The sequence below is a fragment of the Vipera ursinii genome, assembly GCF_947247035.1.
Source record: "Vipera ursinii genome assembly, chromosome: 5".
Classification (NCBI taxonomy): Eukaryota; Metazoa; Chordata; class Lepidosauria; order Squamata; family Viperidae; genus Vipera; species Vipera ursinii.
Window position 1 is genome coordinate 74,783,794 of NC_139518.1, and position 72,089 is coordinate 74,855,882.

A 72,089-nucleotide genomic window follows, 5' to 3' on the forward strand; every position below is an offset into this window, starting at 1 on the left:
TTCAGGGCAGCACTACTAAAAGTAAACAGAAGTTAAATCTACAGCAATCATGCAATTCTACAGTTTTAATCTTCCTTGCTTTTTTTTTGTTTCCAGGTTTCATTGCTTTTGAAATCCTGCCCTATCTCTCTGACAGAGTGAAGCTCTTTATAAGCCTCACACCTTCCTACAACCTGGAAGGTATGCCTGGGACAATGTCTAAACTTGGAAGAATTCCTGACAGTCTCAGAGAAGTGTGTATTTTACTTATTCAGATGCTCTATTTGTAGTCTGTTCGCCTCTAGCTCTAGGGGGGCTAACACGGGATTTTAATCCCCCAAACCCTGTATGTCATGGTGAAGGAGGAAGTTATGCAAAGACAAGTGGGAAACCGAGTTCTTCTCTGGAAAAATCCTATACATCTCTATGCATTATAATAAAACAAAACTATGTTTGTTTTTAGACTTTGGTGTGTGTATGTATGTATGTATGTATGTATGTACTTAATAAATAAGTAAGTAAATTTATAGGCTATCCATGTCATATATAGATAATCTTCAATTACCAAACATTCATTCAGTAACCATTCAAAGTTATAACACTGCAGAAAAAAACTTTACCGTGACAATTTACAACTTTCAGAGCGATCTTCAGTCAGGATTACAGTTAATATGAATTGTGCTGTGACTGACCTGTAATTTCTTTTTCTCCCCCCCCCCCCACTGGTAGAGCAGAGAGATTGGAAGGAAAGCAATTGCCACAGAATAAACTGTCTTCTCTTCTGTGCAAATATGTTTTTTCAGCTTACACAAGGCTACAGCAAAATAATGCAAATAGGATTGTATATTTTTTATCTTGTATGCTTTATTCAATTTATATATTCTACCCTGTGGCTCTGATTTGTAGGTTTTATTTAATAAGTTTTAATATGCTCTTCTGTGCATGAAAGATAATGCAATTGTGCCAGCAGCCTGGAGCTGGAAGCCATGGCCAAGCTACGCCAACATCTTCAATGCACCTGAGTATTCCAAAGGATGGGAAGATTGGAGAAAGGATTTTACAAAAGTACAGTGAAATGCTGACATAGTGCACCATGGTTCCCAGCCCTGGCCTGCTGGCATGATCTTTGTACTTTTAGCGTGTACAAGACAGTATGTAGATGCTTGAGGATTGCAAAGGGCAGGGAACTAGTTTGGAAGAAACAAAAGGTGAGAAACTGTCTCTTTCCAACCAGAAAAATATAGTCACAGTCATGCAATTTCCCAGTTAGCAACCACTTCATTTAGCGGCAGACTTCGTTAATTCTATACTGTGAATTTGTAAATGTATGTGAAAAAGAACTGGGGGACGGGAATCCAGCAGAGGGCTTCCAATGACATGTTTAGTGTGAGGAATATAAAATGGATGCAAACTTTATTTTAGATTAGGTTAAGCACAATTATGTAAGTGTGATTTAAAGCTCATTCATGGGTCATTTTTATTTTGCAGCAAATATGGGGCACTAAAGAATTTTCTCTTTCTGGTGAGAGAGAAAAAAACATCAAAATCTATGCATGCAGCTATCCACTGATTGACTACCTTTGCCTCCAAAACATTTTCCTTGCAGGAGGATATAATGAGAAAAACCTAAATGTAGTAAGTAAGCTCTATTTTTATTTATACTTTCTACAAACAAGATAGGTGTCAACCAAGCAGGCTAGAGCCGGTCAGGAAATCACAGTCTGCAAGAACTACATCTACACCTTAATAGCAGTGTTTCTCAACCTTTGCAGCTTTAACTTCAACTCCCACAATTCAAGGTTGAGAAACTGCTTTAGCAAAATCTTAGAGATTTGCCTGTGTTTTCTCTACTACCCTGAACCTCTTCCCCCCCCCCCGGCCCCCCACCAGCTGGGGCTACACAATCCCTTAATTTAGTCTTCTCTCTGCGAAAGCTCTGTGTTGCCAAAAACTCCTTCTGCTCCTTAAGGTGCATAGTCCATCACACTAATGAAAGATGGAGGGAAAACACAATTCTTGGAAACTTGTCCAGTGTCTGTAATAGCAATTTGTTTAAATGACCAGAAGAGAAATGTTGACATCACAAGCTAAAAACTACAGTGTTGGTTGAACGGAACAGTGAAGAAATATGCAGTGAAGATTAGGAGCCCGATTGATTTCCACAGTGGTAAAATATATTGCATTGAAACTTAACACTTTATTTACATGTAGAAGTGGGAGACTTCACAGGATATTCTCTAAGGGTAAAAAAAATTAATGGAGCTGTGCAAAGAAAAGATTCAGGGGTGTCAAACTGCTGATCCACAGGCCGGACACGTCATCTAGAAGCCATACCCACCCCACTGACAGCAATGGCAAAACCGTCCCGATATGTTGTGCAACATCACGTGACATTGTGAGTTTGACATGTCAGGATTAAGAGACTGGATTCAAACTAATCATTCCAGATCAAGGACCTGACCTGGATCTCTGCATCAAGCAAGATGGCCCAAATAGATTCAGAAATTCTATAACTTTTCTCCTATAGGCCTTTGCAACTTTCATCCCACATACTGAGAACACTGAGGGAAGTTGAATGCTGTAATTGATTCTCTCTAGCCCATCAGACTGATCATCTCATTAATAAGAATCTAAGAGACTGTTTTTCCTTAGGCATGAAAGCCTTCTGGGTGACTTTGGACCAGTCACTCTGTCTCAGCCCACACCACCTCATGAGGCAATTTTGCGGAAAATAGGAAATGGGATATAAAGCAAAATAATAGTAATGATGTCTTTGTGTATCATCATCATAAAATTTCTCTGGAAGATTTACTCAGCTTTAAGAGCTTTAGGCAACATGCATATATTTCCCACCCCCTCGCACTATTTCTCCCCCTAAATAATCCTGTGATAGTTTCATCTAAAAATTAGTAATTGGCCTAAAGCTAACCATTGAAATTCCTGCCTGATGCTGAACTTGATCTTGAGTAACCAGAGCCTACAGTCGGGGTGACAGGAGGAAGCTAAGGGAGCTGAGATGCTGCATGCAATTATACAATCCAAGTCCTACCCCTTTGTAACTATATGCCACATCATGTATTTAAAACACCAACACAGATACACAGTCACACCCTTCATTATGGCCCAGTTGGCTCCTCACTGCTAATGGCCAGTCTGCAGCACTGGGAATAGAAGGAACAGAAACATCATCATCAACCCACATTTATCTATGAACAGAGGGCAACTTGATCTAAGTCTCTACCAGCTGCCTAGTCCAGAATCTAAATGATTACATCACACATTTTTCTACAAATAACATTTTGTTTCATGATATTTTAATACAGATCAATTATAAAATGTTATTTGTGGTTGTGCTTGACCCTGTACAGCAGGGGTGTCAAACTCGCTGCATCACATGATGTGTCGTGACGTATCGTGAGTTTTTTCCCTTTGCCAGAGCTGCAGTGAGTGTGGCTTCCGCAGGACACATCCAGCCCACGGGCCAGCAGTTGTACAGTATGGCTAAAATGGATAAGGCACCAAGTTTGCAAACCGTCTCCAAGCCTCTAAAAAAAAAAAAATTTAAGCAAAGTTTGCAGATTCCTGGATATAGGAAGGTCCCCTGCACTGAACTGTCATCCTTATGAATATAATAGATTTACTGTAATTAATCTGTTCCTTCAGAAACAGTTTCTCAGTCTGATTCATCTCTATCTGTCCAAAGCTTGTTAGTTTGTTAGCTTATAAAAAGTTACTAAGTCTACACTAAGCTAGAGACAAGAACCAAAGTCAGTGTATAGGCCCTCAGGTGAGCACCAAGAACTCAGAGGTTGGTGCAGGAAAAATTACTGTGAACACTGTGAACATGGGGAGGCATTTTTAAAGGCACATAATACGAAATCATCTGCTATAATCATGCACTCAAAGAAGACGCTATGCATTCTAACAATTAAAATATACCAAAAGATGGAAATCCATATACTAGTATATGTGTCTCTATTATGTCTGAATTTATATACACTTTCCTGGATTATATCCACATTTCTTGTTTTTCCTAGATTTTTTTTAATTATTTCTTTTTATTGTACACTACCCAGAGTTAAAAGGGATGTGGTGGCTCAGTGGGTTAGGACGCTGAGCTTGTCGATCAGAAGATCGGCAGTTTGGCTGGTCGAATCCCTAGTGCCGCGTAGCAGAATGAGTGCCTGTTATTCGTCCCAGCTTCTGCTAACCTAGCAGTTCGAAAGCACATAAAAATACAAGTAGAAAAATAGGGACCACTACAGTGGGAAGGTAACAGCATTCCGTGCACCTTTGGCGTCTAGTCATGCTGGCCACATGACCACGGAGACGTCCTCGGACAAACGCTGGCTCTTCGGCTTTGAAACGGAGATGAGCACCGCCCCGTAGAGTTGGAAACAACTAGCACGCATGTGCAGGGGAACCTTTACCTTTACCTTACCCAGAGTTACATTTGTGAGATGGACACCAACGCTATGTAAAAACATATGGCTCCATCTTGTGATTTTGCAATAACCATAAATTTGTAAATTGTAGGAGGAACTATTTCCTGAAACCCTTATGTCACTATGCCTAGTACAAAGACCTGCAAACAAAAATAGGTCAGCTGTGGTAAAAGAAAGCAAAGCTGGTCACAACAGCAATAGGCATCTTCTGTTCAGTACCAGTGAATAATCTATCAGTACCAGTCTAAGGTATTTCTTATTTCCTAAGGATTTTGTTTTTGATTTAAGAGTTCACATTATATTTGGGTTAATGCCTTTTTTTACATGTATAATGTTTTAAGGTTTGTTCTTGCTGCCACTTACCTTATTTAGTAAAAAAAATAGAAACTAGTAAGTTTATTTCTTTCTATAAAGTTGCATAATATGAATAGTGTATATACTTCTGTACATTTGTCTTATTAAGGGTGGTATATAAATCTAAAATAAATAAATTTCAAAACTAATTTTTAAATTGTGAGTAATGTTTTTATTTGCTTTTTGATTCTAATTTCTGAGGAATTTAAATACTATGACTATGGTTATAAGAACATAGAAGTATACAACAAGGTAAAAAAAAGTATGATGGTCTTTCTAAAAATAATGTCTTGTCTTGAGCCTCACGGAGCACATTTGTAACTTTATGATGAAGCTTCAAGTAAGCAGTGTTAAGGAATTTGTTGTGCAGATGTCTCCTTGTGCTACCAAAGAGTTGCACAGACAAGGAAGGGTACTGAGAGCAGTAAGAGTCACACAGTAAACACAAGAGTACACTGAGTTGTAAAAGCAAAATGTAGTTTACTTTAAGGTGGTGTAAGAACAAAAATGCACAGTCAAAAATAAACAGTCCAGGTCATACACAATAGCGACAGTCCAAGAAGTAATCCAAAATACAAAGTCTTCTTATCGGTCCAGAGGTCAATACACAGTTCAGGTTTATTTTATTTTATTTTATTTTATTTTAATTCCATTTATATCCCGCCCTTCTCCAAAGACTCAGGGCGGCTTACAAGCTTAGCAGTAGCCTTCATTCTATGTATATGCCTGCTTGTTAGGGCTTTCACACACACCCCAAGCGGCATTATTACAAAGTCAGCTTATTGCCCCCAACAATCTGGGTCCTCATTTTACCTACCTCGGAAGGATGGAAGGCTGAGTCAACCTTGAGCCTGGTGGGACTCGAACCTGCACTAATTGCAGGCAGCTGGTGTTACTTAAGGAGGCATTAGCCCACTGCTCCACCAAGGCTCATGTAATAAGTATGTAATAAGTATGTTTCGAACATTATCAGTATAATACATCCATCTGAATAAACATCCATAAAATTGGGCTGTAAAGAAAGGCACTATAACAGTAACAGAGCAAAAACAGTAATAGTAGAGAGCAGTGAATTCAGAGAGAGAAAGAAGCTACGTTACTAGCTCCCTCTTATGGCCATGAGAACACTTACACACCCATTGGCCAATTAACATCTTAAAGACATAACATCATGGTTAATATATTTTCAACCCAACATTGTAGGCTAACACCATATGCCTAACAAGCAGAATCCAACTTCTCATTTGACCACTTCTGTTTAGGAGAAGCTGCCTCAGACCCTATGTTTGTTCTTCCTTCCTGTATCTCAAAGCCAGTAAAAACTTTCTTCTTCTTTTTCCTCCTGCCCTGGTTTGTACTTAAGAAGAGTTATAGAGTGTTCAAGTGGCAGAGACCTCTTGCCATCCTTTTCAGTGCCAAAAGTAAATTATCCATCCTAGTCTTGCTGTACTTGACAGATAATCCTGAGAGTTGCCTACACCATGGATTTAAGCATATGTCAAGGTGTCATGAATCTATTAGGCAACTTCTCTGCACACTGAGGGCGATTTCCAAATCACATTCTTTTTTCCCCCTCTCTTCTTTTCATCCACAGACAACACCTCCATTTTATAAAATAGAAGATGTTAGTGTGCCAGTAGCTGTGTGGAGTGGGGGAAATGATATTAATACAACCCCAAGGAATATTAAATCATTGCTTACTCAAATCGCTCCTTTAGTTTTCTATAAGGATATTTCTGACTGGCAACATTTTGATCCTGTCTTGGGTCTGGATGCTCCACAGTGCTTCTATCCCGATGTGCTTGAACTGATGCAGAAGTACAAGGATTAATGTCAGGATCGGGGGTCTCTTGGGAAAAAGAAACATAACATCTCAGCCACTTGTCTATTTCTTGAAATCTTACAATCCAGCTTTTTAAATTAAATAAGGTTATTAAGAAAACACAGTTATACATACCCTTTACATACTTTGCTTATTTTACAAAAATTCAGGAAAATCAATAATAGGGTAGGGTAGCTGATATTTTATCAGAGTTCTCAGTGTCCATATAGATAATTCTTCAACAATATATTTGAAGAGATTTTACTTTATACCTTATTTTTTTCTCATCAAATAATTTTTTTCCTGCTGTACTCAACATGGCTAAGACAAAACATTTATTGCAAGAAAGGACTTCCAGTCCTGCGCGCAGTGTAGTAGTTGAGGGGTTTGGGACTCTGAGCCTCCAGCTGAGTTTCTTCCTGTTTAGGGACCCTAAATGGCCCCAAACCACCCCGGAGAGGTGGCAATAGAGGAGGGAAGTCCTGAGGACCTTGGAGAGATGGCAATCAATCCAATCGGTCCAGGAGAAGCCTTCCAGAAACCAACAGGAGAAAGGCTAGACTAACTTCAGAGTCTAGCCCAAGCTGTGAGCAACCAAAGTCAAAAGCACTACTTTAAGCTGATCGTAAACAGCGTGCTTGAATCTGGGTAAGAACATTGATTTTCTCTATCCTACCTATCAACTTTCCTGAAGGGAAAAAAATCCCAAGAAGCAAAAAAAAAAAAATTCTGAAAGTGAGGAGGGTTTTTTTGCCCTACCCTTTTGCTAACAGAAGTGGCAAATTGAACCTTTTATGGAGGAATAAAATCTGAAAAATGAACCAGTGCTGACACCTACTGGTGGATGAGGATTATGACAGCTATTAAAATCTGAGAAAAAACTAATCTCTACTTGTGACTTTAGCAATAGAGAACAGCTGTGACAAAAAAAGAAAACAATCTGGGCTGTAGATAAAGTGAGACTTACAAACTTGAGAGAACAAAAAAAGAACTTCTTTGAACTCTCTGGACTATAAGTATTTATTTAACTCTGACTCCAAAGCTATTTCCAGAGGGTGGGGAATCTGGATTTTCAGTCATCATAGAAAATCAGAGATTTATAGGATGTACTTATCAAGAAAAAATAAATACTTTTCAAGAGGAGACATATGCTATGTTGCAAGTAATACAAATAACAATGATTTCAAACCACAAAGAAATCCAGAATAACTTTGAAAATATAAACCAACTCATCTCCAATTCAATTTTATACCAGAAAAAGTCCCAGGAAAATACAGCAGAAAAGGAACAGATAAAACAGATAACTGAACATAAATTTGAGGATAGAGACTCAAAGATGGAATTCTACAAAACAAAGGAGTATGACTTAATCCAAGTGTGGGGGGGGGAATTACAAGAAATACTGGATTTGAAAAAGACAACTTATATTTCAACATTACAAAATAAACTTGAGGATAAGAAAAAACACTGGATGCAACGGTCTACAGAGATGCCAGGGAAAACACTAGAACTGGAGAGACAAAAAATGACAAGAGAAGCAGAGAAAAAAAGAAGGAAAAAGTTTCCCAATAAAAATGAGTGGGCAAATGCCTCTAACAAAGATACTGATTTACGTTTTATATCTACAGCAACATTTATGAACATATGGAAAATCTTTTTGATTCAGAAAGATACTGGGCAAAGGAAAAAGACTAAGAAAATAGATGATGGGACTTACCAGAGAGAATACTTTAAAAAGAAACATTTGTTTGAATATAGTTAAAGAAATAGAAAAGTTTTGGAATATATTTGTCATTCTAAGAGGGATGAATTCCCTAAATAATATAGTATGATTTTTTCCCTTTTCTGTTCTCTCTCTTGATTTGAGTAATATAAAAAAGTTGAAATGACTTAAATAAAGGAAATGTTTTAGATACTTAAATGTGATTGAGTTTAAGAAAATTATAATGGATAAAATTATAATGGAAAAAATAAGAGCTAAATGACTAGATGATTAGATATATTAAATGGAATGTTTAAAGATTAAACATTTTTAATTATGGTTAAAAGGAATAAGAAATTTTAGAAAATAAATATATATTAGCTTAGGGATATATATTTTAAGTAGTATGTTATTTCTTATGTTTCTTTACTCTTGCTCTCCTTTCTTTTTTTCCACTGTCTTATCTATTCCTTAAGAAATGTAAAAGTGTGAGATGGTTTGCATGGAAAAATAGAGTTAAATTTTTAAATGAAATTAATTTTTGAGAAAATCCTAACCAGTAAGAATAACTAGAATTTGGTGGGAGAAATAAACTAAAATAAGGACTGTGACAGGATCTATGATAAGGCAACCAAAATGATTGAATAGAAAAGAAATATTATACTGATATGGTTATTATTTTTAGGAACATTGGGAAAAATATATATTTAATTGTTATCTATCAAAACAATTGTATTAGCTCAATGTTTGCAAAAGAGAATATTTTGGGAAAAGAGGAAATCAACTAAAACTATTATGTGGAATATGGATTATAGAAATCAGTTGTTAATGATTGTTTTACAATTGTAACCCAGACAACACACTGTTCACCAATTCTTAAGTGATTTATGTTCTCAAAAAATCAATAAAATATATTACAAAAAAACATTTATTGCAGGAAAATAGTTTCATAAAATAGGTTTCTTTTATTATTCTAGACCACTAGAATTTTATTCAGTCAATAAAAGTACAAGCAATAAAATGAACAGCGCAAAATTATCCCCTAACAAGGACTATTAGCAGCTATTTGGTGGGCGAAGCTTAAATGTAATTTAACAAAATTTTGAGGATTTAGAGAAATAGATTTGTTTTGATGGTTGATAATTTAACAGTACAAACAAAACTGGAGTGTGAAAATTTAAACAAGAGGGGCAATCAATTACAGCTAGTCCTCAACGTAAATGGCTGAGCTGAAAATTTCTGTTGCTAGCAAGACAGTTGTTAAGTGAGATGCATCCCATTTTCTGACTTTTGCCACAGTTGTTAAGCAGATCAATGCAGCTGTTAAGTGCTTCCCCCCATTGTCCATGCTTGCCAGAAACCAGCTGGAAAGGTAACATGCCAAGTGTCTGAATTTTGATCATGTCTCCATGCAGATGTTGCAACTGTGCTAAGTGTGAAAATAAGTCATTTTTTCAGTGCTGTTGTAACTGAATAGTTATTAAATGAATGGTGAACGTCACTATAGAATTGGCAATACAGAAGAACATTGGCTTGATTTCCCTATATCACAGGAGAGGGGCAGGTTTCCTATGGGATTTTTCCCATTTTTCCCTTCCAAAACAGGTGTGGGGAGTACTAATTGATCTAAAGATAAGGCTGTCTTAAATTTGAGGACTGTGATATGCTATAAATATGAGGCTGGTTTAGATACTAAAGTTTACTTAGCCTTAAAAAAAAGGAAATGTACAGATGTAGACTAGGTGGTATCTGGCTTAATAGTAGCAACTGTGAGAGAGATCTAGATGTCCTAGTAGACCACTACTAAAGTATGAGCCAGTAGTGTGCCTGCAGCTGCCAAAAAAAAGCTAATACGGTCCTGGCTGCATCAACAGAGGGATAATTTCAAGATCATGTGAAATTATAGGATTGCTTTAAACCGCATTGGTGAGACCACACTTGGAATACTGCATCCAGTTCTGGTCACTACAATACAAAAAATATGTTGAGTCCCTAGAAAGAGTGCAGAGAAAAGCAACAAAGATGATAAGGGATCTGGAAGCTAAACTATACGAGGGAACTAGATATGTCTAAGTCTAACAAGGAGAAGGACTAGGGGTGATATGATAGCAGTCTTTTAGTACTTGAGGGGTTGTCATAGAGCAGGGGTGTCAAACTCAATTTCATTGAGGGCCGCATCAGCATTGCGGTTACCCTTGAGGGGCCGAGTGGGTGGGGCCAGGGTGGGCATGGCCTACTGGGTGGGCATGGCTGGAGTGTGTGTGTGACCTACTAGGTGGGCATGGCCAGCTCTACATTGTTCACATCAATGGTGCCTATGGGGGCCTGGGCAGGAGTGGGACAAATCTGAGGGTCTCTGGCAGAAGGAGATGGGACTGGGGTAAGTGCCAAGGTATGGTCCACTGGAGGAGCCTCACTGTTCCTCTCAGGCCATGCAGGGGGGGAGGCTGGACGGTGGTGTGGAGGTCAAATGCCCAGCCTAGCCCTCAAGCACCCGCAGCACTAAGCCCACCCCCACTTCCCCAAGGGGGTGCCCAGCTGCTGTGCTTGCTCTCCTTAGCCAGGTTGCTCATGATGGGTATGAGGGCAACGTCAAGAGGGAGGCCCACTTCCTCTCCATGTGAGGAGACCTGGCTTTGTATCCAAAGCTTCCTTAGCAATAGGATGGGAGACCACTCAGGTTAGGCCAGGAGGAAGGGGCAAGGGGATGGTGAAAGGGCAGCAGGGAAGGACTAAGGCAGGACTTCCCTCAGACCCTCCCTCTCCTTCCTTCCTTCCTTCCTTCCTTCCTTAGAACAGAGTGATGGGAAAATATTTGAGATGAGGGAGAGAGAAAAACAGGCAAGAAACGCAGCTGGGGAAGTGTCATCCTTCATGAGGAATGAAGAAATCGCCTGGAAGTGGCCAGCACATGGCCCTCTCCTCACAGCACCAAGAGGCTGAGCCGGGTGGCACAAATCTGAAGAGAAACACAGCGCTGCCCAGTCCCTAGCCTTCCCGAAGTAGGCAGGGCCATGTGCTGGCCACTTCCAGGCGATGGTGCATCTCTTCATTCCTCACAAAGGGTGATATCTCCCTAGCGTGCACCCAGGGGGTGGGGCCAATGCAGCAGGGGCCAGTCCCTCACTGTTTCCAGATGGAGCTAAGACTGAATGTATTTTAGCATAGATGACCACCACAAAATTGTACATTGGCTCCTGACGGCCTGGGCCTTAGCCAAGGCAGCGGGGGCCATTCCCTCACTGTTTCCAGGATGGCTTCACGGGCCACATGAAACCACTTCGTGGGCCGGATCTGGCCCCCGGGCCTTGTGTTTGACATGTCTGTCATAGAGAATAGGGAGTCAACTTATTCTCCAAAGCAAGTAATGAGTGGAAGATCATCAAAGGGAGATCCAATCTACAACTAAGGAGGAATGTCTTGAGAATGAGAACAATTATAGTAATCAGTGAAACAGCATGCTGCAGGAAACTGTGGGTGTTCCATCACTGGAGATTTTCAGAAGAGGTTGGACAGCCATTTGTCCAGAATGGTATAGGACATCCTGCCATGGGTAGGGGGTTCAACTAGAAGACCTCCAAGGACCCTTCCAACCCTATTATTCTATGTTCTAACTGAAGTTCACTATCATCACAGATAAACATCGTATAATATATAACCATATCCAAAATGCAAATTTAATATAGGCGTACAAAACCTAAAACATATAAGGAGCAATAGAGTTAAAAATTCACAAATACAAAATATGCTGACTATACTGGTTTTTCCATACTAAGGGAAGAAAAGTGGAAGAATTTAGGATTGTGAAGACCCTAGTTTGCTATATTGATGTCAATGCTGCAAACATTGACATATTTTTGCACTGACAATATAAGAGGCAGCCTTTTGCTTTAACTGTTTGGCTTTGAATCACTAAAGCGCGGGAGGAATTCAACCCGGATATTTTGAGAAGATAAGGGATAGTGCACTTCAGAAGAGAAGTGAAACTTTGTGTGTTAAACTAATTGGTGAATATGATTCATGACGTGTAATTAAGGGAGAGAATTCTGTATGATATGATGTGTCAAGGGGAGGAGAATTCAGATTCTGGCATCCATCCATGAGTGCCAATGCTTTGTTCTCATTATTATAGACTTTTTTAGAATAAACAATCATGCAATGTTCTTTGATTTGGCTCATTAGTCAGAACCACGACATCTTACACATAGCACTAGGAAAAGGGGAGAATTTAACTACCTTTCTGAAGGTTTCTGCATGCTTTCTGCCAAAAATAAAAATGTGATCTTTTCATCTGTCAAAAGTATGGATCCATTTAGCAGTAGCCACCAACAGCCAGCAGTCTAAATAGAAAGGTCAACATAATAACATCTGTTAAAACTTCTCAATGTCTACCAACTGGTAAGGACATGTAAGGTCCTGAACGGTTGCTCCAACTTATTGTATCTATCTTTTAGCAGCATTGAAGGCAAGCAATTGAACATCACCAGAGGAAAGCTTGCTGGTTCTATAGATAAAGATACCAGATAGCTTGCATAAAATGAAGTTATTTGGTCTTGAATGCTTTTGAATACCAGACACATAGTTTGAATTGCAAATTGGCTCCCTCTACTCAAGCTTGAAGCAAATAACAGGGTAGTATTTAACACCATCTAAAGACTGATCTTCATCCTCCTTTGAGGAAGATTCTTACAACTAATCATTGATGATCATCCAGAAAAGTCATTTAAAGTTTACAGTCTTTACTTTGTCAATTTCATCACTGGTATCTTCATTTAAGAATAGAATAATACAGTTTAAATGGAAAAGAATGTCTTGTTATTATTTATTTATCTATTAAATTTATATACCTCCCATCTTGCTATCAAGAGATTCTGAGTAGCTTACAAAATGATTAAAACAATATAAAAATTCAAACACTAAAACGATAAATATTAACACTAAAATTAACAAAAATTAACTAAGTTAGGAACCAGTATACAAAGGGGTGAAGGTGGGAGAGGGTCTTCCTTTTAATCCACTAACAAGTTTCAATATTGAATATCTCATTGGGGTCTCAGGCCAAAAGACAGGACTGGGTTTTATTATTCTTTTGGAAAGCCAAGAGAGTGGGGACAGATGGTATCTCGATGGGAATAATGCTCCAGAATGTGGAGCCAGGCAGAAAAGGCTCTTCTCCTGGACTCAACTGGGCAGAATTTCTTAACCAATGGGCTTCATAATATCCCCTTCTCACGGCACAAGTGAGCATGGCCAATCCCATTGGGGTGAGATGGTTTCTCAGGTAACCTGGAAACATTCCATAAAAGTTTTTAAATGTAATCCACCTTTAACTGGATCCAGTTAGAAACTGGCAACCAGTACAGCTTATGCAACAATGGTGTTACTTTGGTCATCCTAGGGGCTCCTAAAACTATTTGCACAGTTGCATTCTGTGCCAGATGTAGCTTCTGAATACGCTTCAAGGATAGCCCTGTATAGAACTGATTGCAATAATCCAAGCACAGAATAATCAGGACCTGAGGGACTGATCTGATCCAGGAAAAGGCATAACTGGCACACAAGTTGCACAAAGGGTCTTCTAGCCAGGACTGCCACCTGCTCTTTGAGCAGCAGCTAAAAGTCCAGGAGAACTCTAAGTTGCACACCAGTTCTGCCTGATGCAGTGCAAACCCAACCAGAATTAAAGATGTTAAAGTTGTGGATCCAAAAGCTCCACATACCGAAAGCCACTTGGTCTTAACAATTTTCAGCAAAAGCCTGTTCTCCCCCATCCAGACCCCACAGTCTCCAGACATCACAAGAAGCCAGTAACAGAATCACTTGGTTCACCTGGGATGGAGATTTAAAGTTGAGTATCATCAGCACACTGATGATACCTCATCCCATGGTGACAGAGGATCTCACCTAAGCAACTTCATGTAGATGCTAAAAGTGAAGAGAGTACCAAGTCCTATAGCACATCACAAAGCCAAATTATATCTTTTAGATCAGGGGTCTTCAAACCTGGCCCTTTTATGACTTGTGGACTTCAACTCAAAAAAGAGTCTTGGTGGAGCAGTGGGCTAATGCCTCCTTAAGTAACACCAGCTGCCTGCAATTAGTGCAGGTTCGAGTCCCACCAGGCTCAAGGTTGACTCAGCCTTCCATCCTTCCGAGGTAGGTAAAATGAGGACCCAGATTGTTGGGGGCAATAAGCTGACTTTGTAATAATGCTGCTTGGGGGGGGGGCGAAAGCCCTAATAAGCAGGCATATACATAGAATGAAGGCTATTGCTAAGCACATTGATTTGTGCTTTAGATTGTAAGCCGCCCTGAGTCTTCAGAGAAGGGCGGGATATAAATGGGATTTTAAAAAAAAACTCCCAGAATTCCTCAGCCAGTGTGCCTGACTGAGGAATTCTGGGAGTTGAAGTCCACGAGTCATAAAAGGGCCAAGTTTGAAGACCCTTGTTTTAGATTAAATATATATCCCTCCATGTTATTTCTCTCTTATTATGTGTAATGGCTTCAGCAGGAGACTGTCATTACTTTCAATTAACCTCATTTTGCTGGGGATGGAGAAGGAGTTCCTGTTCCAATTTACAACTCTTCGCACAACTTCCTTATGCCTCTGAGTGAATGTATCTGCATATAGAATTTGCTGTTTTATATCTCTTGACTTTATGCCTTCCTGTTGGAAAGAGAACAATCTCTCAGAATGGCTTATTTTTCCTATTATGTCAAATGTTCTGATTGCAAGAAATGTCAATGTTTCTTTAGATTACCATGCAAGGGTGGATTACGTGCTATTTCTTCTTGCTATGTACCATTCTAAAATATTTTTATTTGAGTATTTTTCTTTGCTCCCATAAATATAGCCAATGCTATTTGCTAATTACTTTTTTCTTTATTCATTTTTCCTCTTCTCGGTCAGGAAATAATTAGAGAGAAGGTCCTTCAGGGCTTCTTCTGGATTTCAGTTGAGTTTGTGATTCAGATGCTAGGCTCGTCCTTCCCTTTTAACTTCTCGGGGGAGTTTTATGTCTCTAAGATGCTAACAGCATGGATAGCTCCATTGGGAATCTACCTTCACTTATGTGTGCATTGAAAAGAATATGATATGGACTTCTACGGAATCAATGGTGGATTAAAGACAGTTCCATTCTTAGTGGAGCCAATGGTAATAGCGGAATAAAGAGATGGTGAATGGACTGACCTTTCTTTCTTTCTATTGCTTGTTAACTGCTTTTTGGATATTGAGAATATTCAGAACAACAGTTAACCTTTCATTACATTGGATGATTCTCCTTCAACCCTCAGCAGAAGTAAATTTATGGTCTTAACTTTTTTTAAAAAAATTGAAGTAAGCAAAAAGGGCATTAGAATGTTGATTCTGGAAAGGTCTAATGATAGATTTGAAATAAGATTTTGTAATTAATTATAAGAATCCTTCCTATGGTAAAATGGTACTTTGAAGGCTGGAGACTATAGGGAACCAGAAAGAACTAAAAATTATCATTAAAGATGAGACATACAGTACTAACACAGAATGGGAAAAATAACCTTGAAAAATTCAAATATATTTGGGAACAATGCACTCGTAAATTTCACTTAAGATTGTGGCTTAAGAGAATCTTCTTAAAATGGCTTTAAAAGAGGAAATTGAAGAAGATATGACTGAGGCTGTTTTGAATGTGAATTTCAAAATGACAATCTTACAAGAATGAAATGAAAAAGATGTAACTCTGAACAAATTATCTCCTCATCCCATAGGTATCAAAACCAACGTTTTGCCTTTGACTTCTTTTCCATTTAATTTAATGGTCTTTTCTAAAAGGACTTTAAATTATGTTTGGACTGTAAATATTTTTTTTTCTTTTTAAAATCTATTTTTAACACATTACAGCCAGGTGAATCTATTCTAATGCCTAGTTAAAAAGATTGCTGAAGATTTTCAGACACTAAAATTATAATTTTGAAACACTTTCCATGCAGGTGAGATGTGGCTGTTTCTGGTACTGGCATGCTTAATCCAGCAGACAAAATATTCAGAAGAATCTTTCAGTAGAAGACATTTGAATCCTCAAGGATTCATGACAATTGTAAGTTTTGATATGAAACAAGTAGGTGACTCCTACCCCTCTCCTCCTCCACCACCACCATCAGGACAGAAACAAAGATTTTCCAACTGCAGCACATGTATCAGCCCAAGACTTTTTAAACAAAGGATGGCTTTATTTTAATGGCTACCTTGAAAAATTGAATTCAACTGTCATTGATCTCCAAGGCAACATCAAGTCTAAATGTAAATACTTAAATATGCTAAGGTGGTACATAGTGTAACCTGATGTGGGGACAGAATTTTCCACCCAGCTGAATCAGAGGAGCAGATTCAATTCTGGAAAGGGTCTGGGATGTTCTTTTGAAGGGCTGCAAAGCACTTTGAACTGGCCCCAGGAGCCTATTGGCAACCAATGCAGCAATTTTGGCATATGAGTAATTCTACATTGGTGGGGCTGCCCTGCCAATACTCTTGCTAACACATTGTGTAACAACTGCAATTTCCAAGTATTCCCAAAGGCTACATTGTGTAGGAGGCATGACAACAGTTTCACTGAGCAGTTATGAAGACGTAGCTTTCCAAACTCAGAATTTCCTTGTCCAGGGAGAGCATATGAACCAAGCTCAGTCAAGGGTGGCTAGCTAGAATTTTTTTTAGGTGTAATTAATTGTTGCATGTTCCATCGGGGTTGGTTTTTCCAGAACTGCTAAGTCACTAAATCTGAAGATGAAGCCACAAATTTATGTAAAATAGAAATATATTCAAACTACTGAACAGATGAAATATCCCATAGGTATACAACTTAGATCTTGAGCAAGAATTTACTATTTCATTTACAGGCTGAAATGATTCAATATTGGGGATATCCCAGTGAAGGATATGAAGTTCTGACTGACGATGGTTACTACCTTCATTTAAATAGAATTCCTCATGGAAAGCACTGCCCACATAATGAAGGTAGGTCTGTAACATGATATTTCCAGATCTGAATTGCTTACATACTGCATATATAGTCATTCATGTGGTCATGAAAATATCACTATGCCTTCTGGGGGGGAGGAAGTACAATACTGCTCCTCTTTTCAGCTTTGACTGAAAAAGAGCTTCTGCGGGATTTTTTTAAAGCCATAGATACTTAGCATGTGTATTATATTACCTTTCTACAAATAATGGTGGAGTTATTAGTAGTGTTTTATGATGTGTGGTTCAGTTTGGGATTCCTTTGAACCTGTGGAACCAAATAAATTATGGGTTTCTCTGTAGTGTCAGCTCTATTTCTGTCAGCTTTATCTATGCCCTTTGTGGCTCCTATAGGTTCCTGGTCAGGCCTGTGTGGCTGGATCAGTGGTGGGATTCAAATATGTGAACAACCAGTTCTCTGTGTGGAGGCCACTTCTGGAAGTCCATTCTGGGCCTGGGCAACAAAAAATTAGCTACCAGTTCTACCGAAGTGAATCTGGCTAAATCCCACCACTGGGCTGGATTCAGGAGATAATTAAGTTTCTTTGAGGGAGAGAGTTTTGCCACTTGACTTGAAAAAAGTTTGATGGCCTCTCTTTTACAGGAGCCATTCCTTAACCCATCTGTACTTGAGAACTTTCACTTAATCTCCAACTTTAGTCTAGTCTCCAACTGTAGTTAAGAAAATGATAGGGAATCCATTACACATGATCCTGGTGGAAGTGAATAACCTTCATTATTTTCAATCTGGGTTATGGGACAGAAACTGCATTGATCATTCTAATGAAGGGAGACAGGAGTGGTGCATCTGTCCTGGTCCTCTTAGACTCCTTGGTGACATTGAACACAATCAACCATGATATCTTCCTAAACTAGTATCAAGAGCAGGGGAATAGTAAGCATTACCTCTTGGCTGTTCATAAATAAATTCATTCTTATTGTGTATTTCCAATGGTTAATCAATTTCTTTGTCCTGTTTCAAATATTGCAATGTTTCTCTTCTCACATATATTATTTAAACCCATTTTGAAGCTTGGAGTGAGAGTTTCACTCTGCTGATGAGGCACAGCCATAAATTATTGTCCCAGGGTTAGAGTTAATGAAATTTTAAATGGATTCCTGGAGGTTGTGGGAGTCTAGATGGGGCAAAACCAGCTTATATTGTGTCCTACCAACAATCAGAATTGCTACTTTGACTTTGAATTGCTACACATTAACTTTAAAACTAACACTTAGTCTTGATGGAGTCAGGCTCATCCTAAAGAGCTGGTCCATGACTTGAGCATCTTCTTGATCCTTCTTCACATTGGTAGAAAAATCAGATGTGAGCCCTGTGTGAGGATTGCTCTGTCAGCAGCAGCAGCCAACACAACAGTTGCAGCACTACACAGACCAGGAACCCTTTGTGACAGGGGCCACATTCACCTGACAAACTATACTGCATGCTCTTATATATTTAAATTGTGTTCAGTTGTAATGTAATTGTTAGGACCCACTTCAAAACCTCATCCCAAGAAAGTAGGATTCTTGGAACACTTTCATTCCAAAAGGAATTTTTATTAGGAGAAGTTCACAGCAGGCACAGAAGGCAGGATCTGAGGGTTGTCCTGCTCAGATCAAGAGGTTAAAGGAGCATCAAGCAAACCCCACCCCAAAGGTTCATCCGGTCAGTTCAAACGAGCCAATCCCATGGGGTTAAGTCTGCTGTGGGAACAGAGCTGATAACGGGGTCCATTCCCATGCTTGTGAAGACATTGTTGGGTCTTCGCACCTTTCTCTTCCGCAGGGAGAGATAAGCCAGATGGCTGGAGGCACATTCCTTTCTCACCCTGGGTTGACATCAAGGGGAAACAGTTCAAAGAGCAAGCAGATAAAAAAGGCAGAGAGGATATATTGTAGCTAAGCAAAAGGAGAAATGAATTCCATAAGGCCTTCCCCCTCCCCCTTCAGGAGAATGACAGAACCCACAGAAAGAAGCTGGAAAGGGACAGATCCAAGCGCCCCCCCCACCAAACAAGGGAATGGGTTCTGACAGTAACTTTATTGCTGTTCGTTGATCAGAGTACTTTCAGTTGGAACAGTTTACAAATATTTTTAAAGCAATTCAGTGGTAGATTTAGTAGCACAGTTAACGTGCTGCAGGGCAAAACGTGATTGACAGTGTGTGTGACTATGCACATAGCACCTGTTCAGAAAACCTTACAGCAGCTACATCTTTTCCTGGGATCCTGTCGCTGCCCTTGCAGATGGCCCATAATCCTGGGATGATTTGGTATAGAGGTCCCTTGACAAAGGCTGCATGGATAAAAGTTTTGCCATTTGAATCCAGACCTTTACACAATCCTAATGTAAGTGTGATGCTGTAAAGGGGTCTAAACAAGACAAAATGTAGTTACTATTTATGGAGGAGCATTATACTTATAGATAACATGCAATAAATCATGTATTCTTGGATTCTTTTGCAGAGCCTAGACCAATTGTTTTATTGGTACATGGTTTTTTGGCAGAAGGGAGATGGTGGATTGCGAATCTTCCTAGCAACAGCCTGGGATTTTTTCTAGCAGATGCTGGCTATGATGTCTGGATAATAAACACTAGAGGGACCACTTGGTCAAGAAGACACAAGGAATTTTCAATTGACCAGCAAGAATTCTGGGAATTCAGGTAAATCCCAAGGAGAATTGATAGTAAAAATGTTTGGTGAAAGTCTAGCAATTTGTTAGGAAAAGATGTTGTAGAGTTTATGTAAATTAATGAATATTTTTCTATAATATAAATCAAGTTAAAATGGATACAATAAACATTTATTGAAAAATCAATGTCACGAAGAAAAAATACATAAAAATAGAAAATAGGCTAGCAGCTGTCATAATAATAACAGTACTGAAATATATGAACTGGTGAGGAATCAGGTTTTCAGTACCAAAAGTTTTTTTAAAAGTTTTTTTTAAAAAATGTTGTTTAATAACATTCACATTTTCTTCATTAAATACCTTTTCATTTTCTTGGCAAAAATATGAATTTTTAATACACAATGTAAGGAGAAAAAAGATATGTCAGTTTTGATATGTTTAAGAGATTAGCATTTATCATGTGTTACTGAAGCTTTTGAATATCAAATTATGTTAAACTAAGATTCTTTGATAACTAAAATATGAAGGATACAGAAATTGTTGATTTCACATTTCTTATACGTGGCCATTTTATTACATTATCACACAACTAAAGTAAATTTCTAATATCCCTCCTAAAATCACTCACTAGTTATTTAAAAAGTAGACTTAAAGTCAAATGAGCTGTCACCGAACATGAACTAGTGGCCTTAAGAAACAGAGGGAGGCAGAAGGAACTTTCACTTTTAAAAAAGGAGCTAAATAGTTCTGCTGATTCTATTTTTGTGAATCTTTGAATTGTGACAGATTCTTACAAAGAAACCTGAGGTGGGGGGCCAAAAGGAAAATTAGAAATGTTGTGAACCACCCTAAAGGTAAAGGTAAAAGTTCCCCCGCACATGCGTGCTAGTCGTTTCCGACTCTAGGGGCCGGTACTCATCTCCGTTTCAAAGCCGAAGAGTCAGCGCTTGTCCAAGGACATGTCCGTGGTCATGTGGCTGGCATAACTAGACGCCAAAGGCACACAGAATGCTGTTACCTTCCCACCGTAGTGGTCCCTATTTTTCTACATTTTTCTACATTTTTACGTGCTTTCGAACTGCTAGGTTGGCAGAAGCTGGGACAAGTAACAGGTGCTCACTCTGTTATGCGGCACTTGGGATTCGATCCGCCAAACTGCCAACCTTCTGATCGACAAGCTCAGCATCTTAACCCACTGAGCCACCGCGTCCCTTCATGAACCACCCTAGCTATTGTCAAAAGAATAATTTGGGGCTCTATCTCAAGCTAGAGTTGTTCAAGAACAAAACCAAATGGAATCCAGACAGCGGTGAGGAAAGGAGATTTATTTATTCAGAAAAGGAAAGAGGTTTCCCTGGGGGGTACCTACAGAGAAAATGAGGTGCAAAAGGGCTGTTTTATCGGTGAGTTTGTCCTTGGTGTGGGTCTTGAGGGGTGTAGAAATGTGTATATGCTGATTCAAGGGTAACAATTGGAGGAAGCATGGGGTATATACATGTTAACCATGGAGAAGGGGTCAATTAAATCAAACATTGTGGACTGAGTCTCTTCATTAGAATTATGTTTACATTGTGCTTTGAAGCACATTGTGCTTTGAAACACTTAATTGTTTAATTGTTTAATTAATTTAATTAATTCTGATGTTCAGTACAATACAATATAATACAATACAACATAATAACATTTCCATCAAGTACCTGCAGCCAGGGTCTAGCTATACATTCTTATTGCGATTTCTAATTTATAAAATGCCTCACTGTAAATCATAATCTCTATAACCAAACAGACATTTTTCTGAGCCAACCTAGTATGAATTATTATTTTTTAAAAGGTGAAAAAATAGAATATCTGTAGGTTAGTTGGGGTTTGAAATATTGCTGAGACCTTGCTTACTGGGCCTTGATTAAGTACTTTGTCCAAAGATGGTAACCTTGGTATTATTACAGGTTGATTTGTATGTATTTTTGTGTTACAGTTTTCATGAAATGGGAATTTATGATGTACCAGCAACAGTAAACTTCATCCTACAGAAAACAAAACAAAACTCTTTATATTATGTTGGACATTCACAAGGAGGAACAATAGGTAAGAATATAGTCTTGGCATCATTTTATAATAAAACTATGTTTCTCTATTTACTAATCAAGGACCCAGCATTCCTTTTTTCAACTGGGTTGAGCAATTCCAAGAAAATGACTGTGTGTTTTTGTTGGCTTTTGTCCATATCATCTTACCCCCCAGCATTCTATGTCTCTGCTGCAGAGTTTTCAAAATCTATTCTGGTTAAGAATCTTTAACAGATATTGTCTATGGAGATATCTGTCAAGAATTTACAAATACCATTTCAGCCATTACAGAGTGGGCCTCGATTTCAAGGAGGTGCCCCATTTTGCCTGAACGCAGCAACTTTGCTTCTACTGAGGACAATCAAGTTCAAATGGCTGCTTCAACTTTCTGAACTTTTGCTGAAGCCAGTTGTGGCAAATGTAACACAGCAGCCAGTTTTTAGTTCGCTCCCATAAGATAGCTAAGTAGGAATATCTCCTTAGGGGATTTACAATTTACAGTATTATAAGCTTGCTGGAAAATCTTCCTCCATCAGAGTGAAAGTGGCAGAGCATTTACCTGGTTTATGTCTTTTTTCCCCCCAATATTTTTTTCCCAATTCTAAATCTTATGGTCTTCTCTTTTCCCAAGTTCTCCTTCCTAGATCACTGCTAATTTTAATTCTTCTGCTGTGAGTCTCTTACTTATGGGAACCATTTGAAATAGTGGGGGTAAGGTTGTAAACTACTTCCAAAATCCTTTTTCTGGTTACAAGTGGTGGTCTTTTGAACACCAGTAAGTTATTGGTGGTGCTGGAGAAGACTCTTGTGAGTCCCTTAGAGTGCAAGGCGATCAAACCAGTCAGTCCTGGTGAGTCCTAGAGGAGATCAACCCTGACTGCTCTTTAGAAGGCCAGATCCTGAAGCTAAAACTGAAATACTTTGGCCACCTAATGAGAAGGAAGGACTCACTGGAGAAGAGCCTAATGCTGGGAAAGATTGAGGGAAATAGAAGAAGGGGACGACAGAGAATGAGGTGGCTGGATGGAGTCACTGAAGCAGTAGGCGTGAGCTTAAATGGACTCCAGAAGATGGTAGAGGACAGGAAGGCCTGGAGGAACGTTGTCCATAGGGTCACGATGGGTCGGACACGACTTCACAGCTAACAACAACAACAAAGTTATTGGTTTGAATTGAAAAAGAGATTAATTAGACTTGGGCCAATACCAAAAGTAAGTTAGACCACTCATGCAATCCTATAGTTTTGCTTTTTTAAAGCATTTTATTAAATTTCAAAAACAGAAAATACAAAATAACTGAAAAAGCATGAAGGTTATCAAAAGATGGAAAGGTTAAATTTTCAAAAAGAAAAAAGAGAGGCCAAAGGGATAAAGTAAAATAATATTTTAAAAAAGAAAGACCTCTGACTTTTCTCTGTACAGATACAAATATATAATCATGTAATCTTTTTCTCTAACTTAAACATAACATAACCGATATTTAACTCTACATTTAACAGCATATAGAGGTAACCCTCGACTTATGAACCCATTTGAGCTCAATATATTTGTTGCTAAGCGGGGCACTTGTTAAGTAAGTTTGGCCCTTTTTTGACATTTTTGCCAGTATTAATAACAATGGCAATAACATTTAGGCTTATATACTACCCCTCCTTGCTTTACAGCACTCTCTGGGTGTTTTAAGATGTAGAAGCATTATTTCCATATTGCCCCCAACAATCTACAAAGTCATTTTACCAAGCTCAGAAGGATGGAAGACTGAATCAACTTGAGCCCCATCAGGATCAAATTCCAGGCTGCGGGCAAAGTTTGCCTGCAATACTCCACTTTAACCACTGCACCACCAGTTGCATAAATATATTACATAAATATCACATAAATATGACATAAATGCCAGTTGCCAAGCACCTGAATTTTGATCACATGACTATGGGAATGTTGTAATGGCTGTAACTGTGAAAAACAACCATGAATTGCTTTTTTCAGGGCTGTTGTAAATAGTCACTAAACAAATAGTTGTAAGTTGAGGACTACCTGTACAGCATTTCTACAATTTTACAATAATTATCCAATCATTAATCCAAAAGTATGTGTCTATCGTGATCAAACAAGATTATAAAAATAATCTCTAGCTAAACAAAATCTTAAAAGGACCAAAAAAGTCAATTTCAACATCTTTATTAATTCAATTTTCCAAATCTCAATTACACATCCATCTTTGCATTCTTATAAACCTCTCAATAAAAATCCTATTCAATAACTTCATTCCTTAATCCAACATACTTAACAATAATCAAAATTAATATTATAGCCCAGATTTACCTCCCACTTGGGAGCATGAGAGTTCAGTCCTAGGTAGCGGCAGATATTCTTTTCATAGGGAGCAAAGAAAAAATATCTGCTGTGAACTCTACATGACATCAGGAAGGGCATCCGGCCAGTAAATGCTCAGCTCCATCCAGTCACTCCAATTCTACCCCGAATTAAGGCATTACAGGATTGTAAAAGGGGAGGGGTTTTTTTAATAAAATATATTTTATATTTTAAAAAAGGTTAGCATGGCCCTTACAATTCTATAGTTTTATTACTGCCTTCTTTCCTTTTTGCAGGTTTGATTGCTTCTGCGATCCTGCCCTGCTTCTCTAAAAAAGTGAAGCTCTTTATTGGCCTCACACCTGCCTATACCCTGAAAGGTGTGAGTGGGACATTTGGTATAATTAGAAGAATTCCAAAAGGACTCAAAAAAGTCGGTATTTATTTATTTTCAGTTGCTCCATGCTGTCCATCTCTTGTTCTAGGTGGCTAACAGTGCATGATTTTGACCCCACAAACTCCTGTTAATAAACATAGTGATTATTAATGGTAGCTATGTAAAGGAGATGTGGGTGGGGGAGAGAAGTGGAGGATTGTTCTTTCAAGCCTGCAAGATTGATATCGGCCTCGTGAGAGAAACCAGATAAGAATCACAAGAATCACCAGATGAACAAATTCTGCTTTCTTTCTTTCTTTCTTTCTTTCTTTCTTTCTTTCTTTCTTTCTTTATTTATTTATTTATTTATTTATTTATTTATTTATTTATTTAAATCCCATTTATATCCCGCCCTTCTCCGAAGACTCAGGGCGGCTTACAATTTAAGCACAAACCAATGTGCTTAGCAATAGCCTTCATTCTATGTATACGCCTGCTTATTAGGGCTTTCGCCCCCCCCCCCGCGGCATTATTACAAAGTCAGCTTAATTGCCCCCAACAATCTGGGTCCTCATTTTACCTACCTCGGAAGGATGGAAGGCTGAGTCAACCTTGAGCCTGGTGGGATGCGAACCTGCACTAATTGCAGGCAGCTGGTGTTACTTAAGGAGGCATTAGCCCACTGCTCCACCAAGGCTCTTTATTACATAACTACATTGATAAAATCTTGCAATGCTCTTCACTTCAGCAGCAATTCTTCCTTCCTTCCTTCTTCTCCAGAAGTGTCCAATATACAGTAATCTCATTTATACTGAGTCCAGTTAAATCCGGGAATTAAAAGGTAAAGGTAAAGGTTCCCCTGCACATGCCTGCTAGTCATTTCCAACTCTAGGGGCCGGTGCATGACTAGATGCCAAAGGCGCACGGAACGCTGTTACCTTCCCACTGTAGTGGTCCCTATTTTTCTACTTGCATTTTTACATGCTTTCGAACTGTTAGGTTGGCAGAAGCTGGGACGAGTAACAGGCGCTCACTCTGTTACGTGGCACTTGGGATTCGACCCGCCAAACTGCCAACCATGTGATCAACAAGCTCAATGTCCTAACCCACTGAGCCACTGTGTCCCTAGGAATATATATATATATATATATATATATATATATATATATATATATATATATATATATATATATATATATATATATATATATAAATATATACATACAAATATATATACATACAAATACACACACACACACATACACATATACACATACATACACATATACATATAATATATACAGTAAATATAAATATAAATATAAATTAGGTTTTTCACTTGAGTTTCTAATGCCAATGAGACAAAATTGCACAATGCTGGGTCTAAAGCAAAGGAATTTTGATATAGAATTACAGTCAGAATATTGCAAGGTCTTACATAGAGTACATTTTTATCTCAGCAATGCAGACTTTATAGCAGCTTTGTAGCTAGAGCACCTTTGTATTCACAATGAATAAAATACATTACTATGGTTCAATACCATATCATCAGCAAAACTGAGGGAAAATCATAAAATTCCACCTACAATACAGTTTTGTCTTGTAAATATGGTAATATTGACTTATTCTGCTTTAGTGTAACTTCTATTGAGAAATCCACAAATTGCTCCTAATGCCTCTTCTACTATTTCTGGGAAGGAGTAATGAATTTCATACGTAACCCTTAGTAAACAGCGACGGCGTCCCAGTAACTCTTCCCATTGCAAAGTTTGGTTTTGCAGCTTATATAAAACTTATACATGGTTGGCAGCAAAATAGTGCTAGCAGAGTTGCATCTTGAATGTGTTACTTAATTTAATCTATTCTTCCTTGTAGCTCTAATTTGTAGGGTTTTATTTAATAAGTTTTAATAAGCTGTTCTATGCACCAAAAGCAACGCAGTTGTGCCAGTAGCCTGGAGCTGTGAGCTGCGGCCACACTACACCAACACCTTAAATGCATTCGAGAATTCCAAAGGTGCGGCAGATGGGAGATGGGATTTTAAGAGAGGAATGTAAAGTGCTGGCATAGCACACCCATGGCTCACAGCCCTGAGCTGCCAACATGATCACATTGCTTTCGATGTGTAAGGAAGCACTCGAAGATTGCAAAGGGTAGGGAACTAGTTGGGAGACAAACAAAGGGAATGGTGTGAAACTGAATAGTCTTATCTATTTCCAGCCAGAACAGATAACCACAGGAATGTGATTTCCCACTTACTGACTATTTCAGCTATTTATGGAATTGCAAATCCCGATTAGGGTTCTTAAAGGAGGACTACTCGTACATGACCCTGGGTGGCTTACAATTAAAACCGAATGAAAATAATAAAAAGTAACCAGAATTAAAAACAAGAAAAACAATGTAAAACTTTTATTTTTGTTTAGAAATAGTTATTCTGAATTTATATTGCCACAAAGTGCAGAATTGTACTGGCTGAAATATGTACAATTTGTGAACTCTACAATGTGAATTTGTAGAGGTGTATGAAAAAAGGATTGGATGGGGGAAGTCCGGAAAGGACTTCCAATGATAACTTGGGTAAAGGTGGAATGTTGGGAAAAGAGGAAAGTGCTTGGAATTGCCAGGCTTCTTTCTGTTCAAGGGCCATTTTTGTTTTACAGCTAATATGGGGGACTAAAGAATTTTCCCTTTCTAATGAGAGAATAAAAACCACCATGATCTATGCATGCAGCTATCCACTGATTGACCAGCTTTGCCTCCAGCTCATTTTCCTTTCAGGTGGATATAATGAGAAAAATCTAAATGTGGTAAGTAAGCTCTATTGTTATTCAAATTTTCTACAAACAAGGTAGCCTTTAGCCAGATGAGGCAGACCAGATCAGAAAACTTTAACAGCAGTGCATTTCAACACTTAGCAGCTTTAGGGACTCTCAGAATTCAAGATTGAAAAACAGAATGCATTTCTGAAGGGAGTCAAGGGAGTTTGGGAGAATCAGCCTGTGTCACTTTTCATGCTTCATCCATGCTTCTTCTGCATTTGCTGTTTTCCTAATAGCTACTATCTGCTTCATCAAGTTTTTGACACCTTGCTAGGCAACTGCTGGTACTCAGATGTTGCCATATCCTAAAAGTGGTACAATGGGTGAAAAGGTTGAAAATCCCTGCAATATGCTACTGGGGAAGAGCAGAGGACTAGTACTAGTTGCCCCAGAAAGAATGAAGCAACTGGGCCAAAGCCGAAAGGACTCTCAGCTGTGGATGCATCTGGTGGTGAAAGGAAAGTCCTATGCTGTAAAGATTTTTTCTCCATAGGAACCTGGAATGTAAGATCCATGAATCAAGGCAAGCTGGACGTGGTCAAACAAGAGATGACAAGACTGAACATCGACATCTTAGGAATCAGCCAACTAAAATGGACAGGAATAGGTGAATTTAATTCAGATCACCACCAGCTATACTACTGCAGGCAAGAATCCCTCAAAAGAAATGGAAAAGCCTTCATAGTCAATAAAAGAGTAGGAAAAGCAATACTGGGATACAATCCCCAAAATGACAGAATGATCTCAGTTCAAATCCAAGGCAAACCATTCAATATCACAGTAGTCCAAGTCTATGCCCCAACCACCAGTGATGAAGAGGATGAAATTGACTGATTCTGTGAAGCTCTACAGCACCTTATAGAATTAACACCAAAAATGATGTCCTTATCATCATGGGGGATTGGAATGTTCAAGTAGGAAGCCAAAAGATATCCGGAATAACAGGCAAGTTTGGCCTTAGAGTACAAAATGAAGCAGGGCACAGGATGATAGAATTTTGTCAAGAGAATACGATGGTCATAGCAAACACTCTTTTCCAACAACCCAAGAGATGGCTCTACACATGGACATCACCAGACGGCCAACACAGAAATCAGATTGAAATCAGCCAAAGATGGAGAAGCTCTATACAGTCAGTAAAAACAAGACCAGGAGCTGACTGTGGCTCAGACCATGAGCTTCTCGTTGCAAACTTTAGGCTTAAACTGAAGAAAGTAGGGAAAAGCGCTAGGCCAGTCAGGTATGAATTAAATCATATCCCTGTTGAATATACAGTAGAGGTGACAAATAGATTTAAGGAATTAGATTTGATAGACAGAATGCCTGAAGAACTATGGATGGAGGTTCACAACATTGTACAAGAGGTAGCAACTAAACCCATCCCAAAGAAAAAGAAATGCAAGAAAACAAAATGGCTGTCTGAGGAAGCTTTGCAAATAGCTGAGGAAATAAGGGAAGCGAAAGGCAAGGAAAAAAGAGAAAGATACACCCAACTGAATGCAGAATTCCAGAGAATAGCTAGAAGAGATAAGAATGCCTTCTTAAATGAACAGTGCAAAGAAATAGAAGAAAACAATAGAATAGGGAGGACCGGAAATCTCTTCAAGAAAATTGGAAATATGAAGGGAACATTTCATGCAAAGATGGGCATGATAAAGGACCAAAATGGCAGGGACCTAACAAAGGCAGAAGAGATTAAAAAGAGGTGGCAAAATTACACAGAAGAACTATACAAGAATGAGCGTAACATCCCAGATAACCACGATGAGGTGGTCACTGACCCCAAGCCAGACATCCTAGAATGTGAAGTGAAATGGGCCTTAGGAAATCTGGGCAACAACAAAGCTAGTGGAGGTGACAGTATTCCAGCTGAGCTATTCAAAATCTTAAAAGACGTTGCAGTAAAAGTGCTACACTCAATTTGCCAGCAAATTTGGAAAACTCAACAGTGGCCAAAGGATTGGAAAAGATCAGTTTACATTCCAATTCCAAAGAAAGGCAATGCCAAAGAATGTTCAAACTATCACACCATTGCACTCATTTCACGTGCTAGTAAAGTTATGCTTAAAATCCTACAAGCTAGAGTCCAGCAGTATGTGGATCGAGAACTACCAGAAGTACAGGCAGGATTCCAAAGAGGCAGAGGAACTAGAGATCAAATTGCAAACATACACTGGATCATGAAGAAGGCTAGGGAGATCCAGCAAAAACATCTACTTCTGCTTCATTGACTATGCTAAAGCCTTTGGTTGTATGGATCACAACAAATTGTGGCAAGTTCTTAAAGAGATGGGAGTACCAGACCATCTTATCTGTCTCTTGAGAAACCTGTATGCGGGTCAAGAAGCAACAGTGAGAACTGGACACGGAACCACTGATTGGTTCACAATTGGGAAAGGAGTCCAGCAAGGCTATATACTGTCGCCCTGCCTATTTAAATTATATGCAGAGCACACAGGCAGGGCTAGATGAATCAAAAGTTGGAATTAAGATTCCCGAGAGAAATATCAACAACCTAAGATATGCAGATGATACCACTCTAATGGCAGAACTAAAGAGCCTCTTGATGCAGGTAAAGAAGGAGAGTGCATAAGTTGGGTTGAAACTCAACATTAAGAAAACCAAGATCATGGCATCCGGCCCTCTCAATTCCTGGCAAATAGATAGGGAAGAAATGGAGGTAGTGACAGATTTTATTTTCCTGGGCTCCAAGATCACCGCAGATGATCTTGGGGACTGCAGCCAAGAAATTGAAAGATACTTGCTCCTGGGGAGGAAAGCCATGGCAAATCTAGACAGCACACTAAAAAGCAGAGAAATCACCCTGTCAACAAAAGTGCGTATAGTCAATGCCATGGTTTTCCCAGTTGCAATGTATGGCTGTGAAAATTGGACCATAAGAAAGGCTGAGAACCAAAGAATTGAGGCCTTTGAACTATGGTGCTGGAGAAGACTCCTGCAAGTCCCTTGGACTGCAAGGCATTCAAATCGGTCAGTCCTACAGGAGATCAACCCTGATTGCTCTTTACAAAGCCAGATCCTGAAGTTGAAACTCAAATACTTTGGCCACCTAATGAGAAGGAAGGACCCACTGGAGAAGAGCCTAATGCTGGGAAAGATTAAGGGCAATAGAAGAAGGGGATAACAGAGAGTGAGGTGGCTGGATGGAATCACTGAAGCAGTAGGTGTGAGCTTAAAGGGACTCCAGAAGATGGTAGACAACAGGAAGGCCTGTTGTCCATGGGTTGCGATGGGTCAGACACGACTTCACAACTAAAAACTACAAGAACAATTTATCTAATAGTGTAATTAATTAGCAAATAATTTGCCAGTCTCATATCTGTGCATCCACAGCTTATTAGGTGTAAAAGGTATTAAGAATACATTGATTTAGAACCAAGAGCCAAACCAGTATATAGGCCCTCAGGTGAGCATCACAAAACCAGAGTTTTGGTAATGGACAATTATTGCAAAAATTTGGGGAGTCTTTTTAGGTAAAGCTAAAGGTTCCCCTGCACATGTGTGCTAGTCGTTTCCAACTCTAGGAGCTGATGCTCATCTCCATTTCAAAGCCAAAGAGCCAGCACTTGTCCAAGGACATCTCCGTGGTCATGTGGCTGGCATGACTAGACGCCAAAGGCGCACGGAACGCTGTTACCTTCCCACCGTAGTGGTCCCCATTTTTCTACTTGCATTTTTACATGCTTTCGAACTGCTAGGTTGGCAGAAACTGGGACGAGTAACAGGCGCTCACTCTGTTATGCGGCACTCGGGATTCGACCTGCCAAACTGCCAACCTTCTGATCGATAGGCTCAGCATCCTAACCCACTGAGCCACCGCGTCCTTTTTTCCACCCACCTATTCTCCAATAGGATTTTCCTATTGTTTGGGGTTGTGTGAAAACTTATTTTGGAAAAGTGAGGTATGGGATGGGGGAAGAACTGTTTTAGCTCATTTGCTTCTATTTTACAACAATATAACAATAAGAAATACTTTTGTATTGTAAAAATTGTAAATATAATTTTTTCTTGTTTTTCAGAGTAGGGCTGATGTATATGCTGGATTCCTGTCTGATTACACATCTGTAAAAAACGTAAATCACTGGAGTCAGGTAGAGTACGATTTAAGTTTATTAGTTATTTTCAAGGCAAATCAAAATTTCGATATCAGTGTTTTATATTTAATTAAATGATTCATTTGAGTGGAAAAGACATGATGTCAGGTTGATTATTGGTGCATGGGTCATGTAGTTTGAACTTTTTTAAAATAAAATGTCTTATGGTAGACAACCCCTGTTTGAGATTTGACCTTAAAAATAAAAATAAAACTGGTACCTATGCAATGTCTCCAGTTCTAATTCCAGGGAAATACAATCAATATTGTAAAACAAATACTTCATTATTATGCAAGTGATTTTAATACTAATGCTTCACAAATATTTTTGCAGAAAATAAATGCTCATAATTTTTATACTGACATCAAAGAAGTGTTGTTTACTCACCACATCTCTCCCATTATTATCCAAGAAAAGAAGTCATTAAGAGGAGACTATGGCAAATTAAACTCTTTTCCTTTCCTACTTCAAAAGAAAGTTAAAATGCAAAATCCAAAAAAGACAAATATAAAAGAAAACACAAAACAATCAAGACATTTTAAAAAGTGCATCAAAACAAAAAGAAAAAAAATTAAACAAAAACAGCCCCTCCCCAATTTTTAAATTAGTATATCTACTTGCAAATTATTGACCTCTCTTTTACATACTATATTAATGACAAAATAGTTAACAGGAATAATAGTAACAACAATAATCCCCCAATGAGACAATAATTTGACGTGGTGTAGGGTTTCTGTGCTCTGAAGAAGATGACAGCTATGCCAGAGTTTCAACCATACTGGACAGGTCTCATCAGAGGAGTCAGACAAAGAGTGTCTCCCTAATTAAAAATATACAAATACATAAAAATAGACATAAATTTCAGAAAGCCATACCAACTTGGATGTCACCCAGGTTAACAAGGTCCACACTAGATATCTGGTAAAAATGGGCTACTGGACTAGGACTGTTGACTGAACAAGCAGACAAGCAAATACAAAACTATGGGAGGAAAAGGTGGTTTACCCGTTACAAATATACAGTGATTCAAAACAAAAAAATAATGATTTGTTATTACAGATCAAGTCCAACAAGAAGAGGATATTTGAAACGAATGCACCAGTTCTGTAAAGGACAACATCCAGAATCAGAAATAACAGAACAGAGGCTAGCAGATTAACATTGATTTATAGTCTGAAATAAAGTATTCACAGAAGCAGAATTAGAAGAACTGCAATTTCTTTACCCAGGGCAAAGAAATCAAAGCCTTGCCAGAAGAAATTCAGAATGTAGAGGCAAACCAGGGGAAGCTGGCAGTAGAGGAATCCAGCAGAGATATAAAACTGTTTTCACTTGGAAACTGTCGCCCTCTCCTCTGTCTCAGGAAGAATAAAATCCTCTAACTAAAAAAGTAAAAGAATTGAAACAAAGAATAACTGAGCATCTAGAACAGCACAAAAATGTCAGAATAAGGCTGCCTGCATTGAAGCTTATTCCAAAGAAGTATCTAGCACAAGCATTAAAAGATGCAAATATTGCAATATCAAGTATAAGCACCAACTCACTGCAAGAAACAAACCAATTAATGTACAGCACAGCTGCAGTTATAACTGAATACCTGGGATGCAAAATCAACAAAGAAGAAAAAACCAAACAGTACACCATAAAAATGGAAGATTAGACTGGAAAATAAGATCAGCAAATTAAGATTAAATGCAAGCAAGCTAGAACAGATGAAAGAAAAGAAGCTGAAGAACAAGACCAAAGAATACCTCATCAAAAAATACCATTTAGAGACAAGGAAGATCAAGGAAGCACTGGAAATAAGGAAACAGTAAATAATGGCTATTGTCAAGAAGATCAGTAGATACAAAGCTCGAATTGCAAATTATAGGCAGAACCTCCAATTTCAATGCAATTAGAAACTTTTCTATCAATTCATCAACAGAGAAACTGCAGTGAAGCAGTCAGTGCCTGACAAGGAATAAACAGTGCAGTTCTGGGCACAGATATGGGATAACCCAAAAAAATACAACAAGGATGCAGCTTGGTTAAAAGAGGTAGCTGCGAATAAAAAAGAAATTGAAATGAAAGAACTAGTAATAACAGCAGAAATCATAGAGAAAAGAGCAAGGAATATCAACAATTGGTCAGCAAAAGTTCTTGGGTGTGTCTAGTGGTGTGCAGGCAAACATTATCGTGAACCAACACCACACTGGAAGTGGTGCCATAGAATATCCCGCCAAATGTGAAGATGCCAAAGGAGTACTGCTAGTGAAGTTCATGGAGCCTGGTTCAACCATCAATTCAGATGTCTACTGTGAAACATTACAAAAATGCAGATGAGCCATCCATAACAAACGTCGGGAAATGCTGATTTCCGGTGTGATGTTGGTTCGTGATAATGCTCACTCGCACACTGCTAGACACACCCAAGAACTTTTGAAGCAGTTCCGTTGGGATATTTTTGATCAACCCCCCCCCCCCCATAGCCCAGATTTGGCACCGAGCCATTAGTACTAAGGAATTTCACACCTTGTAAGACGTTATGATCTCAATGAGAATGGTGATTATGCCAAAAAGAAATGTAATGTTGTAGTTTTCTAATGTATATAATAAACATTCTGTATCCATGAGTGTCTGTCATTAACAACCAAATGAAGGTTTATTTCTGAATTACCCTTGTATTATTACATTGTCTTTTCTTATTATTTTGAATTGAACACTGTTCAGAGTCACATTTGTGAGATAGGTGGATGTATAAATTTGATAAATGAAAATAAATATGATTAAATCTAGGCCCTATATAATATTATTTTCTTTTATGAGTTTTAAAATTTCTGTTTTACTTATCCTACTTTGTAAAATAAAAGAATAAATATTTTACTATTTTTCACAATGTTTACTGCTTTTATTCTTTTAAAGAACTTTGTAATCTTTCTATAAAATTCCAGATGAAAAATACTGTGTATACATCTGTACATACTGTATATCTTAATATTTCTTAACGTTAATATTTCAAAACTAATGTTTAAATTGTGAATAATGTTTTTATTTCTTTTTAGATTATGGGTTCTCTGGAATTTAAATATTATGACTATGGGCTTAAGAACATAGAGATATACAACATGGTAAGAACACGTGTAATAGTGTTAGAGATTTTTTTTAACATTGCTGGTTAAATATTGTTGATTTCCTATAATTTATCCAACTGGTGGTGGTAGTAGATGCCTTTTGCAGCCATCATAATCATAATAGTAAAGTTGGAAGGGACCTTGGAGGTCATCTAGTCCAACCCCCTGCTCAGGCAAGAAGCCCTATACCATTTCAGACAAATGGCTGTCCAGTCTCTTCTTAAAAACTTCCATTGTTGGAGCATTCACAGCTTCTAGAGGCAGGTTGTTCCACTGGTTAATTGTTCTAACTGTCAGGAAGTTTCTCCTTAGTTCTAGGTTGCTTCTCTCCTTCATTAGTTTCCATCCGTTGCTTCTTGTCCTGCCTTCAGGTTCTTTGGAGAATAGCTTGCCTCCCTCTTCTTTGTGGCAGCCCCTGAGTTATTGGAACACTGCTATCACGTCCCCCCTCGCCCTTCTCTTCATTAAACTAGACATACCAATTCCAGCAGCCATTCCTTATATGTTTTAGCCTCCAGTCCCCTAATCATCTTTGTTGCTCTTCTCTGTACTCTTTCTAGAGTCTCAACATCTTTTTGACATCGTGGTGACCAAAACTGGATGCATTATTCCAAGTGTGGCCTTACCAAGGCATTGTAAAGTGGTATTAATACTTTACGTGATCTTGATTCTATCCCTCTGTTAATGCAGCCTAGCACTGTGTTGGCTTTTTTGGGAGCTGCAGCACACTGCTGGCTCATATTTAAGTGATTGTCCACTAGGACTCCGAGATCCCTCTAAAAGTTACTACTATTGAGCAAGGTACCCCCTATACCACAGGTCTGCAACCTGCGGCTCCAGAGCCGCATGCGGCCCTTTCAGCCGTCTCCTGCGGCTCCCAGTCCTCTGCCATGTGCAGTCCAAAAAAAAAAAGTGGGACTAAAAACGTTCAACCAATCAATTCTAATTTCTCATGGAAAAAAAACTTTGCGAAGCTTGAATTGATTGGTTGAAGTTCTTTGGTTTGTGGGACTTCCCACAAGCTGTTGGTGGGACTGCCCACAAACCTCTTTTCTTCCTCGGACTGCACATGGCGGCAGCGGAGGAAGAGACAGGAGGACTGCTGGAAAGTTGAGTGGTTCGGTCAGATGGGGCGTGCCGGGGAGGGGGAGTTCTGTGTGTGTGTGTGTGTGTGTGTGTTTCTTTCACCCAGCAGGCAGGCATTGCTACCCCTCCGCCAAAGCCGTGCAGGGGCTGCAACTTCCCCGGGTGAGGTGGCAGCAGTGTGTTCAGAGGAGGGGAGCCAAGGAAGTTGTAACATATGGAAAAGGGCCGGACGGCCCTGCTGCGAAAGAGCCGGGTGGAAAAAGAGTCGGGTGAGACGGCAGCAGTGTGTTTGGAGGAGGGGAGCCAAAGGCAGCAGCTCCGCCAGCCTCTGCCACCCCATTCCACTTCGTTCAGGCCAGGCAGTGGAGGGAAGGTGGCAGCAGAGCCTGGTGGAGCTTCTGCCTTCATCTCCTCTTCCTTCAGGCCAGGCAGCGGGGAGAAGAGGGAGGTGGAGGCTGGTGGAACTGCTGCCTTCTCCTCCTCTTCCTTTGGGTCAAAGACGGAGAGCACAGTGGCTACCACACCAGCCTGGAGCACCTCCAGCATCTCTCAGCAAGTGCACTAGGCCACCACAACAGCAGCAGCCACCGCCGGAGCGATTGCTCAGCCCTTGGGGCCCACTGCTGCCACAGGGGCCGGCCTGGGAATTTGTTTCTGCGGGGGAGGCGGAGGCTGATGGAGATGGGGCAGACCTCCAGCGTCTCTCTCACCGCCACCTCCACCGCTACTGTCAGCTTCCTCTATGGCCGAACCTGGGCAGCCTCCTCCACCCCCAGGAGTGGCATCTGGAGGTTCTCCGGTTTCATCGAGACCAAGCAGCAAGTGGAAAATTTAGCAGTAGCAGCACTACTGGGAGCGGTTTCAATCGGCCCCTTCATTGCCAAGCATCCCCATGGAAGTCAATGGAGGCACTGCAGCTGGCCTTTCAAGTGAATGAGAGCAAGTGAGAAGCTTTTCCAAACAAAACGTGAGTGAATGACAAAGGAGCGGGCAGGGTAGGTGCATATCTCGCCTCGGCTCCACTCTTCAGTCAAACCCTGTTCTGCGCATGCGCACATGTACGTGCATGCGCACACATTTTTTGCGGCTCCCAGTTTTTCCTTTTGTGAGGGAACCGGTTATGAGTGGCTCTTTCACTGTTTCAGGTTGCCAACCCCTGCCCTATACTATACCTGTACATTTGGTTTTTCTTCCCTAAATGTAGAACCTTACTTTTTCAACATTGAATTTCATTTTGTTAGATAGCGCCCAGTGTTCAAGTCTGTCCAGATCCTCCTGTATCTTAAGCCTGTCTTCTGGAGTGTTGGCTATTCCTGCCAGCTTGGTGTCGTCTGCAAATTTGATGAGTTCCCCATCTATCCCCTCATCCAAATCATTGATGAAGATTTTGAAGAGTACTGGGCCCAGAACAGAGCCCTGGGACACCCCACTACACACTTCCCTCCATGTAGATGTGGTTCCATTGAGGACCACACACTGAGTATGGCTGGTCAGCCAGCTACAAATCCATCTGGTGGTGATGCTGTCTAACCCACATTTTTCTGTTTTTGACAAACCCATGTTGGCTTTTAGTAATGACTTTGTTTGCCTCTAGGTGCTTGCTGATTCATTGTTTGATTATCTTTTCCAGAATCTTCCCAGGTATTGAGGTCAGGCTGATAGGTCTGTAATTTCCTGGATCCATTTTTCTTCCTTTTTTGAAAATGGGAACTATATCAGCTCTTTTCCAGTCCTCTCATAGCTCCTCAGTGCTCCAGAATCTTTGAAAAATATAGTTCAGTGGTTCTGAGATCACATCTGCCAGTTCCTTGAGAACCTTGGGGTGTAATCCATTGGACAGGTGCTCACTTACCATTTTCTTGCCTATCTTAACTTGTGTTTCTATTCTGTTTTTATGGCACTATTTTTGATAGATTGGTCTGTTTTTTCCATTTGTGTAAAGACAGATGCAAAAAATGAGTTAAATAGTTCTGCTTTCTCCCTGTTGCTTGTCACCTTCTTGCCAGTTTCCCCCACTAATGGACCAATCATTTCCTTCACTTTTTTCTTGTTTTTTACATGTTGAAAGAAGCTTTTTTTGTTATTTTTGACTTTGGTCACAAGCCTTAGTTCATTTTGAGCCTTAGCTTTCCTCACTTCATCTTTGCAGGCTCAGGCTATTTGCTGATATTCTGACTTAGTTATGTGCCCCTCTTTCCACTTTCTATAGTTGTCTTTTTTATTTTTCAAGTTATCAGAGAGTTCTTTATGTAGCCATGCTGGTTTCTTTTGAGAGCTGTTATTTTTCCTCTTTGTTGGTATTGTGCTAAACTGGGGTTTTATTATCTCACTTTTCAAAATTTCTCAAGCTTCTTGAGTTGTTTTCCCCTTAAGGATTCTCAGCCATGGAATCCTTCCCAAGCTCTCTCTAAGTTTATTGAAATTAGCTCTCTTCCTTCCTGGCTACTTAGCTACAGTACAGGAAAGAAAAATTGAGGTAGGTCCATCGAAGTTCCAGCCTATGGATAAACAGATATCCAGTAGTATCACAAGCAGGGGATCCATTAGGCCTATAACAGTAGATCCAGTTGCAACTTTACCACTAAGCAGACACAACAGTATATTTTACAGTAAAATTATATAAATCTCCCTTTGAATGCAGATCCCAGTTCCTTGAAAAGTTTAATTTGGAAGTAGCCTTAGAAAAAGAATGAACTGATAGAAAGTAAACTATTTGCTTAGACTTCACTTGGGCTTAGCTCATCTACTAAAGGTCAAATATTTTGTCTGATATTATCAGGTCAGGTCTTGAGTGTCACTCCCACCCGCCCCTGGTGCTGGTGAATAGGACAGGTGGGGCCTCAAAAACATTCTCTGCTGTGACTTTCTTCTCTTGGAACATGCTCCAATATGGCTCCTTTGCTAACAAAAGGTTTGGAAAGCTGTTAAAATGCAGCTTTTCTGTATTGCCGTCAGGGACTGAGGAGCAGTGTCTGGTGAATTCCAATGGTATTCTTTCTAGGTAATAGTAAAATGCTAACATGATGAGTGCTGAGCTATTGTGGAAATATCTCACAATTGGTCTGAGAATTGTCCTTCCATGATCTAATTTATTCTGTTTGTAGTATATTTGTTGTAAACTGCCTAGGCTAGAGGTGTCAAACTGCTGGCCCGTGTGCCAGATGTGTTATCCGGAAGCCACACCCACCCCATTGCTGGCAATGGCAAAATAGTTCGAATAAGTCTTACAACGTCATGAGTTTGACATGTCTGGCCTAAACTGTTAAGACTGAGGTAAACCCATAATAATCAATCAATCACACCCACACTGAAAAAAATAAATAAAAGATGTCGTATTTCACTAGGAAAGACTTTTAAATAATTTTCCAGTCTCATTAAACCTCAATATCTTCAAAGAGAGCCAGAGATTTTCCAAGGCAAAGTTAATATCAGTATAATGAGCAGGAACTCTGTGGCACAGTGGTTAGAATGCTGTATTCAGGCTAATGCTGCCCACATTCTGGAGTTCAAACCTGGCAGGGCTCAAGGTTGACTTCCATCCTTCTGAGGTCATTGAAAATTGATCCAGATTATTGGGAGCAATATGCTGAGATTGTAAACTGCTCAGAGAGTGCTATAAAGCACTATGAAGCGATGTTGTTGTTAGTTGCGAAGTCGTGTCTGACCCATCGCGACCCTATGGACAATGTTCCTCCAGGCCTTCCTGTCCTCTACCATCTTCTGGAGTCCATTTAGGCTCACGCCTACTGCTTCAGTGACTCCATCCAGCCACCTCATTCTCTGTCATCCCCTTCTTCTATTGCCCTCAATCTTTCCCAGCATTAGGCTCTTCTCCAGTGAGTCCTTCCTTCTCATTAGGTGGCCAAAGTATTTGAGTTTTAGCTTCAGGATCTGGCCTTCTAAAGAGCAGTCAGGGTTGATCTCCTCTAGGACTGACCGGTTTGATCACCTTGCAGTCCAAGGGACTCGCAGGAGTCTTCTCCAGCACCATAGTTCAAAGGTTTCAATTCTTTGGCGCTCAGCCTTTCTTATGGTCCAGCTTTCACTGCCATACATTGCAACTGGGAAGACCATAGCCTTGACTATACGCACTTTTGTTGACAGGGTGATGTCTCTGCTTTTTAGTGTGCTGTCTAGATTTGCCATGGCTTTCCTCCCCAGAAGCAAGGGTCTTTTAATTTCTTGGCTACAGTCCCCATCTGCAGTGATCTTGGAGCCCAGGAAAATAAAATCTGTCACTACCTCCATTTCTTCCCCATCTATTTGCCAGGAATTGAGAGGGCCAGATGCCATGATCTTGGTTTTCTTAATGTTTAGTTTCAACCCAACTTTTGCACTCTCCTTCTTCACTCGCAACAAGAGGCTCTTTAGTTTCTCTTCACTTTCTGCCATTAGAGTGGTATCATCTGCATATCTTAGGTTGTTGATATTTCTTCCGGCAATCTTAATTCCAACTTTTGATTCATCTAGCCCTGCCTTTCTCATGATGTGCTCTGCATATAAGTTAAATAGGCAAGGTGACAGTATACAGCCTTGCCGGACTCCTTTCCCAATTTTGAACCAATCAGTGGTTCCGTGTCCAGTTCTCACTGTTGCTTCTTGGCCTGCATATAGGTTTCTCAAGAGACAAATAAGATGGTCTGGTATGCCCATCTCTTTAAGAACTTGCCACAATTTGTTATGATCCACACAACCAAAGGCTTTAGCATAGTCAAAGAATGAAGTATATATATATATATATATATATATATATATATATATATATATATATATATATATATATATATATGTATATATATGTATATATATGTATATATATATATATATATGTATATATATGTATATATATATGTATATATATATATATATGTATATATATATATATATATATATATATGTATATATATATATATATATATGTGTATATATATATATATATATGTATATGTCAAATGCTTGTTAACTATTTTTAGATTACCTTGCTAGGCCCCAAACATGGGACAAATCTTTATTTCCTGTGTCAGCCTAACCTGAAGGCCATCGACAGGCAGTAGTCACACCGGTGACAGCTCATATTTGTGTAAATTTTAAATTGCTAACAAAGAATTAAGGGAGACTGATATGCATTTCAAACTAATAAGTTTGAAATGCATATCAGTCTCCCTTAATTCTTTGTTAGCAATTTAAAATTTACACATATATGTATATGTATATATATGTATATATATATATATATATATGTGTGTGTGTGTGTGTGTGTGTGTGTGTAAATTACTAACAAAGAATTAAAGGGAAACTGAGATGCATTTCTGACTCCTTAGTCGTCCTCAGTCAGCTATACCCTTCTGAGATTCGAACCTGGGCTGATTGCATACAAGGCAGTGTTATTTGCCTCTAAGCCACAAGGTCCCTCTCGCTCTGTTAGCTTTTTTCTGCTAACTACTGCCTGTTTGATAGCCTTCAAGATATAGCTGACTGAGGACGACTAAGGAGTCAGAAATGCATCTCAGTTTCCCTTTAATTCTTTGTTAGTAATTTACACAAATATATGAATTGTCCGGTGTGACTACTGCCTGTTTGATAGCCTTCAAGATAGGCTGAAAACAGGAAATAAAGATTTGCCCCATGTTTGGGGCCTAGCAAGGTAATCTAAATAGTTAACATTTGAAACATATCTTCCCTTGCAGAAAAAAGCTAACAGAGCGAGAGGGACCTTGTGGCTTAGAGGCAAATAACACTGCCTTGTATGCAATCAGCCCAGGTTCGAATCTCAGAAGGGTATTGCTGACTGAGGACGACTAAGGAGTCAGAAATGCATCTCAGTTTCCCTTTAATTCTTTGTTAGTAATTTACACAAATATATGAATTGTCCGGTGTGACTACTGCCTGTTTGATAGCCTTCAAGATAGGCTGAAAACAGGAAATAAAGCTTTCCCTAAACCTCTGAAATTAAGATACCATCTTCTGACTGCAAGACCATAGAATAACGTGATGGAAAGCTGTTAGTACCAATAGTTAATAGCTGTAAAGCAAAGCTATTAGTGAAATCCTCTTGGTGTTGCTTTCTCCCTTTCTGAATGCCACTAGTTAGCAGTAGATAACCTACTTGTCATAGGCCTGTTGTGATTTGCATATATTTTAACCTACACTATGGGTTTAACCAGCTATCAAAATTCCATGACTTCATTAGGCAACTTGTCTGCACAGTGGGGTGACTCTCAAATCACATTCTTTGTTTCCTCCTTTTTTCATCCACAGACAAAACCTCCATTTTATAAAATAGAAGATATAACTATGCCAGTAGCTGTGTGGAGTGGAGGAAATGATATTGCTACAACCAAACATGATATTGAATCATTGCTTACTCGAATCACTCATTTAGTTTTCTATAAGAATATTCCTGACTGGGAACATTTTGATCCAATCTGGGGTCTGGATGCCCCACAAAGCTTCTACCCTGATGTGCTTGAATTGATGCAGAAGTATAAGGATTAATATGGGCACTGGAGTCTTGGGAAAAACAACAACATCTCAGCCACTTGCCTGTTTCTTGAAATCTATTTTTTAAAATTAAGTGAGTTTATGAGAAAACACTACTACGTACCATATTTTTCGGACCATAAGACGCACTTTCCCCCCCCCCAAAAGTGAGGGGGAAAACGAGGGTGCGTTTTATGGTCTAAAGGTGATCCATATGGCTAGCCCCAACCTCCGCAAGTGGAAAGCAAGGGAGATTGCCAGGAGCACAAATTGGCACGTGCTGAGAAACGCCGATCTCATGCTCCTGCAATCTCCCTCGCTCCGTTTCAGCCTGCTTTCTCTTGTAGCAAGGGAAACTGAAACCGTGCGAGAGCGCGTTCCTGGCAATCTCCCTCGCTCCGTTTCAGCTTGCTTTCTGCAAGAGAAAGCCGGGCTGCAGGGCCGCCTCCGTGGGTACTGCTCTAACACAGAGAGGGAAGGACAAAGAGGGAGAGAAGGAAGGAAGGAAGGAAGGAAGGAAGGAAGGAAGGAAGGAAGGAAGGAAGGAAGGGACAATGGGAGAGGGAGGGAGAGAGAGAGAAAGAGAGAGAGAGAGAGAAAGATAGGGAGAGAGAAGGAAAAAGAAATAGGGAGGGAGAGAAAGAGGGAGAGAGAGGAGAAAGATAGGGAAGGAGAGAAAGGGAGAGAGAGAAGGAGAAAGAAAGGGAGAGAAATAGAGGGAGAGGGAAAGAGAGAGGGAGAAAAAGAAAGGGAGAGAGGGAGAAATAGAAGGAAAGAGAAAAATAGAGGGAGAGAAAGAGGGAGAGAGAAAGAAGGAGAAAGAAAGGGAGGGAAATAGAGGGAGAGAAGGAGAAATAGAGGGAAAGAGAAAAATAGAGAATGAAGGAGAGGGAGAGAAAGTGAGAGAGAAAGAAAGAGGGAGGGGGAGAGAGGGAGAGAAAGAGAAGGAGAGAGAGAAATTAAATTAGTAACATGATTGTTAAGTGAATCTGGTTTCCCCACTAACTTTGCTTGTCAGAAGGTTGCAAAAGGCGATCACATGACCCTGGAACAATGTGACCATCATAAATATGAATCAATTGCCAAGCATCCGAATGTAAATTACATGACCCTGGGGATGCTGCAATGGTCATAAGTGTGAAAAATGATCATAAGTCGCTTTTTCAGTGCCATCGTAACTTTGAACAGTCACTAAGTAAATTGTTGTAAGTCTAGGACTACCTGTACTTTATCATTTTTTTTTCCTTTTTTGGGGGGGAGTGTCAAGTTTTTGACACCTTGCTGGGCGACTGGTGGTACTCGGACATTGCCTTGTCCTAAAAGTGGTACAATGGATGAAAAGGTTGAAAAGCCCTGTTTTAGTATACTGATACTATTTGATTCAGAATATTTTTTTCTTGTTTTCCTGCTCTAAAAACTGGGTGCGTCTTATGGTCAGGTGCGTCTTATAGTCCAAAAAATATGGTATATCCCATACATAATTTCCATCATTAAGTTAAACATTTCAGCTTTTCTATATTTGTTTAGTTAATTACTTTTTTGGTTGCTTATTTATATAGAAATCCATGCATATTAAATTTTCCTGAGTAGATTCCCTCAGATATTATCAAAGTTCTCTTTGCATGTATAGATATTTATCCCACATTACCTTTGAAGATATTTCAGATTATATCTGTTTTTTTCTCAGAAGATTTATTCTACTGTACTGTGGCTTAGCCAAACCATTTGTTGTAGGAAAACAGTTTCATAGCTTAAATTTTTTTTATTTTATTATTCTAGTTAAATTGGGCAGCATGGATTAGAAATAGAAGAAGGTTGTTTTCATCTGTTTTATGGTAAATCATTAAGATAGATAAAATGTGGGTCTGCCAATATAAATACTGGGCACCATTGGGCATTTTTAAAATTCAAAGTCTTTGCATTAAAAACTTTGTTAATATTGTTATGCCTTGTATTCCATTACTATATATGTTCATGATTGGTTTTAACTCCTTTAATATTATACTTTATAGACTAACATTTTACTATTTTCAACAGTATTGCTTTCTTTTTATTTCTGTATTGACTGTTCTGCATGAATAAAACCAGAGACATCCTGGTGCAAACATTGGAGGGGGTGTGTGGCAATGGGCCAAGTAATGGAAGCAAAATTGTGTTGTTATGCCTGCAATTGTACATTCTTTTTGAATTTTTTATTTTTATTGAAAACATTAAAATACAAATTCCAAAAAAGGAAAAAAATACAAAAACAAAACAAAGCTAGACAAGACAAAAAGAAAGAAAATAAATGTGCATAAAATGAAAACAAACAAACACATAATTTTTCCCCGGTTGAATACTGATAAATATATTTGAAGAATAATAGTTTCTCCCGTCCCCACCTGCAAAACAGGCACACAGTTTCTGAACTTCTATAACTCTGTTTACCCAACCCATTTGACCTGACATCTACCTAGTTAATGGAGTTAACAAAAGCAGAGCTAAACTCCAAAGACCTGTGTTAACAATCTATTGTTGCATTTCACTCATAGAAAGTGCACAATGGCTTCTAATCCAGGGCTTTTCAACCAGTGGTACGAGTACCACCTGTGGTACATTGGCACCTAGCAGGTGGTACATGACCATCCTAGAAAAGTGATAGCGGGGGAGGGGAATGAGCTGAACCGGTGGTAGCACTGCACAATCCTGAGCGAGAGATATGGCTGGAGCTGCAGGGCTGTCAGGGCTCAACAGAAGTTCCAGGACAGCTGATCGGCACTTCTTCGGGACTGTCAGGGCTCAGCGGAAGCACCAGGATCAGCACCAGGCTCCAGCTGGAGTTTGGCGCTGATCTTGGCACTTCTGAGCCCAGAAGAAGTGCCAATCAGCTGGAATGTTGCAGCATCTTCAGGGTCTTGTGATTTACATTCAGATGCTTGGCAACTGATTCATATTTATGACAGTCACATTGTCCCAGGGTCTTGTGAAGTGACCCAAACCTGCTGCAACTACCCAGCAGATGGGGGGAATAAAAACCAAACACACCCCACCCCACCCCTGCTGCCAATCCTCAACAGAAATGCTCACAACAATGAAAACCTTGGACAGGAGGAAGACCGCCGCTGGGCAGGCAGGCAGGTGTCTTGCTTGGCTGTGGCTTGGGGGGCACTTTTTTCAGTGCCATTGTAACTTGAAACAGTCACTAAGTGAACTGTTGTAAATCGAGGACTACCTGTACTTCATCACTTTTTTCTTTTTCTTTTTTTTTTTGTCATCAAGTTTTTGACACCTTGCTAGGTGACTGGTGGTACTCGGATTTTGCCATATCCTAAAAGTGGTACAATGGGTGAAAAGGTTGAAAGCCCTGTTCTAATCTACCATAAAACACCACAATCATTGTCTCTGGTCCATCCTGAATCAAATATCCTTGACTGATTCTTAATAATAAGGCTTTTCCTCAAAATTTTAACAGGAATCTTTCTAAACAATTGGATCCATTCCCCAAAATCATAAGTATCTGTTGTGGATATCCCCACAGCATTTGTTGTTCAAAAAAACCTCCTACAGGTAGACAGGTCTCTTAATATTTGTTTTCCAGTTAGATATAATAGGTTTATTCCCCAATAAGTCTATCAAACTTCTTTTTAAAGAAAATCCAATTCATTACTTATCAGTGCTGTCAACTTTGAGCCTTTACAATCCATGGCCCTTTAAGCCTTTAAGCCTATTTTCAGACTAGACTTTCTCTTTCAAATCTGCCAGCAACAAATTACATTCCAGTCCATTTGATATTAATTCTACATCAGCTGTTGTTACTTGTACCTGAATAGCATGAATTAAACTACTGTTATTTTACCAAACCTTTTATCTAAATTTTCAAGTTAATTGTAAGTTAAAAAGCCCAAAGGTGCTTTTCAAAAGGCAATTGGACTTTCTTGTTTTTCTTGAAAACATTTCACTTCTCATTCAAGAAGCTTTCTCAGTTCTGACTTGAATTAAAAAGCATTTTTTCAAAGGGTTCCCAAAGGGCTTTATCCTTAAGCTCTGATGCCTTGTTTGTATTTTAAATATATCAAGACTCTTCTGTAACTGAGGTTTTACAGTCAGACACAAACAGTTTCTCTTTAGGACAAGGAGAGCAAAACATAGCAAAATAACCTCAAAGAACATTGAGATAATCTTTCCCACAATAAAAATAAGCGGGGGGGGAGTAAAATTTCCATCAAAGATTTTTTTAAAAAAGACCAGAGCTTTTAAAAATGAATAAAATGCAAAATGCCTATAGTGAAAAAACAATATAAATGTATAAATGTATAAATGTTGATTCTGGAAAGTTATGAAAGGGCTAAAGAGTCAGATATATTTGAAATAAGATTTTGAAATTAATTATAAGAATTCTTCCTATGGTAAAATGATACTTTGAAGGCTGGAGACTAGGGGGAATCAGAAATAGGCATAATAATGCATAATGAGCAGCCTCAGACAACTGTGTATGAAGTTGTGTTCCTGGACCATGTTTTTTTAATGCTAATACCGAACAGACATCAGATAATATAATTTTTCTAAGTGTTCATGATAGTTGGACTTTTTCCCTACATATTGTATACGGACAAAACTAGTGAAAAACCATTGCTCACAATTGGTTTACTATGAGAAACAGGCTGAACCCAAATTTAACTATATTTAAATAAATCAACTGATATCAATAGGATTTAACTGAAATATAACTGTAGTTCAAGCCCAGAGACAATACAGTGAAATCCAGTTAAGTTTAATCCTTTATTTGCTTACACCAGAAATTTTTGCCAAACTATAGCCATAACCTTCTAATCTAGTAGATATATCCTGAGAGATTCTAGGGTGTGGCTACCCTGATTCTTTTCATAGTTCATCCAGCTGAGCAGTCTCTTAATCCAAGACTCTCTCTAGGAAATCTCTGTGATCTCAGAACACGTCTACTATGAATATTAATTTAATGCTATGTTAGCTGTTTTGTGCCAGCCATGGCAGTTCCCCAAAAAGGTCATCAGATGGGAGCAAAGAGGCTTCTTTGCTTCCACTGATGGATCAGGGGTCCCAGGCCCCTGCAGCCCCATTGGCGAGAGAGTTTTATGGTTAGGGAGGGGCTGAGACCCCCCATAAATACCTCTGCTCAAGGGGCTGCTCTTTGTTCTGTTCTGCTCTCTTCTAGTCTACTTCTGTTCTTTTGTTCTCTCTCACATGCAGGCATGGATGCCTCCATGCCAAGTAATTCTTTCTCTCTAATCTATCGTTGAATAAAGATCATATGATTGCATCTCTGCGTGATGCCTTTTACTTGGAAGCACCTTAACGATCCATCGACCTCGTGAAACCATCTCACAAGTTGGTAGCAGAGGATGGTTTAAGGCAACGCTTCCAAGCCAGCGGCTACTACAAGATGTCTGGGAGTTCCAGCACAAACCCATTTAAAATGGATGGCAGGAGGTCTCCGATTGTGACACGAAGTCTTCAATCAAGATCAGCAGCCCTGCATCCAGCCCCCGAAGCAAGCTCCACTCCAGGTGAGAGCACAGATGACCTCCATTCCCCCAGAGGATCCAGCGGAGCGCCAGGGACTCCTTCGCATGCCTCCCTACAGCTGCATGCCACAGAGGGAAGCATGGAAGGCTTGCAGTCCGCCCAAGACTGCCCAGATGCAGCAGAAATGGCCCTGGCCCAAGCCAAATGCCGCGTGAGCCAGATGACTGAACAGGAACGCGAAGAGCTGCTTCTAAAGTTCCTTGCAACACAAAGGACGCCACAAGCCTCTCCACGGGGGATCCCAGCGCAGGAAGCCTCTGGACACCTGGTGAGTTCTTCCTCAGTGCCCACGAGGCCCCCTAATATGGCGCCCACCACCCTGAGTGACCTCGGGACCCCAGAGCTTTTGGTGTGAAATTTCCTGCCAAACTGTGACCTACAGCTTCCTGGGGCAACCGGAAGCAAGATGGCGGCCCCCAGTACACCCACATGGTCTAATAAAGATAGGCCTCAACCAAGCCTGGAGGCCCAGCAATCTGTAGCATCCAGCCAAAGCGGCACGGAAACCGCCTGGTCTTCCCCACCAGAAAGCCTTAGGGCCTATGATGACAATGAAGCCTGCCCAGCCGCGCCTACTGCAGCAGAGATTGGAGCAACTATCCGGACCCTGGTTGCAGCTCTGGAGGCTAAAACGACTTCAGCCTCAACATCGGGGGCAGCCAGCCTCCCTCGCCCTCCAATCCTCTCCCCAGGGCCTAACTGCCGGGAGGGGTCCAGACTGGAGCCTCCCAACTATGAACCCCCGGGGCCTCCCACCTTCTCTTCAGGTCTTCAGGGCCAGCGATGGGCTTCTCAAGGCAATCCACGGCATCTCTGGGCCATCCCTGCCCCATCTTGCAATCCTCAGGAAGAATCTCCAGGGCTTCTGCCGGCCGGCAAACTTGGGCAACGCCCTCCCCTGGATCACATGATTTCCGGGCATGCCCAGTCGGAGCTATCCAAAAATCAGAGTAAAATCCCACCAACTACCACCAGAGGGATCCCTCTACCATTCATCTCAATGGACAGCTCTGAGATGTTTGCAAGTGGGACCGACAAGAACTCTTTTTACCTGCCTCTCTCCTCCCAAACGATTTTAAAAAACTGCAACTTGGGGGGGGAGAATTACAACAGTTGGAATAGAGATGTACAGGTATGTCTATTAAAGGATGGGACTCTAGAGATGGTTCTGAATTCCCCACCTCTTCCCTGGGGACCCCAAGAAGAGTGGCATCATAGACAAGCATACACCACTCTGCTGAGCTCACTGGATGGCAACTTGTTCTCCAGCATTCCAGATGGACTCACAGCTGGTGAAGTTTGGCGGTTATTATACAATTTATTCAACAGCGACAGCATCGGTTCGAACACCAGACTTACAACTGAGTTTTACTCCTCCAGACTGAGGTTTGGAGCTAGCATGCCTGAACATCTTGGAAAATTGAAGGCACTCAGGGCAGAACTGGTGTCCAGAGACCACCCTGTAACTGATGCGAACATGGTCGCTGTCATTCTGGCTTCCCTGGACAGAAGTTGGAGCAGCTTCATTGTTTCACTGGAGGGGACAACGAAGGAAGCCATGACTCTGTCCTACCTCAAAGGGAGACTCATCGAAGAAGATAGAAGGCGAAGAGATGCAGGAGAATATGCCAGAGTCCCCACTCAGCAAGCCAGAAGGGGGTGCCACAACTCAGAGCAGGTTAATGCTCTACTTAAGTGTTTCATCTGTGGCTCTGAGGGGCACCTCAAGAAAGACTGCCCCCATCAACAACAAGCCCCCAAACGTGGTCCCAATCAAGTAAGGGGCAAGGGGCAAGGAAGGGGGCGTGGCAGGGGCAAAGGTAGTGCCAAGGGCAATTTTCTGCATACTTGTTCCCTCACCCCCATAACAAAGGCTGATAGCCCCACTGACTTATGGTTACTGGACTCTGTAGCTTCATCTCACATTACCAATATGAGTCAAGGGTTTAAAAGGTTAAAGAAAATTAACTCATCTGTCAAAGTGGCCAACGGTCATAAAGCTTTAGTTGTTGGGGAGGGCACTGTTTCTGTACCCAGGCTGGGAAAAGTTGAAGGGGTATTGCATGCTCCCTCCATTGCCAACAACCTATTAAGCATTATCAAACTGTGTGACGATGACAAGGTGGAAGTTTTATTTCGCAAAGGGGGAGGTCATGTCACCCGGAACCAGAGGGTCATTGGAAGTATTGCCATCATAAATGGTTTGCCATACCTCTCCCCTGAGAGCCCACCCACCTCAGAAGGGGCCCCACAGCCAGCCCCAAGGCTGTTTAAGGAGCGCAAGGCTGAAGCGGTTGCACCCAAGCCCCCACAGCCAGCCCCAAGGCTTTCCAAGGGCAGTGTGGACAAGAAACCCGAATCTCAACAGTCACCTAAAGCACCGCTCAAGGCAACCAGAGCCAAGAGAGTGTCAGTGGGGAAGCCGCTCCACGATAAGTGTGCCCATCTCTTACACAGAAGATTAGGTCATGCGAGCTTCCCTGTAGTTAAAAAGATGGGAGAGTTTGCTGAGGGAGTCCAGCTCAAGAATTGTGACGTGTTCCTGGACTGTGCCATTTGCAAGAAGACAAAGAGGAAGGCTGCCCCCATCCCTAAAGTGTCACTGCATAAGGCCCAATACCCGTACCAACTAGTACATGTTGATTTGGTTGGGCCTTTCACACCATCCCTAGGGAAAAGACAGTATTTTCTCACTGCCGTTGATGATTTTTCATGATACGGCCATGTGTATACCCTCACAGAAAAATCTGAAGCCTTTGACGCCATAAAGTCACTATACAACTTTGTAGAGACCCAGTACAAGACCAAGATCGCACAACTGCAGAGCGATCGCGGGGCTGAGTTCATGTCCCGAAAATTCCAGGACTGGGTAAGGCGTAAGGGCATCCGCCATTTTCTTACTGCGCCATTCACCCCTGCTCAAAATGTCGTAGCAGAGAAAAGAAATGGAATCCTGCAAACTATGATGCGTAGTCTGATTGCACACGTTGGGGTCGCAGAATCATACTGGGCAGAGGCGGTGCACTACGCCAATTACACCTTAAACCGCACCTGGAGCAGTGTTGTGGACCAGACCCCATATTTCCTGGTCCACGGTAGGAAACCAAGTCTGGGACATTTATGTGTTTTTGGCTCTTACGCATGGGTGCACATCCCCAAGCAGCTGCGGAAGAAGGGGAGATCTGTCTCCCAGAGACTGAGGTTCTTGGGCTATGCTCCTGGCTCCAAGGCCTATCGTTTCCTGGGGGAAGGAGGCAGGCCTGTGACTTCCCAATCTGCCTCTTTCGAAGAGGACTCCAATTGGACCCAGATCCACTCGAATGATCTGAGCCCATATGTCAACCGACCCAGCAAGGACACACCAACCACGACATCACCTGAGACGACCACATACCCTGCCACCGACGAAAGTGAGGAACAAGACGAAGATGTCATCCTACCTGGATCAGATGGGGAGGATGAGCCATCCAGTCCCATGGGGGAAGACACGCTGTCTTCACCCCCAGCGACGCCTCAGAGACCCGTGGAAGAAAAGGGCGGTGAGTGGCAGAAGGTAAGGAGGTCAAAGCGGTCCAACAAAGGGATCCCGCCAAAGAGAATTGACATTGGGCACATCGTGTCTGTCAACAGCATTGTAGTCACCCCAAAATCCTTCTCTGACATCCAGGAGCTGCCCATCGAAGAACAGGAGAAATGGCAGCTCGCGATGGAGAAGGAGATGCAGAGCCTAAGGAAACTCAAGGTCTTCACCCCCCAGCAACCACCAAAGGAGAGAAAAGTCATTGGCACAAGGTGGGTTTACAAGGCCAAACCACTTGCCAATGGCCTCTACCTGTATAAGGCCCGTTTGGTAGCTCAGGGGTTCGCTCAGCGCTACATGGAGGACTACGGGGAGACCTACTCTCCAACCATCCGGGCAGAGAGCGTCAAGGCCACCCTTGTAACTGCAGCCGCTCTGGGGGAGGAAGTCTTCCAATTCGACATTCAGACGGCTTACCTCCACGCCAACTTGGACCGGCAGATCTACGTGAGGGCCCCTCCTGGCTACCAGCAGAATGGGGGAAATACATGGTTGCTCCACAAAGGGTTATATGGCCTCAAGCAGTCGGGGAAATTATGGTATGACTGCCTTAGAAAAAGTTTAGAACGAGTTGGTTTCACTGCATCCCATGCAGATGAATGTGTTTTCACACGCAACTCCAAGGGTACCACAAAACGGGTGTTAGTTTATATGGACGACCTGCTATATGTAGGGCCTGACAAGGAAGGGTGTGATGAATTTGCCAAGGCCCTGGAAGAAAAGTTTACCCTGAAGTCTTTGGGGCGGGTTGACAAGTACTTGGGTGTGCACATCTTGGCCACTAAGGGGGGGTTCGCTCTATCTCAAAAAGAAAAGATAGAGGAGTTATTGGCCAAATGCAAAATGGCAGAATCTAACCCAACGCATAGCCCGATGCAAAGTGACTATTACAATCACACTCACAAGGACGGTCCTGAGTTCACAGATAATAAGCTTTACAGATCTGTGATTGGCTCCTTGCTATATATCAGCAATTGGAGCAGGCCTGACATAGCTTTAGCTGTGAATCTACTGTCCAGGCACGTGGAACACCCAAAGGAATTCCACTGGACTGCTGTTAAAAGGGTTCTTAGGTACCTCAGGGGCACGACCGATGCTCTCCTTGTGCTGGAACCAGAGAAGGGGAAGACGACCCAGCTCTCCGCTTACTCAGACGCAGACTGGGCTGGTGACACCAAGAGTAGATGGAGCACCTCTGGTTTCCTCATATTGCTAAATGGCTGTCCTATTCATTGGCATGTTAGGCAGCAAAAATTTGTTTCTTGCTCCACGGCCGAGGCTGAATATGCCAGCCTGTCAGACACGGCCAATGATTTGATTTGGTTCAATGATCTGATAACGAGCATCTGGGCATCTCCTCCTCTGCCCATCCAAATTCAAGAGGATAACACAGCCGCAATTGCAATCTCGGGGGCATATGCGGTGGGCTCTAGGTCCCGCCACATAGACATACGCTATAAAAATGTCAGGCAGCTTGCCAAAGAGGGTTTTATACATGTTGAGCATTGTAACACAACTGACCAGATAGCTGATCTGTTCACCAAACCTGTTCCCATTGACCGGCACAACCTTCTGTGTAAGCGTTTGTGTTTGGTCTTCTGAACGTGTTTATGCATGTCTATGATACCTGCTCGCCCCCTCACACACATTCACTGGTCCCTGTCATTGGCTGGCAAGAAGGGGAATTGTTAGATGTTTGTGCCAGCCATGGCAGTTCCCCAAAAAGGTCATCAGATGGGAGCAAAGAGGCTTCTTTGCTTCCACTGATGGATCAGGGGTCCCAGGCCCCTGCAGCCCCATTGGCGAGAGAGTTTTATGGTTAGGGAGGGGCTGAGACCCCCATAAATACCTCTGCTCAAGGGGCTGCTCTTTGTTCTGTTCTGCTCTCTTCTAGTCTACTTCTGTTCTTTTGTTCTCTCTCACATGCAGGCATGGATGCCTCCATGCCAAGTAATTCTTTCTCTCTAATCTATCGTTGAATAAAGATCATATGATTGCATCTCTGCATGATGCCTTTTACTTGGAAGCACCTTAACGATCCATCGACCTCGTGAGACCATCTCACATGCTAGCTCAGGCAAAACTCAACATTTAAGAAATTAAACTTGGTGCACATTTGCTTGAGGTCATTCAGAAGGTCTAAGGAAATTTGTTCCTACATCATCATTTATAATAGCATAGATTCACTGCCTTAACTTGTGCTTAAGTACATTTGGTTAAACCTTCTGCAGCATCTGCTCAGTACTCAAGATCTCCTGAGTAATAAATTAAGAGGTAAGTATTAGATTTTTACAACTGAAATTGGGGGCGGAGCCAAGATGGTGGAGAGGCAGCAAAGGCTGTAAAGAGCTCCTCCAAAAGTAAAAGTTTTATTTTATTTTACTTTATTTTTATTTTAACTTTTTAATCTCTTTTAATATTGTATTTTAACCTACCTCTTTTAAACTTTTTAAACCCATTTTTAACCCATTTCAACCTTTTAAACCATAGTTTTAAACTTATTTTTAAACCTGTTTTAACAAACCTGAATGGGGAAAAGAAGGAAGAGACAGCACTCTGCAGCAGAAAGTATATCCAAGCCTTTGAAGCAGCAGAAAATGGAGGATTATATTGCAAACAGACAGTCTGCTCCAGTAAGTAACTCATTCGCAGGCACCTTATCAGATAAAGTTAATTTATGTGACTCATTGCAATGGGACTTACAAACCGAAGTGGAGAGCAGACAGCGTGTGGAGTTGTCTTCCTCCCTCTTGGAGAATGGCTCCCCTCCTTGGAATCTGGCAACAGCCTCTTTTACACAGGAGGGAGATGTGGCAAATTTGAAGGGGGAAAATGTGACAGACTTCCTTTCTAGACAATGTTTGCTTACAGCTCTAACTGTAAACTCAATATATAATCTCTTGTCAATTGTCATGGATAAGGTTGATTGTCTGAAAGAGTCTTTTGCAGAGTTTGTTAGGAGCCACCCAAATACTGTGGAAGGACTTGGGAGGATAACCATGGACAGACATGGGATGGCTAACTCAGAAGGTGAAAGTAGAGAAGGACCTTGTTCTCCTCCCAAAAATTTGAACACCTACAGAGAAAACACTCAATCAGGCAAAGGTCTAAGAGATGACCAATATAACTACAGTCTGCAAACTAACCAGGTTACTTTGCAAATTTATGATAAGAGAGTAAATAGAGGGCGTTGGAGCAACAGAAAAGCTATTAGGCTGTCTCTGAGCCAGCTGCTCTGCTGTGAATTCACTCTGATAGATCTACTACATGCAGAGTGGCTGCCAGCAAGAACACAATGTATGAGAATTCTCCTATCATTCAAGCAGCCCACAATTCCCTCCATGCTCTTCAGAATGAAGCCCTTTCTGAGCTTTTTCTCAATATTTCCAATAAGGGTCTTTTGCTCAGAAAAAGTGCGCCCACTCCTGAAGCAGCGTCACCAAGAGGGAACTGTCACTTTAAATCTAGGCTGCAACAGCCCTCACACTACTAGGCCTGAAGCTGCTGCAACTGAACTGACCCTGAGAAAGCAAAGAAGCAATATACGAACTGTGTTACCCACAGCTGCAGGAACTGCTGAGGATGTGCCAGAGGAAATGTTGATTGACCTATTCAGTGCATTGCCAGAACCTGAGCAAGTTAACATCATTCAAAGATTGGACGACCTAAAAGAGGCACTGACAATAACCCAATCTACAGCAAAGCCTCTATTTAATTTGGCTCCACTAAACACGCAACCTTGTGACAAGATATTTAATCAACAATCTGCCTTTACCTCAACAGTAAAAAAAGGTGTTGTCACACAGGCTGAGAGTGGAGTAACTGCACTGACTGACCCAGCCTCTGAGAAACAACCGAAAGACAAAGGGCTTCATCACACAGTGCCCCCTAAGCTGACAAACACTAAGGACATAATTCAGCTTCCATCCTCATTTGATTTAGAAGTTCCTACAACATCTTTTTACAAGATGAACCCTCAGCCAAGCCCCTCCAAAAATGGACATAAATCTACATTCATAGACTTAAGCCAGAGTACCTGCTCTTTGGAAAAAAAATCATTCTTGGAGCAAGAGCAGAGGCACACTGGCAACCGAGATATAGAGGAGCAACAACAAGTTCTGCAACCCACGAGGAGAAATATCGAACCTCACAACAACTGTGTTTATATGGGAAGCTTAGATGATATTGACCCAGCTCCATTGTCAAGTTGACATCTGGCATTTCCACCATCTAGCCAATCAACCAAGTCAGACCACCTTGCCTCTGAGAACCCCATACAGTTGATGACCTGGAACATAGCTGGCTGGAAAGGGATGGTTGATAGTGGACTAATGAGCTTTCTCTCTAGATTTGACGTAATAGCCTTTCAAGAAACCTGGCTAACCGAAGTGGATGAACCAGTACAATTGCCAGGCTTTCAGGGATGGGCCTCCCCAGCCCTAAAAACAAAGAACAAAGGGAGACCCTCTGGTGGGCTATGCATTCTTATAAAGGAAGAGTTGCAATGGCAAGGAGAGAAATTATATAACGAAGATAAATATCCATACTTTCTAGCTGTCAAATTTGAATATGACCAGTTTGAGTTAATATTGGTAAATGTGTACATTCCTCCAAGCACATCCCAGCACTATAATTTTGAATATTGGATGGGCTTGGAAGTTATCTTAGAAGATATATCTATATTGTACCCTCGGTCCATAGTGGTATTATTAGGAGATCTGAATGCTAGACTGGGTCCCTCTCTGTATGAGCTTGCCCAGAAGAAGGGAATCCCAGGGGAGTTCTTTGATAACCATCCTCAGTGGCTCTCGAGAGACTGTAAAAGTAATGCCGCTGGCCTGCTCCTAGTCTCCTTAATTTTTAAGGGTAATCTCCAAATTTTGGGAGGTAAGGACAAGAATTATACATACCCTTATACATACCACTCAGCCAATTCAAGTAGTGTACTGGATCTCTTTTGTGTGTCTAGAGATAAGGCTGACCTCTTCTCAGAGGTCACAGTACACCTTAGCGACAATTGCGACCATCAGCCTGTAAGTGTGACATTGCGAGGCCACTCAGATTTAAGACCATATAACATGGCTGACAGATGGCTCACCAAAAAGGTAGAGGTGACCCAAAATAAAAGGTTAATTTGGGCCAAAGTTGATACTAAGGCAATATTAGAATGCCTTAAAACAGAGAATGCTACTAAGTGGGCTAGAACAATACAGTCATCTACTACTGACTGGATGTCAGCCTTCAATGCATTCTCCAATCTTTGTAACATACTGAAGAAACACCTAACAGCTAAACCTACTACAAAAAGAGCCCAAGTGGGTAGACCTCGCTGGTTTGATCCTGATTGTCAGCGACAGAAAAAGAAATTGAAGGCAGCCATGAGGCTTGCCCAGAGGAATCCTACTGCCCATACACAAGCTAAGATGCTGCACACAAGAAGGGAATATAAAAAAACTATAACATTAAAGAAAAAACGTTTTGCCATTTCAATCTGGTCAGAACTTGAGTTGGCTGCCAGAAGTCATAATTCAGTATTATTTTGGCACTCTGTAGCAGGTATTCTGAAGGAACGGAGATTTGCATTTGACATACCAATCTCTGCTGCGGACTGGGAGAATTATTATCAGTGCTTGTTTGCCCCCACCGAACCGGTAAAGAAATTATTTTTAAACAATGATTTGGTAAATCCTAGAACTCTCCCCCCTTGGCCACCAGTCTCAGAAAAGGAGATACAGTCCATTATTAAAAGCTTAAAGAGCAGTAAAGCCCCAGGCGAGGATTTTTTACCAGCAGAATTATTTAAGAAATTTCCCAACTGGTGGGGCCCTGTATTAGCAGGTCTTTTTACACACATAAATAACACCTGCCATATACCAGATGGGTGGAAGATGGCAATAGTTGTCCCCATATATAAAAAAGGGAATAAAAAGGATCCTAGTAATTATAGGCCCATCAGCCTGATTGACATTGTAGCAAAAATATATGCTAGGTACCTTTTGAACAGAATTGAAATCTGGGTAGAGGAAAACAACATCCTCACAGAAGAACAAGCAGGTTTTAGACAGAACAGATCTACTATTGATAACTGCTTTGTTTTGAACCATCTGATTGCCAAATATGCCTATAAGAGGAGACCCCTGTTTGCTGCTTTTATAGACCTTACAGCAGCATTTGATATGGTAAATAGAGACGTACTATGGAGTAAATTGACATCTCTTAAAATAGAACCCAGACTTCTGGCTTTGATTAAAGCCCTTTACACAAGTACCTGTTTGAGGGTGCGGTATGGGGTTAATGGGGCCCTGACTAACAGGATTCACACAAATAAAGGGATAAGGCAAGGGTGTATCCTGGCCCCATTATTATTTAATTTATACATCAATGACTTGCCAGGGTTAATGAAGGATACCATGGTACACATGCCGATGATCCTAAATACTTACTGTAACAGCTTGCTTTATGCTGATGATATGATTTTATTATCATACTCACAAGTAGGATTACGTAGGCTATTAAGAAGATTCAGCTCTTATTGCCAGGATAACTCCCTAATTATTAGCAAATCCAAATCGAAAATAATGGTGTTTGGAAGAAACCATCAGAGACATAAGTGGCAATTAGATGGTGAACCAATTGAGCAGGTTAATACCTTTGTATATTTGGGAGTGACTTTTTCCAAGACTGGATCTTGGGCCTGCCATCATCAACGAAGTACATTTAGAGCAAAAGCCCATTTGAATTTATTGCTCAAACTAAAGAACCATAGTTACCCAGGGTCCCTAGCTCCACTACTCAAAGTTTATAAGGCTAAGGTTACGACAATGCTCTTGTATGGAGCAGAAATTTGGGGTCTTTATTCAACCACAGCTTTAGAACAAACACAGTCCCAGCATCTGAGATGTATTTTGGGTGTAGACCGAAGAACATCTGCTGCAGCAGTTAGAGCTGAATTGGGAATTCATACAATTCAGGCATTATCCAAAATTAGAGCTTATAACTACTGGTGCAAAGTTAATGAAATGGAGACTGATAGACTCCCCAAATTATGCCTACTAGAGCAAATAAAACTGCAATCACAAATCTCCTGGATCACCAAACTAACAAATTTTGTAAGAAGCTGTGGCCTTCCTGTTTCTTGTGTAACAGGAGAACAATCTAAAAAAAGAGTTGCCAAAGAATTAAGGATATAGAAGCACAAACTGATATAGCTATCCTTAGTAAGGTGGGTAACTTGAAATGGCTGAGTAAATACAAATGTACTTTTCAAGTGGACAGTTATTTGAAGTCACAACTCCCAAAACATCTTAGGGAGATATTTACGAGAGCAAGATTTGAACAGCTTGATACAATGGTCAGATATGGGAGATTTCATGCTATACCGTACAATGAGCGTCTCTGCATTTGTGGAGCGGCAGAGGTAGAGGACCTGGCTCACATCCTATTTGACTGTTGTTTGTATAAGAGGGTGAGAGACAGGTATCTTGGTCTATATACCAAACGAATGACCCATTGGGATCCCCATATTAAAATAACTTACCTTATGTCCGGCCAGAACTTGAAAAGAACATTCAACGTAGCACAGTATTTAAACAAAATGATCCAGTTAAGATCTGCATATGTGGGACTGATTGGGGTAGATTGTAAGGGCGACTCCGAAATATAATGTTACCATATTTTATCTATATCTTAAATTTGTATTTTATTACTATTTTAACTTAAATTGTATTTTAATTCCATTTTAAATTGTATTTTATCAAATTCCATTTCGGATTGTTTTTATCTAGTTTCGGTGACGGTTTGTTGCTGGAACTTTGTACTTTGATATGGCCCAAGGGCTAATCAATAAAGTTGTTGTTGTTACAACTGAAATTAAGTTATTCTTGTTACAAGGACAGGACTGATTAATAATACTGGCTGGGGATCATGGAATATAAGTCATTTATAGGGCCTGGCCTCAGAATGATAACTAATACTTCCAAGTATTCCAACAACACTTTCAAATATTAGAACAGCCAAAATCTCTCTCTCCTCTTTTCCAATACAATGGAAAGAGTATTGAAGGTATCAAAACCAAGGTATTGTCTTTGGCTTCTTTTCCATTTATTTTAATGATCTTTTCTAAAATGCCTTTAAATTATGTTTGGACTGTATGTGTGTGTTTTTTAATCTACTTTTATTATTGTTACTCTAGTGAGTATTCTAGAATAGTTCATCTGAAAAGCATAAATCTAGGATGTGCCAGATAAGCAATGCAGCCAAATTGTTTTTGCTGTTAACACATTACAGCCAGGTGAATGTATTCTAATGCCTAGTTAAAAAGATTCCTGAAGGTTTTCAGACACTAAAATTATAATTTTAAAACACTTTCCATGCAGGTGAGATGTGGCTGTTTCTGGAACTGGCTTGCTTAATCCAACAGACAACAAATTCAGAAGAATCTTTCAGAAGACATTTGAATCCTCAAGGATTCATAACAATTGTAAGTTTTTATATGAAGCAAGTAGGTGACTCCTACCCCTCTCCTCCTCCTCCTCCACCACCACCACCAGGACAGGAACAAAAATATTTTCCCACTACAGCACATGTATCAGCCCAAGACTTTTTAAACAAAGAATGGGTTTGTTTTAATGGCTACCTTGAAAAATTGAGTCCAAGACAATATCAAGTCTAAATGTAAATACTTAAATGCGCTTGTACATAGCTTCATGTATAGGTATATAACTTAGAACTTGAGCAACAATTTACTATTTCATTTGCAGCCTGAAATCATTCAGTATTGGGGATATCCCAGTGAAGTGTATGAAGTTCTGACTGATGATGGTTATTACCTTCAGTTAAACAGAATTCCTCATGGAAAACACTGTCCACGTAATGAAGGTACGTGCGTAATATATTTCCAGTTCTGAATTGCTTACATACTGCATATATTGTAATTCATATGGCCATGAAAATTTTACTATCCTTCTGCTATCCTTACTATCCTTCAGCTTTGACTGAAAAACAGCTTCTGCTGGATTGTTTTTTGAGTCATAGATACTTGGCATGTATATTAGATTACCTTTCTACAAATAATTGTGCTGCTATTAGTGTTATATTATGGTGGGTGGTTCAGTTTGGGATTCCTTTGAACTTTATGGGTTTCCCTGTAACGTCAACTCTGCCTCTGTGGGCTGGGTCCATATACTTTGTGTCTCCTGCAGATTCCTGATGGAGCATGTGTGGCTGGATTCAGGAGATAGTTAAAGTTTCTCTAAGGGAGAGAGTTTTGCCACTAGACTTGAAAAAAGTTTGATGGTCTCTCTTTTACAAGAGCCATTCCTTAACCCAGGGGTGTCAAACTCGCAATGTCACATGACGTGTCATGACGTATCGTGACTTTTTTGCCATTGCCGGCAATGGGGTGGGCACAGTTTCGCTATGATGCATCCGGCCTGTAGGCCGGCAGTTTGACAGCCCTGCCTTAACCCATCTTACTTGAAAACTTTTACTTAATCACCAACTTTAGAATAATCTCCAATTTTAGGAACCATAGTTAAGAAAGTGATAGAGAGCCTGTTACACATGATCCTGGTGGAAGTGAATAATCTTCATTATTTTTAATCTGGGCCATAGCACAAAAGCTGCATTGATGACTCTAATGAAGAGAGACAGGAGTAGTGCATCTGTCCTGGTCCTCTTAGACTCCTTGGTGACATTGAACACAATCAACCATGGTATCTTCCTAAACTAGCATCAAGGATTGGGTGTAGTAAGCATTAAAGGTAAAAGGTAAAGGTACCCCTGCACATGCGTGCTAGTCATTTCTGACTCTAGGGGCCGGTGCTCATCTCCTTTTCAAAGCCAAAGAGCCAGCGCTTGTCCGAGGACGTCTCTGTGGTCATGTGGCCAGCATGACTAGACGCCAAAGGCGCATGGAATGCTGTTACCTTCCCACCGTAGTGGTCCCTATTTTTCTACTTGTATTTTTACGTGCTTTCAAACTGCTAGGTTGGCAGAAGCTGGGATGAGTAACAGGCGCTCACTCTGTTACGCGGCACTCAGGATTCAACCCACCAAACTGCTGACCTTCTGATCGACAAGCTCAGCATACTAACCCACTGAGTAAGCATTACTTCATGTTTATTCATAAATAAATTAAGTTTTACTTGCTTTACTTGTGTTATTTAATCCCATTTTGAAACTGGGAGTGATTGTCAGTTTGGGGTAAGAGTTTCACTCTGCTGATAATGCACAGCTGTAAATTATTGTCCCAGGGTTAGAGTTAATGAAATTTTAAATTGGTTCCTGGAGGCTGTGGGAGTCTATATGGGACAAAAACAGTTTAGGTTATACCCTACCAACAATCAGAATTGCTACTTTGTGGCTAAACATTAACTTTAATCCTGGCACTTAGTGCTGAGCAGAAGTGCTGGTCCATGACTTGAGCATCTTCCTGGTCCTACTTCACATTGGTAGAAAAATCAAATGTGAGCCCTGGCTGAGGATTGCTTTCCCAGCAGCACCAGCAGCAACCAACACAACAGTACATGGACCAGGAACCTCTTGTGTTCTTATATATTTAAATGTGCTCAATTGTTATGCAACTTTATTGCTATTCATTGACCGGAGTTCTTTCATTTGGGACAGTTTTCAGATATTGTTAAAGCAATTTAGTGGTAGATTTAGTAGCACACTTAAGGTTCTGCAGGGCAAAGTGTGATTGATGGAGTGTGTGGCTAGGAACATAGCACCTGTTCAGAAAACCTTACAGCAGCTACATCTTTTCTTGGTATCATCTGGCTGCCCTTGCAGATGGCCCATAATCCTGGGAAGAGAAGCATTTGGTATAAAGTGCCCTTGACAAAGAGTGCACAAGTAAAACTTATATTTTGCCATTTGGATCCTGACCTTTACACAATCCTAATGTAAGTGTGATGCTGTAAAGGTATCTTAACAAGACAAAATGTAATTACTAAAGTAATATATTATTGCTGGAGGAGCATTATACTTATAGGTAACATGCAATAAATCATGTATTCTTGGATGCAGGGCCTAGACCAATTGTTTTATTGGTACATGGTTTTGTGGCAGAAGGGAGATGTTGGATTGCAAATCTTCCTAGCAACAGCCTGGGATTTTTTCTAGCAGATGCTGGCTATGATGTCTGGATAATAAACACTAGAGGGACCACTTGGTCTAGAAGACACAAGGAATTTTCAATTGACCAGCAAGAATTCTGGGAATTCAGATAAATTCGAAGGAGAATTGATAGTAAAAATGTTTGGTGAAAGTCTAGCAATTTGTTAAGAAAGGATGTTGTAGGGTTTATGTAAATTAATGAATAAATATTTTTCTATAATATGAATCAAGTTAAATGCATACAATAAACATTTATTCAAAAATCAATATCACAAAGAAAAAAAATAAAAATAGAAAATAGGCTAGAAGCTGTCATAATAATAACAGTATTGAAATATATGAACTGGTGAGGCATCAGGTTTTCAGTTCGAAAAGGTTTTTAAAAGGCTTTTAAACAAAATGTTGTTTAATGACATTCAAGTTTTCTTCATTAAACACCTTTTGGTTTTCTTGGCGAAAATATGCATTTTGAATACACAACATAAGGAGAAAAAAGATATTTCAATTTTGATATGATTAAGAGATTAGCATTTATCATGTGTTACTGAAGCTTTTGAATATCAAATTATGTTAAACTAAGATTCTTTGATAATTAAAATATGAAGGATACATTTTATTGTAATTTCCAATTTATAAAATGCCTCACTGTAAATCATTATCTGTATCAGCAAACAGACATTTTTCTGAGTTTCCCAGTTTGAATTATTATTATTTTTAAAATGGAGAAAACTAGAGCATTTGTGTGTTAATTGGGTTTTAAAGGATTGCTGAAACTTTGCTCAGTAGCCCTTAATTAAGTACTTCAATCCTATTATCCAAAGTTAGTAACCTTGGTATTATTACAGGTTGATTAATTTGTATGTGTTTTTGTGTTACAGTTTTCATGAGATAGGAATTTATGATATACCAGCAACAATAAACTTCATCTGACAGGAAACAAAACAAGACCCTTTATATTATGTTGGCCATTCACAAGGAGCAACAATAGTTTATTTTATTTTATTTATTTTATTATATTTGTATACCGCCCTTCTCCCGAAGGACTCAGGGCGGTGAACAGGGCAATACATGTTAAAAAACAAGAATACAAAAGTTAAAAAAGATTAAACAAGATGCCCAAAAACTATAACAATAAGTTAAGTTAAAATACATAACAATAAGTTAAGTTAAAATACAGCCCCATGTAGAGAGCATTGCAGTAGTCTAAACGAGAGGTCACGAGCGCGTGAGTGACCATGCACAAGGCATCCCGGTCTAGATAGGGCCGCAACTGGCGCACCAGGCGAACCTGGGCGAAGGCCCCCCTAGTCACATTTACTATATGGTCTTCTAAAGAAAGCTATGAATCTAGGAGGACTCCCAAGTTGCGAGCCCTATCTACGGGGGGTAATAACCCCCCATAGAAAGAGATGGAATATTCTGAATATCCCGAGATGCCGGTACGCACAGCCACTCAGTCTTGTCAGGGTTGAGTCGAAGCCTGTTCCTCCCCATCCAGACCCGAACCACCTCCAGGCAACAGGACATCACGTTTAATATAGTCTTGGCATCATTTTATAATAAAACTGTTTTTCTCTGTCTACTAACCATAGGACCCAGCAACCCTTTTTTCAACTGGGTTGAGCAATTCCAAGAAAATGACTGTATTTTTGTTGGCTTTTGTCCATATCATCTTACCCCCAGCATTCTACGTCTCTGCTGCACAGTTTTCAAAATGTATTCTGGTTAAGAGTCTTTAACAGATTTGAGGATGTCAGTCAAAAATTTACAAATGCCACTTCAGCCATCAGAGTGGGCCTCGATTTCAAGGAGGTGCCCCATTTTGCCTGAATGCAGCAACTTTGCTTCTACTGAGGACAAGCAAGTTCAAATGGCTGCTTCCACTTTCTGAACTTTTGGTGAAGCTAATTGTGGCAAATGTAACACAGCAGCCGGTTTTTAGTTAGCTCCCCTAAGATACCTAAATAGGAATATCTCATTTGGAGATTTACAATTTACAGTATTATAAGTTTGCTGGAAAATCTTCATCCATCAGAATGAAAGTGACAGAGCATTTATCTGTCTCCCCCCCACCCCCCACAATATCATTTTTCCAATTCTAAATCTTCTTATGGTCTTGTCTTTTCCCATGTTCTCCTTCTTTGTTGTTGTTATTGTTGTTAGTTGCGAAGTCATATCCAAACCATTGCGACCCCATGGACAACATTCCTCCAGGCCTTCCTGTCCTCTACCATCTTCTGGAGCCCATTTAGGCTCATGCCTACTGCTTCAGTGACTCCATCCAGCCACCTCATTCTCTGTCGCCCCTTCTTCTATTGCCCTCAATCTTTCCCAGCATTAGGCTCTTCTCCAGTGAGTCCTTCCTTCTCATTAGGTGGCCAAAGTATTTGAGTTTCAACTTCAGGATCTGGCCTTCTAAAGAGCAGTCAGGGTTGATCTGCTCTAGGACTGACTAGTTTGATCGCCTTGCAGTCTAAGGGACTTACAGGAGTCTTCTCCAGCACCAGAGTTCAAAGGCTTCAATTCTCTGGTGCTCAGGTGCTCAGCCTTTCTTATGCTCCAACTTTCACTGCCATACATTGCAACTGGGAAGACCAAAGCCTTGACTATACGCACTTTTGTTGGCAGGGTGATGTCTCTGCTTTTTAGTGTGCTGTCGAGATTTGCCATGGCTTTCCTCCCCAGGAGCAAGCATCTTTTAATTTCTTGGCTGCAGTCCCCATCTGCGGTGGTCTTGGAGCCCAGGAAAATAAAATCTGTCACTACCTCCATTTCTTCCCCTATTTGCCAGGAATTGAGAGGGCCGGATGCCATGATCTTGGTTTTCTTAATGTTAAGTTTCAACCCAAATTTTGCACTCTCCTTCTTCACCTGCAACAAGAGGCTCTTTAGTTCCTCTTCACTTTCTGCCATTAGAGTGGTATCATCTGGATATCTTAGGTTGTTGATATTTCTCCTGGCAATCTTAATTCCAACTTTTGATTCATCTAGCCCTGCCTTTCTCATGATGTACTCTGCATATAAGTTAAACAGGCAGGGCGACAATATACAGTATACAGCCAATCAGTGGTTCCGTGTCCAGTTCTCACTGTTGCTTCTTGACCCACATATAGGTTTCTCAAGAGACAAATAAGATGGTCTGGTACTTCCATCTGTTTAAGAACTTGCCGCAGTTTGTTGTGATCCACACAATCAAATGCTTTAGCATAGTCAATGAAGCAGAAGTAGATGTGATCTCCTTCCTAGATCACTGCTAATTTTTATTCTTCTGCTGTGAGTCTCTCAGTTATGGGAACCATTTGACATAGTGGGAATAAGGTTGTAAACTACTTCCAAAATACTTTTTTGGTAGCAAGTGGTGGTCTTCTGAAAACCAATAAAACGTTATTGGTTTGCATAAAAAAAGGTAGTGTCATAATCGAATTTCTCAAAAGGAGGAATAAGACTTGGGGCAATATTGAAGGTAAGTTGGAGCAATCATACAACCCTACCATTTTTTAAAAACCATTTTATTACATTTCAAAAAAAGAAAATACAAAATGATTTTAAAAAAAAACAGGGAAAGGTTATCAATAGATAGAAAGGTTAAAATTCAAAAGAAAAAAGGGTGCAAAAGGGATAAGCAAAATAATATTTTAAAAAAGAAAGACCTCTGACTTTCCTCAATACAGATACCAATATATAACAAGGCAATCTTTTACTCTAAGTTAAACATAACATAATCAATATTTAACTCTACATGTAACAGTATTCACTGGTAATCCTCCACTTACAACAACAATTCAACCCAATATATTTGTTGCTAAGTGGGGCAGTTGTTAAGTGAGTTTTGCCCTTTTTTGGCAGTGCTTTATAGCACTGTCTGAGCGGTTTACAATGTAAAAGCATTATTTGTATATTGGCCCCAACAATCAGGGTCCTTATTTTACTGACCTTTTTGCAGGATGGAAGGCTGAAACAATCTTTCAGCCCCATCAGGATGAAACTCCAGGCTGTGGACAGAGTTTGTCCGCAATAGTGCACTTCAACAACTGTGCCACATTTTATTTAAATATATCACATATACATGCCAGTTGCCAAGTGCCCAAATTTTGATCACTTGACTGTGGGGATGGTTGTAAGTATGAAAAATGATCATAAAACACTTTTTTCAGGGCTGTTGTAACTTTGAACAGTCACTAAACAAATAGTTGTAAGTTGAGGACTAGCTATACAATATTTCTACATTTTTTCACACATAATTATCTAATCATTAATCCTAAAGTATCTATCATTATCAAACAAGATTATAAAAATAATCTCTAGTTAGAAAATAAAGCTAAACAAAATATTAAAAAGGGCCAAAATACTCAATTTCAACATCTTTATTCTTTCAGTTTTCCAAATCCACACTTTTGTTACTAATTTTCACATCTGTTTCATTTCCTCACTGATATAATCTTAACCCTCCCAAAATCTCATATTTCCTCCATTCTAGTCAACTATCATAATAAAAGGTTTCCTAATCTCAATTACACATCCATTTTTACATTCTTATAAACCTCTCTTTAAAAATCTTATTCATCTTAAACTTCATTCCTTAATCCCACATATTTAGCAATAATCAAAATTAATATTACAGCCCCAAATTACAAGTTTAATCTTATCAATTAAACAGCCTAGTGGTCTAGTGGTGAATACTCTTGTCTCCCTCTTGGAAAGTTGAATGTTCAATCCTAAGTAGTGGCAGATGTTTCTCTCCTAGGGTACAAAGAGAAAATATCTGCTATGAACTCTGCATAGGCATCAGGAAGGGCATCTGGCCAGTAAATGCCCATTTCCATCTAGTTGCCCCAATTCTACCCCCCAAAAAGAGAGTACAGGGCCATAAAAAGAGTTTTATAAAATATATATTAAACATACAGAAAAGTTTAGCATGGCCCTTACATTCGTATACTTTTAACTACGGTACTTCCTTTCTTCTTTTCTTTTTGCAGGTTTTGTTGCTTCTGCAATCCTGCCCTATCTCTCTGAAAGAGTGAAGCTTTTTATAGGCCTCAGACCTGGCTATACCCTGAAAGATGTGAGTGGGTTATTTGCTGTAATTGTAAGAATTCCAGAAGGACTCAAAAGAGTAGGTATTTATTTTTTCACTTGCTTTAGGTGGTGCATGATTTTGACATCCCAAATTCTGTATGCCTGGCTTATTGTTAATAAACATAGTGATTATTAATGTTAACTATGTAAAGCAGTTGTGGGTGGGGAAGGGAAGGGGAGGATTGTTCTTTCAGGCCTTCAAGATTAATCTCACTCTTGTGAGATAAACCAGATAAGAATCGCAACCAGATGAGCAAATTCTGTTTTCTTATATAACTACATTGGTAAAATCTTGCAACACTCTCCACTTCAGTTCAGCAGCAATTCTTTCTTCCTTTCTTCTTCTCCACAAGTGCCCAATATACAGTAATCTCAATTGTTATACTGAGCCCAGTTAAACCCTGGAGATAATTACCAGAACTTGGAAAGGGTCAGTCAAAATTCCTTAAAAAAGCTGTTCCAAATGCCAAATGAGTGAGGCAGGACTTATGAAAGTCAAAACAAGGACATGTTGTTTATGGTTTTATACATGGTTTTTCGCCAATGGCACAAAGTATGCAATACTGGTGCTAAAGCAAAGGAATTTTGATATAGAATTACAGTCAGAATATTGCAAGGTCTTACCTAGAGTACATTTAGACCACGACAATGAACACTTTAAAGCAGCATGGTACCTAGAGAATCTTTGTACTCAAAATGAATAAAAAACATTAAAGGTAAAGGTAAAGGTTCCCCCACACATGTGTGCTAGTCGTTTCCGACTCTAGGGGCCGGTGCTCATCTCCGTTTCAAAGCTGAAGAGCCAGCGTTTGTCCGAAGACGTCTCTGTGGTCATGTGGCCAGCATGACTAGATGCCAAAGGCGCATGGAACGCTGTTACCTTCCCACCGTAGTGGTCCCTATTTTTCTACTTGCATTTTTACGTGCTTTCGAACTGCTAGGTTGGCAGAAGCTGGGACGAGTAACAGGCGCTCACTCTGTTACGCAGCACTCGGGATTCGACCCGCCAAACTGCCGACCTTTAGACCAACAAGCTCAGCCACCTAACCCACTGAGCCACCGTCACCAACAGAAATGGTGGGAAATTTCATAAAATCCATCTACAGAACAGCTTTGACTTGTAAGTATGGGAATACTGACCAGAAACACTTATTCTTTTAGTGTAATTTATTTGGAAAATACAAAAATTGCTCCTACTGCCACTTCTAATTCTAATTCTGGGAAGAAGTAAAGAATTATATATGCAACTTTTAGTAAATAAAGAAAGAGCCCCAGTGACTCTTCCCATTGCAAAGCTTGTTTTCACATCTTATAAAACTTACACATAGCTGACAGCAAAATAGTGCAACTAGAGTTGTACAGTTCTTATCTTGTATGCTTTATTCAATTTTGTCTATTCCACCTTGTAGCTTTAATTTGTAGGGTTTTATTTAATAAGTTTTAATAAGCTCTTGTATGCATCGAAAGCAATGCATACTGGCAGCCTATTTATTTATTTATTTATTTATTTATTTATTTATTTATTTATTTATTTATTTATTTATTTATTTGATTTGTATACCGCCCTTCTCCCGAAGGACTCAGGGCGGTGAACAGGGACATAAATATCAAAATACCCAAAATACAGAAATTAAAAACAAATTAAACCCTAGTGCCCAAATGCAGAAAATAAATTACATTAAAACAATAATTAAAACAAAACCCATCAGACCAGGCCGGCTTGCACAAACAAATAGGTTTTTAGGTCGCGTCGGAAGGAGGGAAGTTTGGGAGCCATCCGGAGCTCAACCGTTAAACGGTTCCACAGGTCAGGCGCACCCACAGAAAACGCCCTCCCCCTGGGGGTCACCAGATGGCATTCTCCGAACAGCGGCACCCTGAGGAGGCCCTCTCTGTGGGAGCGCACTGGGCGGAGGGAAGTTGATGCTGGTCGCAGGTGGAGCTAGGCATCGTGGCCAAGGTACGCCAACACTTTAAATGCATCCAAGAATTCCAAAGGGTAGGACAGATGGGAGATGGGATTTTAAGAGAGTAATGTGAAGTGCTGGCATAGCACACCCATGGCTCACAGCCCTGAGCTGCCAACATGATCACATTGCTTTCAATGTGTAAGGAAGCACTTGAAGATTACAAAGAGTAGGGAACTAGTTGGGAGATAAACAAAGGGAATGGTGTGAAACTGAATAGTTTTGTCTCTTTCCAGCCAGAATGGATAACCACAGGAATGTGATTTCCCACTTACTGACTAGTTCAGCTATTTATGGAATTACAGGTCCAGATTAGGATTGTTAAAGGAGGACTACTTGTGCATGACTCTGGGTGGCTTACAATTAAACTGAATGAAAATAATAAAAAGTAACCAGAATTAAAAAGAAGAAAAACAACACAAAATGTTTCTTCCAATTTAGAAGTAAAGTAGTTATTCTGAATTTACGTTGCAACAAAGTGCAGAATTGTACTGATTGAAATACGTACAATTTGCGAAATCATACAAAGTGAATGAGGTGTATGAAAAAAGGATTGGGTGAGGAAAATCTAAAGAACTTCCAATGATGATTTTAACATGGAAAAGGTAAAGTTCATGTTGGAAAATGAGGAATGTCCTTGGAATTGCAAGGTTTCTTTCTGTTCATGGGCCATTTTTGTTTTACAGCTAATATGGGGCACTAAAGAATTTTCCTTTCTTAATGAGAGAATAAAAACCATCATGATCTATGCATGTAGCTATCCACCGATAGACCAGCTTTGCCTCCAGTTCATTTTTCTTTCAGGCGGATATAATGAGAAAAACCTAAATGTGGTAAGTAAGCTCTATTTTTATTTATATTTTCCACAAACAAGGTAGATGTTAGCCAAATGAGGTAGACCAGATCAGAAAACCAATCTCTGGGGCATACTTTAAGAGCATTTGATAACTTTATATCAAATCAAGAAGTCAAGATTGGGAAATAATGATTAAAGGCCTGCAGACGAAAACATATGAAGAATGCTTTCAGGATTTGGGTTTGGATAGTCTAGAGAAAAGAAGGACCTGGGGGGGGGGGCATGATAGCAGCATTCCAGTATTTGAGGAGCTGCCACAAAGAAGAGGGGATCAACTTATTCTCCAAAGCACCAGAAGGCAAGACCAGAAGCAATGGATGGAAACTAATCAAAGAGAGGAACAACCTGGAATTAAGGAGAAACTTCCTAACAATGAGGACAATCAACCAGTAGAACAGCTTGCCTCTAGAAGTTGTGGGTGCTCCATCACTGGAGATGTCTGAAATAGTATAGGATCTCCTGCTTGAGCAGGGAGGGTTGGACTACTGTAGAAGAACTCAAGGGGTCCCTTTCAGCTCTATTCTGATTGATGTATTCTTCCATAAATATCAACATTTACCTAATCTGCCATGATCTTCTAAGACAAACCAATTATAGGATGTTATTTCTGTTTCTAGTGGACCCTTTATTGCAAAACTTGATAATCACTTCAATAGTTTTCATACCCACTTAAAACCCCTCAAAAATTTTAAGAATGGAAGTCAGGTATCTCCTCTACCTGATCTGTCATCTCTGATGAGTATATTAAGTTTAGTGTAATTAATCTAATAGCGTAATTAATCAGCAAATAGTTTACCAGTCTCATTCATATCTATGCATCCACAGTTTGTTAGGTATAAAAATTACTAAGAGTACATTGAGTTAAAATGAAGAGCCAAACCAGTATCTAGGCCCTCAAGTGAGCATCATAAAATCAGAGTTTTGGTGATGGGACAATTATTGCAAAAATTTGGGGAGGCCTATTTAAAGGTGCATAATAGGAACTCACTCACCTATTCTCCAATAGGGTTTTCCTATTGTTTGTGGAACTGGAACCCATAGCAAACCCATAGCAAGGGCAATCCGTAAACAAAAATGTGGTGGTAGTGGTGTCTTTTTCATCCACCTGAGTGCCTTCCTGGCTACTTCTGTTTAGCTACAGTACAGGAAGAAAAAATTGAGGTAGTTCCATCAAAGTTCCAACCTATGGATAAACAGATATCCAGTAATATCGAGCAGAGGATCCATTAGGCCTATAGCAATAGATCCAGTTGCAACTTTACCACAAAGCAGACACAACAGTGTATTTTAGTGTAGAATTATATAATTCTCCCTTTGAATGCAGATCCCAGTTCCTTGAAGAGTTTAATTGGGAAGTAGCCTAAGAAAAAGAATGAACTGATAGAAAGTAAACTATTTGCTTAGACCTCAATTGGGCTTAGATCATCTGTGAAAGATAGAACATGTTTGTCTGATATTATCAGGTCAGGTCTTGAGTACCACTCCCATCACCTGGTGCTGGTGAATAGGACAGAAGGGGCCTCAGAAACAGACATTCTCTGTTGTGACTTTCTTCTCTTGGAACTTGCTCTCCAAGGTGAAAAGGGCTCTTTTGCTGGCAAAAGGTTTGGAAAGCTGAATATGCTAACATGATGAGTGTTGAGTG

At 40.2% G+C, this 72,089-nt stretch overlaps 3 protein-coding genes across 3 annotated transcripts in view; all 3 read left to right on the forward strand.

Moving 5' to 3' along the window:
- Positions 1 to 6,609, forward strand: part of LOC310640813 (putative lysosomal acid lipase/cholesteryl ester hydrolase) — a gene marked incomplete at both ends in the record, with an annotated part of 15,488 nt that extends 8,879 nt beyond the window's left edge. Inside the window, 4 exons of the mRNA XM_083363329.1 lie at positions 97 to 180; positions 929 to 1,044; positions 1,468 to 1,614; positions 6,373 to 6,609. Coding sequence (XP_083219455.1) covers positions 97 to 180; positions 929 to 1,044; positions 1,468 to 1,614; positions 6,373 to 6,609 — 584 coding nt within the window. The remainder of the gene's footprint in view (positions 1 to 96; positions 181 to 928; positions 1,045 to 1,467; positions 1,615 to 6,372) is intronic.
- Positions 6,610 to 15,401: 8,792 nt separating this feature from the next.
- LOC310640814 (putative lysosomal acid lipase/cholesteryl ester hydrolase) lies at positions 15,402 to 42,321 on the forward strand (the record flags this gene model as incomplete). The annotated part of the gene is made up of 9 exons (XM_083363330.1): positions 15,402 to 15,461; positions 17,183 to 17,300; positions 19,769 to 19,967; positions 21,912 to 22,021; positions 24,611 to 24,696; positions 27,354 to 27,500; positions 31,553 to 31,606; positions 34,672 to 34,737; positions 42,085 to 42,321. 9 exons carry the CDS (start codon positions 15,402 to 15,404, stop codon positions 42,319 to 42,321), a joined length of 1,077 nt encoding a protein of 358 aa, XP_083219456.1.
- Positions 42,322 to 59,796: 17,475 nt separating this feature from the next.
- LOC310640815 (lipase member M-like) lies at positions 59,797 to 63,017 on the forward strand (the record flags this gene model as incomplete). Its single annotated transcript, XM_083363331.1, has 3 exons — positions 59,797 to 59,802; positions 60,187 to 60,304; positions 62,456 to 63,017. 3 exons carry the CDS (start codon positions 59,797 to 59,799, stop codon positions 62,656 to 62,658), a joined length of 327 nt encoding a protein of 108 aa, XP_083219457.1. The 3' UTR covers positions 62,659 to 63,017.
- Between the last annotated feature and the right edge of the window lie 9,072 nt (positions 63,018 to 72,089).